Source organism: Quercus suber, unplaced genomic scaffold (genome assembly GCF_002906115.3).
Source record: "Quercus suber isolate HL8 unplaced genomic scaffold, Cork oak 2.0 scaffold_362, whole genome shotgun sequence".
NCBI lineage: Eukaryota > Viridiplantae > Streptophyta > Magnoliopsida > Fagales > Fagaceae > Quercus > Quercus suber.
Genome location: NW_027069814.1, coordinates 204,136 through 276,224, shown reverse-complemented (window position 1 = coordinate 276,224; position 72,089 = coordinate 204,136). Strand labels below are relative to the sequence as shown.

The 72,089-nt window shown below is 37.8% G+C and overlaps 2 protein-coding genes across 4 annotated transcripts; both read left to right on the top strand.

The window, feature by feature from the left end:
• Positions 1-3,108: 3,108 nt before the first annotated feature.
• On the top strand, positions 3,109-4,419 carry LOC136061908 (uncharacterized). The gene has a single exon (XM_065760341.1). The coding sequence runs from the start codon at positions 3,109-3,111 to the stop codon at positions 4,417-4,419; it is 1,311 nt and encodes a 436-aa protein (XP_065616413.1).
• Positions 4,420-29,133: 24,714 nt separating this feature from the next.
• Positions 29,134-66,433, top strand: LOC111987545 (THO complex subunit 2). Of its 3 annotated transcripts, XM_065760328.1 has the most exons (22): positions 29,134-29,560; positions 29,676-29,801; positions 31,406-31,447; positions 36,234-36,293; positions 36,457-36,519; positions 43,276-43,356; positions 53,397-53,468; positions 53,629-53,676; positions 53,816-53,884; positions 53,976-54,109; positions 55,092-55,167; positions 55,856-56,049; positions 56,525-56,605; positions 57,497-57,707; positions 57,824-58,066; positions 58,156-58,236; positions 58,330-58,449; positions 58,544-58,603; positions 61,761-61,888; positions 65,812-65,908; positions 65,999-66,127; positions 66,232-66,433. In XM_065760328.1, exons 1-22 carry the CDS (start codon positions 29,426-29,428, stop codon positions 66,238-66,240), a joined length of 2,259 nt encoding a protein of 752 aa, XP_065616400.1. In that variant the 5' UTR covers positions 29,134-29,425; the 3' UTR covers positions 66,241-66,433. The 3 variants fall into 3 exon arrangements, with proteins under 3 accessions (XP_065616400.1, XP_065616401.1, XP_065616402.1); XM_065760329.1 differs by lacking the exons at positions 65,812-65,908; positions 65,999-66,127; positions 66,232-66,433 and adding an exon at positions 62,256-63,905; XM_065760330.1 differs by lacking the exons at positions 65,812-65,908; positions 65,999-66,127; positions 66,232-66,433 and adding an exon at positions 62,209-63,905.
• The last annotated feature ends 5,656 nt before the right edge of the window (positions 66,434-72,089 follow it).

The window sequence follows — 72,089 nt, the reverse complement described above, 5'->3', positions numbered from 1 at the left end:
TTCCTGAGAAGACTATCATAGAGAAATCCCTGAGACTTGGGTTCTCGACCACAAATAACAAAACCAAGTATGAGGCCTTGTAACAAGGAATGGCCATGGTGCAGAAAATGGGAGGAAAAACAGTAGAAATGTTCTCGAACTTGAGATTGGCAGTGGGCCAAGTAAAGGGAGAGTTGGAAGCCAGAGATGCGAGGATGCAAGAGTACTTAAGCCAAGCCAAACGCTTGCAGTCAGACTTCAATCTTTTCTGCTTGTTACACGTCTCTAGAAGTGGAAACACTCATGCAGATTCATAGGCCATGCTTGCTACCTCCTCGACAGGGGTTCTACCTCGAATTATTCTTGTCGAACATTTGGATAGGGCAAATGAGGTTGTAAAAGGCATTGTTTATATCCATCAAGCTAGAGTGGGTCCTAGTTGGATGGACCCTATAGTGAGATTCCTCAAAGATGATATTCTGCCCGAGGAGAAGTCAGAGGCTGAGAAAATATGAAAAAACGCTCCTCGGTTCTAGTTATCAGAGGACCATAAATTGTATAAGCGCTTATATTCTAGGCCATATTTACTGTGTATTCATCCTGAAGTATCAGAATTACTACTTGAAGAGCTACACGAAGGGATCTGCGGGAGTCATACAGGAGGAAGATCTCTGTCGCACCGAGCTATTACCCAGGAATATTAGTGGCCGGGAATGTAGAAAAAAACCCTAGAATATATTAAGAAATGTGACCAGTGCCAAAGGTTTGCCCCAAATATTCATCAGCTAGGAGGGGTCTTCAACCCTTTGTCCAGTCCATGGTTGTTTGCCTAATAGGGCTTGGATATTATAGATCCTTTCCCTAAGGCAGCAGGAAATAAGAGATATTTGTTGGTCGGCACAAATTATTTCACCAAATGGGTTGAAGTTGAGCCATTGGCCAACATCAGAGATAGTGGAGGTGAACTTTATTATGATGGACACCTACTCTCCATATACAACCATCGTCGGTAGGCCCTGGCTCCATACCTTGGGGGCTATTGTCTTCTCCTTGCATCAGAAGGTGAAATTCCCGTCAGTGGATCAGGTTCTTGAAATCTGTGGTTGCCAATCCACAGTAAGGCAGTGTATGGTGGCTGCCATTTCACATTGGCTTAATGCAGAGTCCTTAGCCTCTGCTGAAAAGAACTTATAGCAATCAAAGGCCCAGGTGTCGCCTTTTGACACAACTGCCGAGGGGGAAAAATGTGAAGATCTAGAGAAAGTGGTCATTGGTGGTGATCCAGAGAAGTTCTTTCAGGTCGGGGCTCAGCTGCCTCTTCAGGAGAAGGAGGAGTCGATTAAGTTTCTTAAAAGAAATATTGACGTATTTACATGAGATGCCTGTGATGCTCTAGGAATTGATCCAGCTTTCATCTGTCACCATCTCAATGTTAACCCGTCTATCACTCTTAAGAAGCAGTCACCCCGGCGCCCATCAAGAGAGCACACCGATGCGATTAGGGACGAGGTGAAGAGGCTTAAGCGTGTAGGGGCTATCAAAGAGATTTTTTACCCCGAATGATTGGCCAACACCGTGGTGGTCAAGAAGAAAAGTGGAAAATGGCAGGTTTGTGTAGACTTCACGGACCTAAATAAGGCATGTCTGAAAGACCTGTTCCCTATGCCTCAAATAGACCAGCTGGTGGATGCAACTGCGGGCCATCCTCGGATGAGCTTTTTAGATGTCTTTCAAGGCTATCATTATATACCACTAGCCTTAGAGGATCAGGAGAAGACAACGTTTGTGACACCTATTGAGAACTCCCACTACAAGGTAATGTCGTTCGGTCTGAAGAACGCATGGTCCACTTATCAAAGGATGATGACGAGGATATTCGAGTCGCAGTTGGGTGAAAGCATTGAAATCTATGTTGATGATATGGTGGTCAAGAGTAAAGTGGTATCCGAGCATTTAGGAGACCACAGCAGCACCTTTGATGTCTTAAGGAAGCACAAGCTGCGCCTAAATGCTTCCATGACAAAGGCCCGAGGACATCAAAATTCTCATTTCCATCCGAGGAGTCGGACAGCAAAATTTTGAGGGACTATTGTGGGGTCAAAGAATTTGGCAACCCCGGCCCATTTTATACTAAGTCCAAGGCCCACGCCGAGGAGGAAGAAATGTCCGAAGACGAATGAAGAAAGTCCAAATTGTCAATAAACATTGCTGAGGACAATCTTGTTCTCGGCCAACTGAGATCATAGAAGAGAAGAGCGGCATGCCATCAAAGGCAACCTCCCAGAGCACTCCAAGGAGAAGGATAAGTACAATGGGTTAGCCATAGGAGCATGGTGGAGGAGCAATTCGAGGAGAAATTGTCACATTCGCATTAAATGCCCACAACTAATGTTCTAGCCGCATTAATAAGGAAATGAGCCCTGAACAGTGCTGCCTAGATTACCGCAACTCACAGAAAGTTTAGGAAGGCAGCTGATGGGACAAGCACTCGATTAGTGACTTGCATGGTCAACAAATGGAGGGCCAAGATCAACTGAAAGGAAATATATAATGCAAGAGATCCTCCAGGAAAAGGGATTGATGGGACTGACGAAGTGGATCCTGCAAGAGGTAAGGCTGACGACGAGGGAAGTCTTTAGTGACGAGGACACACGTTAATGACGAGGAAAGCTCCTCCATCATTGCCATCAGTAAATGACAGGGGCGGTTACACATCCAGACGAACAGACCGTTGGGACCAACTTAAAGCCACTTAATAATGCCAGCAGGCATTACGCAGAGGGAAGTTAAAGCACCATAAATCACCCAACGGCTAAAAACTGTAACAACATATATAAATCCATGACATCCCCCCCACGAGAGAGGTATGAACATTCTTTTACATTGATGCTATTTGGTTGTTTTGCTCTCATATAATTCTTAACGCTGACTTTAGCATCGGAGACGTTGTGGCAGGCACCACACCGGTGACTATCCTTCAGCAACGGTCTCGCACGAGGTTTAAGATCGTCTCTGGTCGCATTCATTGACTGACGAAGTCACACTTCATCAGTTTGGCGCCGTCTGTGGGGAACGACATTTTCTTGTTCAAACTCGAAATAGTAGTTCCTTGTTTTTATTTTCTCTGGGATGGAGTCCAATCAAGATTCTACGGCTCTAGTTCAGCAAGTACAAGCCCTTGCAGCCACAGTTGAAGAACTGACCAGGCAAAACCAAGAAATGAGGCTGAGGCTTCAGCAGGAGGAAAATCGTTCGAGGGGTAACCAGGAAAATGAGGGAGATAGCAATGGAAGAAGCGACCATCGAAGGCTAAACACTCCTGCCGAGCAGAATTCAGAAACTCTTCGGGAAATGAGGAAGGAAATGGACGAACTAAGGAATGCCATCAAAGAAAAAACAGACCGGAGCGTGGATCGAATGGTCCGGGCAACGGATTCACCATTCACAACGGCGGTCTTCGACTGCCCAGTATCGTCAAAATTCCGGTTACCTCAGCTCGAGCCCTTCGATGGATTAAAAGACCCTCAAGATCACTTGAACACCTTCAAGACGACCCTGGGACTTCAACAGCCCCCAGACGAAATACTGTGTCGTTCCTTCCCAACTACGCTTAGGGAAGCTGCCCGAGAATGGTTCACAAAGTTGCCAACATCGTCAATCGACACATTCGAGCAGCTGAGCAATGCTTTCCTGCGACATTTTATTGGAGGACAACGACCAAAGAGAACCGCAGATCACCTGCTCACCATCAGGCAAGGAGAAAAGGAAACATTGAGGTCGTATGTGAAGCGCTTCACCAGGGAGACATTGGAGGTAGACGAGGCTGACGATATGGTACAGTTGACAACTTTTAAAGCAGGACTCAAGTCTAGGGAGCTCGTCAGTTCACTCGCGAAGAACCCCCCGAAGACGATGGCTGAAATGCTCCTTAAAGCGCAGAAATACATGAACGCCGAGGACGCGTTGGCTGCTATCGGGGACAAGGATAGAACGGAGGACAAAGGGAAAAGGGAGGACGACCGTAGAGGACAAAAGCGAGATCGTTTAGATCGTCGAAATAATGACGGAGTCAGAAGGAAAGATGATAAAAGTTCACGGACGGTAAAATTCACTCCTCTTGTTATGCCTGTTGACAAAATTCTGACACAGATTCAAGATGAACATTACCTCAAATGGCCACGGCCATTACACTCGTCCCCTAGGGTCCATGACAGGAGTAAGTATTGTCGATTCCACAAAGATCATGGCCATTACACTGAAGACTGTAGGGATCTCAAAGAACAAATAGAGGAATTGATACGAAAAGGGAAGTTGCAGAAATTTATAAAGAAGGGAGAATACAACAAATTCCGAGGTGAAAACAAAGGCCAACATGAGTCCTCGTCCAAGAGCGGGAGTCGTCAGTCCCAACCTCCCCAAAATGTGATCGGGGAAATATAGACGATCTCAGGGGGGTGGGGGGGGGGGGGCTGTTGTGTGGTGTTTAGAGCGCAAATGCAAACAAATCTCAGGCATGGGGTTTAGAGCATTATGGAGCTCAACGATCATGCCTAGATTTTTCGTTACCTAAAGCTTGTAAAAAATATGAGCCTCGATTTTTCATCATCTTTGTGGGGCCAGGAAATCGAGTAGCCTTGGCCCACTCCAAATCAGGCCCAAATGGTCCAATCCGAGGAAGGATGACTACCCAAGGCCAATTTGGGGAGCAAACTCTTCTTTGGATCCACGCCGAGGATCCCCTCGTTCTCGGCGTACTAAGGATAACTGTAAGGGAGGGGGGACAGACCCAGAGCAAGTTGTCACCTCAACACTTAATACGTTCATCTAACCCTTCTAGCCGCATTAATGGGGATGCAACCCCCGGGCAGGGCTACATCGATCAGGGTGAACCATTTGAGTACGGATGCGACCTTTGATGGGACAGGCAACCAGAGGAGAGGTCAATGAACGATCAACAGAAGGAGGAAGAGAGTAATATATAAGGGAGACAAGCAAAATGTATAAGGGGGGGTCTTTTTTGAGGAAAAGGGGAAAAAAAGCCTCCTCGGCCATGGCCGAGGAGCATCTCCTAGTTGTAAATTGTTCCAAGTATTTCTTCAAGAAAAGGAAAAGATGTTCATGCTTCTAAGACGCCGGTCAGCGCCTAAACCTTCAACCCACTCTTTACAAATTCATTGTTTTGGGTTTGTTGGGCCTATAACCAATCTCTTTTGGGCTTAGGCTACAAAAACCGACCCTACAATTGGCGCCGTCTGTGGGAAGGATTAGTGCGCCAGCCAGCGCAACAGACGACGGTTCTGAGTAATCGTTCTATGAAAGATTGGTGGTGATAAAAAAACAAAAATAACAATAATAGTTTGAGACAAAAGATTCAACAGCAAAGAAAGAGACCACGATATTATTTCATAAAAAGAAGAGTTACAGATTACAATCAGAGGCTCAGGTAGGCGTGCTTTACAACTATTCCTACTAGCTAGTTCTACAATCAGAGGCTCAGGTGGACTCGCCCTAAAACCAACCAGAGGGAAGTGTCAACCCGTGCTTTTATTGGGATTAAGAGAATGTGAGAACTTGACACTAAAAGCAGGGGAGGGGGAGGGCCAGCTTGTTTCAAGGCCACCAACAACTCCTTTCTCGGAGCAGCGGAGCTTGAACAAAGTGAGGAGCAGATGCAGGCGCACCAGGACACCCTCCCTCATGACGTTCCCTCCATTCTCTCCAGCCCTCACGAGCGTTGGCCGTTGGAGACGGCAACACTCGGGCACCGGCCATGACGTGAATTCACACATCTCCTCCGTCGGGGGTGCGCTCCGAGGGGAGACATTAGGTACTCCAACGACATCCCTCCAGGCCACTATGCATGGCACCATCGGGGTTACGCCTAAACTTTGCCGCACCGGAAGCCCAGTGGGGACTGCGGCCGCAATGGCTCTTGGCACGGATGTCCTCACACTCGCCCAAAGCCGCCCCATATCTACTGACTCAGGTCACAATTCCAGCGAGGTTATTAAAGGGGCTGGGGAAGCTGAAGGGTTGTGGTTCTTTCTGTTTGTGTTGAGAGGTTCATGGTGTGTGAAGAAACCTTCCTCCCGAAGAGTCTTATATAGGGGATAAATGCTGGTGAGAATTAATTCACGCAGAATTCGAAAAGAGAGTTGTCAACAGTGTTAATTATGAGGCCACCAAATTCCAAGGGAACCGTAGACCGTTGGATTTGTGCTAATTCACGAGGACATTAATGAGGGCGCGTCTTGCGCACCGAAACGTCAAGCACGGAACACGAACGGCCAAGGGACGCTTCGTAAGTGAAGGAAATGGGGGCTCGAGCTGGAGGCGAGATCAACGCCACTTGTAAGATCAAAATTCGACTCAAGGAAGAATCATCTCCAGTAGAGCGGCCCGAAGACAAACCCCTACTTACAGAGAAATGAAAGCGTTAGATAGAACCAAGGTACTGTATGGTCCTCGGACTCAAGCCTGTGGGAAAACTACTCGCTCCTCTATACCTGAGTACTAGACAGAACCAAGGTATTGCATGGTCCTCGGACTCAAACCTATGGGGAAACTAGAAACTTACAGAGAAATGAAAGCGTTAGACAGAACCAAGGCACTGCATGGTCCTCGGACCCAGGCCTGTGGGAAAACTACTCGCTCCTCTATACTTGGGTACTAGACATAATCAAGGTATTGCATGGTCCTCGGACTCAAATCTATGCGGAAACTAGATACTTACAGAGAAATGAAAGCTTTAGACAGAACCAAGGCACTGCATGGTCTTCGGACTCAGGCCTGTGGGAAAACTACTCGCTCCTCTATACCTGGGTACTAGACAGAACCAAGGTATTGTATGGTCCTCGGACTCAAAACTATGGGGAAACTAGATACTTACAAAGAAATGAAAGCGTTAGACAGAACGAAGGCACTGCATGGTCCTCGGACTCAGGCCTGTGGGAATACTACTTGCTCCTCTATACCTGGGTACTAGATAGAACCAAAGTATTGCATGGTCCTCGGACTCAGGCCTATAGGAAAACTAACCGCTCAATCAGACCATTGCGCCGAACAGAACAGAGGCGTCGCGTAGCCCTTGAACTCAGGCCTACAGGGAGGCCAACTACAAAACATCCCAAGTTAGGAGAGGACCAAGCCCCATAGGGCCTTTGAGACGCGAGAAAGCTGCCCATGCACACGTTCTCTCTCCTTATCATCGTTACTGGCGCAACTGACCAACATGCAATTCAAGCTAAAGTCATACAGATCTAAGGAAGAAAGGAAAAGCAGGCAGCGTGTACACAAGTAAACAATTCAAATAAAGGGAAATCAAATTCGCATTACAACGATGAGTTCGTAAAAATTGCATGGCAAGAGCCACAGTACATAGAAGAGAAGTATAACATAATAAAATGACAACGTGAAAGCAGGATGAGCCGAGACGCCGGGGAGCCTACTCCTCTTGCTCAGGCTGGACAGAGGCAAACCCTGACCCCTCTGAGCCCTGGCTTGAGGGGATAGTCTGCGAGGGAACGGCGAGAGCAGCTACTTCCTCAGTGGTGGGGGCTGGATCATCGGAAGGGATCTCTACTATCTTTGGGGGCACCTCCTCACTCGAATGCTCCCCTAATTTAGCTGCCCGCACCTCTTCAGCAATCTTCCCAACCTCAAGGTCCTCAGGGGCGGCCTCACGGATAGTGGGGGGATAATACACGTTCTCCGCCTTCCATAGGTTGGACGCAGCCTCCACCCCAGCTTGTTTGAGGGCCTCAGCCCCGACCTGGGAACAATATCGCCTACACACTCCCTCGCGATCCGCAATTGCTCCTCCACCTCGCGTAGGCGCCTCGTCTGCTCCGTGGCCTAGGTCTGGGCGCCCTCAAGACCAGACAGCGCATTATCCCGCTCACTGGTCACTTCCTTCAAAGCCTTTCGGGCCTTAATGAGGTCAGCTTCGGAATTCTTCAGAGTATTGGTGGCCTGGTATCGCCAGTCGCGCTCCTTTTTAAGGGCCTCCTTCTGGTCGTTTGCCGCCCCCTCCAACGCAAAGATAGCTTGGACGGCCTGTCAAAATGACCAATGTGCGATGAGCCCCATAAGAGGAAAAGAGTGGGAGAAGAATTGAGGTTATAGCCCTTACCATCCCCACATATCGCTTAAGGCTGAGGAAGACCTGCTCGCTCGTCAAAAAGTCAAGCTCAGCCATATCCGCTGGGAGCAGCAAGCTCCTCTCCAATGCGTCTGCCACGCGTGTACCCTCGCCCTCGTTGAAATCCCTAAGAGAGGCGTTATCCCTCAATGGCTCCTCGCGGAGCATCGGGGTTGGGAGCCAGGCGTCAGCCCCGGACGAGGTGGTGTCGGCGACCTGCCTATCCGGACTCCTTCCGCCTATCTTGAGCTGCTTGGACGGCCTTAGAACAGTGTCCTCCTCCTATGAGGACACCGTCCTATCCCCCACGATTCTTTTACCCTTATCCTTCTTCTTCTTAGGGCCAGCCGGCACGGACCCAGAGGGTGAGCGCGTCTGAGAAGGAGAGGGAGGAAGCTTCTGCCGAGCGGAAGTCGACTTAGCCTTCGAAGGAGGAGTAGGAGTTTTCTGTTGGGACTCCCCCGGTTGGCCCTCAAGCAGGTCCAACAACTTGGTGGTGGGTTTCCTCTTGTAACCCATTGACGGCCGAGGAGGGGTTTCTGAAGCAAGGAGGTCTGCTTCGCTCAGATTGGGATCAGCCAAGTCCCCGGGAGGATTCTCAGACTGATCAAGATGAGCAAAAACTTCAAACGCGTCCCCTTCCCCCTCTGCAGCTCCCTCGGCGGCCTCGGCAAACAGCTGGGAAGAGAAGGGGACGGCTAATGTGGCAGTTTCTTGGTCGGAGGGCCCCTCGGGGAACGAAAATCCGTCCTCGGTCATAGTAATCCTCTGGAGCCGAGGATCATTGGCGAGGATGACGTGCTTCGGAACCGGGAACGATTTCTGGGTAGGTGTATAACCCAAAATTATGTGGGCGGCCCTAACCTGGTTGTCATCCTCGTTTATGTACACCGGCGCCCTCAGCACCTTTTGCAAATCTTCCCGATTGATCAGATGGAAATGACGCTGGAAGGCGTGCGGGTCTGCAAACGGAAAATACCAGGACGTTAGTAAAAAAGAAAGGGGGGTAAAGAAAAAAGACGAGAGCTTGAAACCCTATCCTTCTCCCACTGCCCCACCTGGTGTGCCCTCTGTTGTTGGGCAGTGAAGGCCATCGTGCCACTTCCCCGACACAATGAGGAAATCCTCATAGAACCCCTTGCTGGACTCGGGGAGGCACTGAATGAGCCGCACCCTGTCGTCCCTCGTTTTCAGGTAATACGACTTGCACTTAAGAAGCTGAAGATTGTAACACAAGTTCACATCATGGTGGGTCAACCTCAGCCCCATCTTCTCGTTCAGGGCGTCCACACAGCTCAGAGTCCTAAAGACATTTATCCCAAACTAGGTGGGGGCCAACCGAAAGTGCATGAGGCAATCCCTCATCACCGGCCCTATAGGGATCGTCATCCCCCCTTCGAGGAAGGCGACTACGGGAATTACCACCTCGCCCTCCTGCCTGTATATGCACCACTCCCCGTCCTCACAATGTCTCAGATTCACATTGCCGGGAATTTTATAGTCGGTGATAAATTTCTCCATCGCCTCCTCAGTATCAACGTATTTCTTAAACCTACCCATCCCAGTAGACGCCTAAAAGAACTAAGAAAGAATAGGCGAAGCAGAAAAAAGGGTAACGAGAAAGAGGGGCCAAAGAGAGAGCGACTTACAGGAAAGAGAAAAGGCTACTCGGACAGGCTTTTGTGCTGGAGGTGCTAGTAAGGGTGTGTCTGAACTCGGGAAGGGCGCACGAATATCCTCAATTACAAATGAGGAACAAGAAGAAGCAGTTCGTACGGGTATTTATACCCTAAATCGAGGAGCCATGCGGATTTTCCCGCTCATGAATGCCAGACGAATCTCCACCGTTGGATGGATAACTCCTCCTTGGACGTGGGGAGCACAGAGCCGCCTGGATTTAATGATGGACACATTACGTGCTCCGAAGCGTCAGCGACGTGCCCTTGGCAGGTGAATGGGCCCCAGCACTAACGAGGGGTGGGGGGGGATGAGACCGAGGATGTCAAAATCCTCCTCCCCGCCCAAGGATGCGTGCAGTAAGATTTTGAGGGGCTATTGTGAGGCCAGGAAACCGAGCAGCCTCGGCCCATTCCAAACCAGGCCCAAATGGCCCAATCCGAGGAAGGATGACTACCCAAGGCCAAGTTGGGGAGCAAACTCTTCTTTGGATCCACGCCGAGGATCCCCTCGTCCTCGGTGTACTAAGGATAACTGTAGGGGAGGGGGGACAGGCCCAGAGCAAGTTGTCACCTCAACACTTAATACGTTCACCTAACCCTTCTGGCCGCATTAATGGGGATGCAACCCCCGGGCAGGGCTACATCGATCAGGGTGAACCACTTGAGCACGGATGCGACCTCTGATGGGACAGGCAGCCAGAGGAGAGGCCAATGAACGATCAACAGAAGGAGGAAGAGAGTAATATATAAGGGAGACAAGCAAAATGTATAAGGAGGGGTATTTTTTGAGGAAAAGGGGAAAAAAAGCCTCCTCGGCCATGGGCTGAGGAGCATCCCCTAGTTGTAAATTGTTCCAAGTATTTCTTCAAGAAAAGGAAAAGATGTTCATGCTTCTAAGACGCCGGTCAGCGCCTAAACCTTCAACCCACTCTCTACAAATTCATTGTTCTGGGTTCGTTGGGCCTATAACCAATCTCTTTTGGGCTTAGGCTACAAAAACCGACCCTTCAATCTTAATATTCTATAAAAAAAAAAAAAAAAAAAAAGAAGCAAATATTGTATTGATTGAAAACTCTATAAACGCACCCAAACTTGCACTTAATTTCACAACATATTTAAGTGCCCAATTGGATCTATTGATGCAATCTATACATACAACTTGAGAAGAAACACAATGTGGGAAGCGGAGAAAACGTTGTTCTACGAAGAAGTTTAGGAGCTATTACTTTAAATAATCAAATGACATAGGGAGGCTATTTTTTTTGTTTGAAATCCATAGACAACATTCTTCCTGAACATGAAGGATGAACAACGATGGAGTCATGGACCTTTCCAAGTTTTTACCAGTCATCCGTAGTTACCTATTTATTGAAACCTCCATTCATAGCCAATTGAATGGTTGGGTAGTCACTCAACTGTTCATTGTACCTCTCCCACTCCCCTCCCCATCTCTCTCGACACATTCACCCATCTTATTAGGAGGAATTTTCCAAAGAAATAGTTTAGTAGAAACATTACCAGTGCTTGGGATGACTTTAGGCGCCAAATACTATATAATTGTGTGAATTCTGGAATTTTTAAAACCCAATTTCTTGGCAATTAGATGCTTTTGGTGCGATGAGGCCAATGATAACCATAGCCCAAGCTGAAAATGGCCAAGGAGCAACTAACATATGCAACAACCGAGGGGATGCTTGTCTTTGAATGAAGCTTCATTTGGAAAATGCCTTTATCTTAGATCAACACTTTCAACTAAGATAAAGATATCAATTGAGAATTCTTCATTCAGTGCTTCCAATGCTTGCTTTAAAATTTTTAGAAGTTCAAGTGAGCCAAGAACTTGCTTACTTGAACAACTTGGTTAGGTTATGAGTAAGAGCCACTTTTTTCTACCCTTTGTCTTGTACAATATCTCTTTCTTATTTGAGAGTTCCATTCTTGTTCATTTCCGCCACAACAATATAGCCACCATAATATGAAGTAGGCGAAGTAGTTAGAAGCGCTCACTTTTAGCTTTTATTTATTCTTGTTATTCTAAGTGTAGGGATTGAGTTTGAGCACTTCTTCTATTGGATGAGTGAACTCAGACCCAACTAGTCTAATATAATAAATTTATAGAGAATGGGTTTAAGAACTAGGCCTTAGTGAGGGTTACAACAACTAGACATGGTTATGAGTTAATTTGAATAACAAGGACGTGGACTAAAGTATGAAATTTTGTCATTGGCCCTCGTCTGAGGAGCTTGTAGTTCTTGTTATTTCTTCAGTGCTTGGTTACAAAGGTTTCAAAGATGATACAAATTGCTACTGTGTCTTTTGTTTCTAATTCCCGATCCCTTTTCCTGGAGGATCTCTTACATTATATATCTTCTTTCAATTTATCTTGGCCCTCTATTTATTGACCATGCAAGTCACTATTCGAGTGTTTGCCTCGTCAACTGCCTTTCCAAACTTTCTGTGAGTTGTAGCAACCAAGGCAGCACTGTTCAGGGGTCGTTTTCTCATTAATGCGGCCAAAACGTTAGTTGTGAGCATTTAATGCGGATGTGACAATTTCTCCTTGAATTGCTCTTTCACCATGCTCCCATTGTTGATCCATTGTACTTGTCCTTCTTTTTGGGATGCTCTGGGAGGCTACCTTTGATGGCGTGCCGCTCTTCCCTTCTATGATCTCGGTTGGTTGAAAACAAGATTGTCCTCGGCAATGTTTATTGGCAATTTGGACTTTCTTCGTTCGTCCTCGAACTTTTCTTCCTCCTTGGCGTGGGCATTGGGCTTAGTATAAAATGGGATGGGGTTGCTAAATTCTTTGACCCCACAATAGCCCCTCAAAATCCTGCCGTCCGGCTCCTCGAACGAAGAGGAGGATTTTGATGTCCTCGGGCCTTTGTCATGGAAGCATTTAGGCGCAGCAAAATGAGCATTTAGGAGACCTCGGCAGCACCTTTGATGTCTTAAGGAAGCACAAGCTGCACCTAAATGCTTCCAAATGCACATTTGGCGTGGGATCAGGCAAGTTTTTAGGCTACATGGTTACTTATAGGGGAATTGAGGTTGACCCTGAGCAGATCAAGGCTATTAATGATTTAAAACCACCACAAAATGCAAAGGAGGTCCAAAAGCTTACTGGAATGATCGCAGCCTTGAATCGATTCATTTCTAGGTCGGTAGATAGATGCAAACCGTTCTATCTTTTGATCAACAAGTGGAAAGGATTTAAGTGGTCCGAGGACTGTATTGTGGCCTTCTAGCAACTTAAGGAGTACCTATCCCGGCCACCTATCCTGTCTAGTCCTGAGGCTGATGAAATCCTACACACATATATTGCTGTGGCCCCCCATGCTGTGAGCTTGGTGTTAATACGGGATGACAACGACCTTCAAAAGCCAGTCTATTACGTGAGCAAGTCACTACATGAAGCTAAGGTCAGATACTTGCCCTTGGAGAAAGCCATACTAGCTATGGTCTATGCTACACGAAATCTTCCCCATTATTTCTAAGCCCACACAGTGGTTGTTCTAACCCAATTACCCTTGAAATTTGTACTTCGAACTACTGATTACACTAGAAGAATTGCCTTATGAAGCACAATTCTTGGAGCTTTTGACATCAAGTACATGCCTCGGACCTCTATAAAGGGCCAGGTCCTGGCTGACTTGGTGGCCGAATTTGCTGAACCACTAGTAGAAATTGTAGTAGAGGGACGAAACATAAATGGAAAATCCGTTGGGGTAATCTATATGGTAGGACCCCATGTTGGAAGGTGTACGTTGATGGCACAGCAAATCAAAGGGGGTCTGGAGTGGGGCTAGTCCTAGTATCTCCTGAGAAGACTATCATAAAGAAATCCCTGAGACTTGGGTTCTCGACCACAAATAACAAAACCAAGTATGAGGCCTTGTAACAAGGAATGACCATGGTGCAAAAAATGGGAGGAAAAGCAATAGAAATGTTCTCGGACTTGAAATTGGTAGTGGGCCAAGTAAAGGGAGAGTTGGAAGCCAGAGATGCGAGGATGCAAGAGTACTTAAGCCAAGTCAAACGCTTGCAGTTAGACTTCAATCTTTTCAGCTTGTCACACGTCTCTAGAAGTGGAAACACTCATGCAGATTCATTGGCCACGCTTGCTACCTCCTCGACAGGGGTTCTGCCTCGAATTATTCTTGTCGAACATTTGGATAGGGCAAATGAGATTGCAAAAGGCATTGTTTATATCCATCGAGCTAGAGTGGGTCCTAGTTGGATGGACCCTATAGTGAGATTCCTCAAAGATGATATTCTGCCCGAGGAGAAGTTAGAGGCTGAGAAAATATGAAAAACGCTCATCGGTTCTAGTTATCAGAGGACCATAAATTGTATAAGCGCTCATATTCTGGGCCATATTTACTGTGTATTCATCCTGAAGCATCAGAATTACTGCTTGAAGAGCTACACAAAGGGATCTGCGGGAGTCATACAGGAGGAAGATCTCTATCGCACCAAGCCATTACCCAGGAATATTGGTGGACGGGAATGCAGAAAGAAGCCCTAGAATATATTAAGAAATGTGACCAGTGCCAAAGGTTTGCCCCAAATATTCATCAACCAGGAGGGGTCTTCAACCTTTTGTCCAGTCCATGGCCGTTTGCCCAATGGGGCTTGGATATTGTAGGCCCTTTCCCGAAGGCAGCAGAAAATAAGAGATATTTGTTGGTCGGTACAGATTATTTCACCAAATGGGTCGAAGCTGAGTCATTGGCCAATATCAGAGATAGTGGAGGTGAACTTTATTATGATGGACACCTACTCTTCATATACAACCATCGTCGGTAGGCCCTGGCTCCATACCTTAGGGGCTATTGCCTTCTCCTTGCACCAGAAGGTGAAATTCCCGTCAGTGGATCAGGTTCTCGAAATTTGTGGTTGCCAATCCATAGTAAGGCAGTATATGGTGGCTGTCATTTCACATTGGTTCAATGCAGAGTCTTGGCCTTTGCTAAAAAGAACTTATAGTAATCAAAGGCCCTAGTGTCACCTCTTGACACAGCTGCCGGGGGGCCAAAATGTGAAGATCTAGAGAAAGTGGTCATTGGTGGTGATCCAAAAAGTTTTTTCAGGTCGGGGCTCAACTGCCTCTTCAGGAGAAGGAGGAGTTGATTGAGTTTCTTAAAAGAAATATTGACGTATTTGCATAAGATGCCTGTGATGCTCTAGGGATTAATCCAGCTTTCATCTGTCACCATCTCAATGTTAACACGTCCATCACTCCCAAGAAGCAGTCACCTCGGGCCCATCAAGAGAGCACACCGATGCGATTAGGGACGAGGTGAAGAGGCTTAAGCGTGTAGAGGCTATCAAAGAGGTATTTTTTACCCTGAATGATTGCCCAACACCGTGGTGGTCAAGAAGAAAAGTAGAAAATGGCAGGTTTGTGTAGACTTCACGGACCTAAATAAGGCATGCCTGAAAGACCCGTTCCTCATGCCTCAAATAGACCAGCTGGTGAATGCAACTGTGGGCCATCCTCGGATGAGCTTCTTAGATGCCTTTCAAGGCTATCATTATATACCACTAGCCTTGGAGGATCAGGAGAAGACAGCGTTTGTGACACCTATTGAGAACTCTCACTACAAGGTAATGTCGTTCGGTTTGAAGAATGCAGGGTCCACTTATCAAAGGATGATAACGAGGATGTTCGAGTCACAGTTGGGTGAAAGCATTGAAATCTATGTTGATGATGTGGTGGTGAAGAGTAAAGTGGTATCCGAGTATTTAGGAGACCTCAACAGCACCTTTGATGTCTTAAGGAAGCACAAGCTGCGCCTAAATGCTTCCATGACAAAGGCCCGAGGACATCAAAATCCTCCTTTCCATCCGAGGAACCGGACAGCAGGATTTGGAGGGGCTATTGTGGGGTCAAAGAATTTGGCAACTCCGGCCCATTTTATACTAAGTCCAAGGCCCACGCCGAGGAGGAAGAAATGTCCGAAGTCGAATGAAGAAAGTCCAAATTGTCAATAAACATCGCCGAGGACAATCTTGTTCTCGGCCAACTGAGATCATAGAAGAGAAGAGCGGCATGCCATTAAAGGCAGCCTCCCAGAGCATTCTAAGGAGAAGGATAAGTACAGTGGGTCAGCCATGGGAGTATGGTGGAGGAGCAAATCGAGGAGAAATTGTCACATCTGCATTAAATGCCCACAACTAACATTCTGACCGCATTAATGAGGAAATGAGCCCTGAACAGTGCTGCCTAGGTTACCGCAACTCACAGAAAGTTTAGGAAGGCAGCTGATGGGACAAGCACTCGATTAGTGACTTGCATGGTCAACAAATGGAGAGCCAAGATCAACTGAAATGAGATATATAATGTAAGAGATCCTCCAGGAAAAGGGATCGGGAATTAGAAACAAAAAACACAGTAGCAATTTGTATCATCTTTGAAACATTTGTAACCAAGAACTGAAGAAATAACAAGAACTACAACTCCTCAGATGAAGGCCGAGGATAGAATTTCATACTTTAGTCCACGTCCTTGTAATTCAAATCAACTCATAACCATGTCTAGTTGTTGTAACCCTCGCTAAGGCCTAGTTCTTAAACTCATTCTCTATAAATTTATTGTATTGGGCTAGTTGGACCTAAGTTCACTCATCAAATAGAAGAAGTGCTCAAACTCAGTCCCTATACTAAGCATTAACGAAGATGAAAAAAAAAAAAGGAGAAACCATTGATTAAACCTTGTGTTGCACATACGGTTTCTTCATAAATTACTTTAGTAGCCATTGAACAAAGAGGGTAGAGAAAAGGCAATGTTTAGAGAGACACAGTTTTGCTTAGAGTGAGAAAATGGTTGCTAAAAAATTGAAATTAGTTACCTTGGGATGTTTCTCCTTATTCCCTATTTCATTATTTTCTTGAATAACATAGATAAATAGCGATTTCAAATTGAAACAATTTCATAAATTTTAGATTATAATTGACAAAAAAATTGGAACTTAATATGAAACAGGGTATAATTTGGAATTAGGGCATAAATTTTTTTTTTTTTTTTTGAGGGGGAATTAGAGCATATTTGAAAGTTTATAAAAGCAAGGATGGAATATAAAAGACATTCTAGAGGATTTGAGAGTTAATTGAAAAGAAATGGAGTGGGGCAGTGCCCTAAAGAAAAATAATGGTAAAAAAAAAAAGTCAATGTTTGTCGAAAGTGAACTCTTGGTCAATCCAAGTAAACTACGGTTAGTGAATGGTCAACAGCAGTTGGTTGCTTGAGGAAAATTTCATTAATTAGTCCCTCTAGGATTTGCATATTGGCTGAAACCATGAGCTAGGCGGAAAAAGCAAGGGAATAACATCCTAGCCCCCATTCCATTACTCCATTGAGAACAGGGTGGCTTAGGAGGATCTGAACCAACTTCTTGTACCCTGGTAAAGATTAGTATACAACCTAACCTTGGGTAGGGATTAGGTGTTTCAGGTGAGGCGTAAAGGGAATTTCACGAGAATCGTTTGTTGGAGGAATTAAGGCTATAATAAAAGTACTAGAATCTGCTCATCTCAAATTTTTTTATCATTTGACACATCAAAAAGTTAGGGTATGTTTGATAATTGTTTTTTCCCCTTATTTTCTATTTCCAAAAACAATTTTCTATTTTTGAGATTATAAAACTTGTTTGGCAACCCAAAATGGTCTGAAAATAAAAACTGTTCTCAAAACTCAATTTGTGAAGAAAACTGAAAACATGCAAAAGGCTATTTTCAGTTTTTAATTTTCAAAAGTCAATGAAAAATACGCATTTAATTTAATGAATCTGTCTCATTTAACGAGTTAGCATTAGAGTTCAAATCCTAGTAACAATATATTTTAGTATTTTCTATTTTTTTCTTCAGTTTTTTTTTTTTTTAATTTCAACTAACCAAACATGTTTTTGATTTCAAAAATACAAGAAAATTAATTTTTTCTTCATATTTCCAAAAACCAGTTTTTGAAAATAAAAAACAAAAACTGTTACCAAACATAACCTTACTTTTCTATTTTAAGATAATATTTAACATTACGCCATACATCATATTTTCTATTCCTCCATGCAACATATTAAAGTAATACGTACAATACATTAGAATAACATAAAAAAAATTACTATAAAAAAATTATATACAAATCCCATAGTACCTGCACCCAACTGCCCAACACCACCCACAATCCTCCACCACCACCAACCACCAGCCAAAATCAACCAACCACCCCTCAAAATAACCAACCACCACCGAACACTGTAACCAAAACCCAAAATCAACTTAACCACTACCAACCATCGTGACCACAACTATCAAAATCAGCCCACAACCACCGCAACCCTCCAAAATCAATCCCCAACCACCAAAAAAACACCAAAAAAAAAAAAAAGGCCATAACTGAATTAAAATAAAAACAAACAAGTAAGAGAAGCAGAGAGATCCGGTGGTGGTGGCTTTAGATTGCCATAGTGGCTTAGAATGGCTTCATATCATGGCTAAGATGGGCTTTAAACCGATGGTGACAGCAGCTTTAGATCGAGGCTTAGATGGGCTTTAGATTGACGGCAAAGGCGACTTCATGTTGTGGCTTGATCGGTGAGGGGGGCACAGGGAGAGAGAGAGATACTAAAATATAAGAGGGGAGAATAAAAAGATAATAAATTTGTTTATAACATGCTACAATGTCGTTCTACTATTAGAATGACACTGTAGCATGTTTTAAAAAAATGGCATTTGGAACATCTCATGCAACATGCTTTTTAGTGTTTAGCATGCTATATGCTAGAAATTTAGCATTTAGCACATTTTATGCTGGTGCTCTGATGTGCATGAGGGTGGTCATTATAGGACTTTTGCCATGGTTGGTACCCTTGTCACCAAATGGGTGAGAAAAGCTAAATAGTCCTATGTATTAGACAAAAACTCCTACATTTTCTTATAAAAATAATAATACATCCACAATAATTTCACAATAAATCTTAAGTGACATGTTGTTACCAATTCTAATTTGGGTCCACCAATAAATTATCTTTTTACCCACTAGTAACGGTGAATAACATTTTGCTATGTAAGATTTATTGTGAGATTTATTGTAAAATTATTATGAAAATATTGCCATTTCTATTCTTGTAAGGAAGAAGAAATAATCAAACATCCTTTTTTATTGCTAACTACTTAGGAGTAGTTAGGACATTGTAAAATTATTATGAAAATATTGCATTGCAGACGTACCATTTCTATTCTTGTAAGGAAGAAGAAATAATCAAACATCCTTTTTTATTGCTAACTACTTAGGAGTAGTTAGGACAACCATCCACATTGACAGCACTAAGAAGAAAAATACATTTTGAACTATTGTTTTGTCCACGCTAATAACAGTACAGTAGTTAACCTATCATTATTACACCCAATCAAGCTCATTCCCAATACCTTAAAATTGAATCATTTAGGCTTATCATCCCAAACCAATTGCTCTGAATCCAAAACCATTAAGTCGATCAAGATGATTAGTATCAAGAATTATTACAAAACATCAATACTACAAACTCTCATTTCCACACCAAATTTCACAATTTGCTAACTTGTGTGATTGTGAGTGATCAACAAAAAGTGACGGGTCCATGTATATAGAAGTGGGCAGAAAGTGTATCACCTTAAATTGCACACATGAGGATGTTGTGAAATTAAGCGTGAGATTGAGTGTTTCCCTGGAATTATTCATTATGAAAAAAGAGTCATCTTATTATTGGATTCCAACTCATTATAGTGTAGGTGATCAAGTAACCTTCCAAACGACTAAAAAATTACAACACATTATTAGTTGACTTTTGGATACTTTCTCAAGCGACTATTGAAGCTTTCGCTCAATTATGTAGTCATAATATTTGCCAAAAAAAAAAAAAAATGATTTCAACCATGTATCATTACCCGTTTTTCTCTAACTATGAAATATCATTTAGATCACCTATTTTGTTGGAGACCATGTTTATACAACATTGATTCTCATGCTTAAATAAAATCATCTTCATGCTCATGATCACATATGCAATTTTTAAACTCTCTTGCGGATGAACTTGAAATTTGAAAAGAATTGTTAAGGTGTTTGAGAGCGTTCTAAAATAAATGTCATCAACATAAACGATTATGAGATTATGGTAACACCTATGCAATTGCTTTAGCCATCACTAGATCTAGATTAGTAAAAATCGTAATTGGCTTATATCCACACGTCGCTTTTATGAAATTTCAAAATTACTACAAAAAAGTTTCGGTTGTTTCATCATACAACAATGTAGCACCAAAGACCAAATTTTTGTTTATGATGATTCATTCTAATTATAGGTGCCAATGGATGATAGTTTTTATTGGTTTGATTTGTAGTACCAAAACAAGCTACATCACCAAATAAATCATAATCTGCAATCATTTTAGGATTTGTCCAAAATATATTAGTTATTTGACTATCAACATCCAATTGTATCTCATAAAAAAATGATGCATTTTAAGACATTCTCATCTCAAAATAATGAAAGCTAGTAAATGTTTCTCCCTCTTTTGTTTCTCTCATCCATTTAGATTGTAAATGATTAATGATATCTTTAAGAGTAGAACCAAGTTCTTCCATACCTCTAGCCTATTTACTCATGAACTCAAACAACTAATTTCTACTGTATCCCAGATTGATTTCCTAATTCAACATTAGTTGCTTATGCAATTGATATCTTTCTCTGTAATGATAGTTTATGTTTACCCTGTCGAGTTACAACTTCATGATTTTGTTTTGATTAAAAAAGGGTAACATGATATTTACCATTTTGTTAATGATTGATAACTATATGGGCTTCACAACCAACTTTTGCTTCCATTCTAGATTTCTTTCATTCCCATTCAACTTCCTTCCTGTAACCAACTTTATAACAACAAAATTTGTGAGATATGGTTGTTGTTTTATCTGTCTTACTTTTGTTTTGCCATTTTTTTTTTATGAACATTGAATCCAACATATCTAACATACATATTGTAATATAGATATGCCTCTTTCTTCGAATCAAACTCTATTCCAACTTTTGGAGTTATATCTTCCTTAGTGGCTATTGCGAGTCCACTATTTTTGTGCAATACACGCACACGGTTTGTCCCTTGTGAGCACGTTTCAGCCGAATGAATTGGAGGGGGAGGGTCAACAGTTGCCACTTTGTTTAGGTCTATGAACTAACTTGGGCCCCTTACATGGGTCTACACACCAGATATTAGTGCTGGAGTTAAAATATGAGAAAAGGAAGGTGTTAGACACTCAAACTTGCCCAGCCCTATGGGTTGAACTCCATTTATATGTTGATAAGTCATATTTAATTAAAGATATTACGAAAAGAGGCATAATCTCTAATCTTAACCACATACATATTATATTAAATAAAACACACAAAACATATTATCAAACATCACACCACAACATAGAAGAAAAAAAAAAACCATATTTAAAACCACAACTAAATCATATACTTTTAAATATGGAAGGTCAATTAACTAAATCAAATAATAATGCATTGACAAAAAAGATTCTATTCTAAAATATTCAAATCATGGTAACATTGAATGATAAAATCATTGAAAACAACCTATTAAATTACTTTACTTAATCCTAGGAATTTGAAGTCAACCGAATCATAAAACATGTGAAGAAGCAATCAATTAAATCAAAAAGTAATTTTTTGCCTAATCTAGGTTTGGGGTGCGTACACAACCTCGATGATGCATACGCATCCTATAACAAAATCTAGAATATTACATGTTTACATTTAAAAAACTAGAAACGTAGTACATAAACTAAAGAAAGCCACAAAAAGCCCTATAAATTAAACTAACTTAAAAAAAAAAATCATTATCATAAACAAATAATTATAAATAAATAAAAAAGTACACTAAACTAATATTATATAGATAACCATGTCATTCTAACATAAAAATTGAAATAACAACAAAAGAACAAATATGAACTAATTGTAATCAATTCATGATCAAATTAATATCAAATAAAGGATGTAGACACCACACACATCAGGCATAAAAATTTAGAGGAACTATATCAAGAAACTCAAGTGAATCCTATTAAGTAAAGAAATAAATATTGAAAAAAACTTACCTTGCTTAAGGTTATGAGTTTATAACTTTTTAATTGACTCCTTAGTGTCTATAACAAAAAAAATTGGATTAAGAGTAAAAAGAAAATTAAAAAAATAAAAAAACTTAATTGAACTAAGAGCACCTCCAATAGCTTTTCTAAATATTTGTGTTGTTTGGAGAGTGAACAATTAAATTTACTTTCCAATAGACTCTGTATCTTTCCTCTATCTCATTTAAATATTATTTCTTCATTATTTTTTTATTCTTCCTTTAATATTCTTTATTCTTTTTTTAATATTTCTTTATTTTTCCTCTATTCATTCCCAACAACATTTTCAAAATTTTCAACAATCTTTTTATTTTATTTTATTTAAATATCATATTTTATAAAGGTGTAAATGCACTATTAGTCCTTACATTTTGGTTTTTTTCTATTTTGGTCCCTACATTTCTATTTTTCCAATTTTAGTCCATAATCCAATTAACGCGTGTTATTTTAGTCATTTCCATCAGTTAACAGACGAAAATCATGGAGGTAACTAACGGAGGGATTAAAATATTATTAAAAATTCACTGCAGCAATTAAAAAAATTAAAATAAGAACACACTAGAACATAAAAACAAGAACAGAAACCCAGATTAAAATGATTTCAAAGTGTAAAATATTTTCAAGAAATGAAAATAATTTTAAGTGGGTGGGACTAAATATTATAATAGGAAATCGAAATATATAAACCAAATCAACAAAAAAGCATAACAAAAAAAATTCAGTCTTTCTAAAAAATAAGCATTGATTGTGAGAGAGGGAGAGGCAGAGATAGATTGAGAGAAAGAGAGAGGTAAAGGACCACTGATTGGTGGGTGGGTCTGAAGGAGGCGAGATGGGCAGGTGGGTCTGACAGCGGCGAGATCGGTGGGTGGGTTTGTAAGAGGCGACAGCAACAAGATTGTTTTGTAGATTAGAGATCGTATTAGCTTCTCACTGAACGTTGAGCTCCTTCACGACAACCTTAACCTTATCGTATCAAATTGGTTTCTCCAACTCTTTTTCAGCATCCTTCTTCACTCCACCTCTCTGGTCACCAAAGGTCCGATCCCATCGCCTGGGATCAGCGTCACCGCGTGTGGAGCTCCATCACTGGGTTGGGGCATGTAGGTCACAGATCGATTAGTGTTGGTCACGATCTCTCTGACCTGGGTTTGTTTTTCCATTTGGGTGGTGGCTTGTTTTAAATTTTTGGGTTTTTTTTTTTTTTTTCATGTGGGTTTGATGATTTTTTTTGGGTTTATGGGTTTGATTTGTTGGAGGTTTCGGTAGAGGATGGTGTCTGGATATGAAAAATGTGAACATCGCTGGTGGTGGTTGTGGCATGTAGCAAGAGGAGAATCAGTTGCCCATGAGTGGGTATCTAGGTTTGTTTGAAACTTAGATGAGTGGGTATTTAGGTTTGTTTGAGACTTGCGTAATTGAGTTTTTTCAGATCTAGGTATCCTTGCTCTTGTTCTGGTTTATGAATTTTATTTGTTGGAGGTTTTGTTGTTGATTGAAAGATGAGAAAATCTGGGTTTGAGTTGTGAATTTGAATATTTGGGTTTCTGTTCTTGTTTTTATGTTCTGGTGTGTTCTTGTTTTAAATTTCTTATTTTATTTTATTACTACAGTGAATTTTTAATAATATTTTAATCCCTCCGTTAGTCACCTCCGTGATTTTCGACTGTTAACTGGCGAGAAGGACTAAAATAATACGCGTTAATTGGTTTAAGGACTAAAAGTGGTAAAATAGAAATGTTGGGACCAAAATGGAAACAAGCCAAAATGTGGGGACTAAAAGTGCATTTACGCCTTTTATAAATAGTCATGTTTAACAACAATCATATTTTTTGAACAATTATACATTTTCAATATAAATAAGATTGATGACACTCTAAGATTGTATATATATATATATATATATAATCTTCAAATAGAATTTTAAATGACAATAGCATAAAATCTATCGACTACTTACAGTGACAAATTGTAATACATCAAATAATAGTAAATAACAACTATTATCCTTAGTTAGTGGGATCACATTGCAACAAAACAAGTTTAAAGTGCTCTCATAATCATACAAAACAAGAGCTTATCTGTCAAAGCTAATTCCTTTTAATTCCTTCATTTTTTTAAGGATTTCCTTGTGGTGCAGGTGAATATATTCTTGTTGCATTAGAGGTAACACACTTGCATCCATGATTATAATTTCTTTTTCCTCCTTCATCTGTTCCAATCTCAATTTTTCCATTTCCCTATCCTCTTTCAATTTGTCCATTTTCAACTCCATTTTCATTTGTGCCGTTGTAAGTTTTTTATTTTCAAGGTGAATTTGCGCCATCTCCTACTCATGGTTTACAAGATGTCCTAATTTCTTAGTAATGACTATTTTCATCTCATTTATTTTTTTTCTTTCTTCCATCATGACATTTAATAAGTCTTCCTTATTTGAAATTGTACCATTCTTTGCTCTTTTGTTTCTTCAAATCATTCTTTTTCAGCCTTCTTACCTGGTGGTCTCTCCAATACATTGGGAACATGTGGGATATCTTCATCCTCTAAATTTATAGACCCTAAATTAGAAGATTAAGATGTTGTCTCAAATCTCCCTCTTTTTGATCTATGATCTTGAATAGCACGCAACTATTTTGGTAAGTGCTTCAAAAGATTCCAACAATGTTCATATGGAAATGTGGAACCATGGAATGCTTGATACAATTGTCTTGCTTTATCAAGCTGAAAAATTAACAAAAATACTATAATTTGTATCTTGAAATAGTTGGAACAAATTATCAAACTAACACAAATTTCTACTAAGTGTCCTAAAAAAATCTAAAGTTTGGGATCACTTTTCTAGGTGATTGTGATCCTTCTCACCCTAGAGCAACATCTAATTATTGTGTTAAAGATTATGGGTGTCGCGGGAAAAGGGATGAGACTAGTAATTTGTGGAATCATCTTTATAATTAAATGACCCAGGCATGCTTATAAGGTTGTAGACAAAAGGCAAAAGACACTTTGTTTTCTTAAAAAAAAAAAAAAAAAAAAAAAAATAAGGGCAATCTACTCTTTAGGTAGTGGGGTTTAGTGAAAAAATTGTGAAGAATGCCTTAGAAAAGATAATTTATTGACGAGTTACCTTTTAGGCATGTGGAGAAGGAAGGTTTTAAGTCTTTTGTTGAGGTTTTGGAACCTAGTTTTACTATCTCTTCTTGCACCACTGCTGCTTGTGATTGTATGAATCTTTATTATGAAGAGAATAACAAATTGAAAAAAGCCTTGCACAAGCAACGAGTATGCCACACTCATTGGATTGATAATGATTGGAAGTTGCATAAAAGAATCTTAAAATTTTGTCTTGTTCCTAATCACAAGGGTTTCATAATTGGTAAGCATATTGAGAAGTGCTTGCTAGAGTGGGGGATAGATAGGATAGATAATGCAATTTCAAATGATGTTGCCATCAAATATTTGAAAAGAAATACTAAGGATTGGAAGACCGTCATCTTAGATAATGAGTTTTTGCATGTGAGGTGTTGTGCACATTTGTTAACCTTATTGTATGTGAGGTGTAAAGCGTGAAAGGATTTCTAGTAAAAGTCTAGTATACCTAAATCTTCCAACTTGGTGGAACTTAATATATATGATGTTAGAGGCAGCTATGAAGTTCCAAAATGCTTTTGAGTGGCTACAAGAGGAAGACTCACAATTGGAATCATATTTTTAAGATGGTGATAATGATGAGAATGAGGTTGAGGATAATAATCGGAGAGGAAAAGGGAGGGGAGAAAGAATATTGAGCTTCCTAATGTGCTTGATTGGGGAAATGCTAAAATATTTTTGCAACTTCTCTGAAACTTTTTTACTTGGCGACTTTGCAATTGTCAGGCTCTTTACATGTTACATCTAATGCATTTTTCTATGAACTTATGTCAGTGTAATCTAAATTGTTGACTTTGAGTAGAAATGAGGATAGTACGTTGAAGTATATAGCTGCTAGCATGAGAAAGAAATATGACAAATATTGGGAAAATATTAATAATATTAATCAATTTTTTGTTGTATGTTGTTGTGCTAGACCCTCATTATATATTGAGACATATCATGTTTTCTTTTAAACAAGTTTATGAGAATTCCTAGTCAGAAGAACTAACAAGTAACAACAATGGTGAAGGCAAGATTTTGTATTTTTTCTTCTTCTTTTTGAGTGGTTTTAATTTCTTTCTTTGTTCAGTTCAGATTTTGGGTGTTATTCATGCCACTGTGTATGTGCCTTGAAATACTGGGGTCTTTTACCATGATCCTTGCAAAAATGATAATTTCAATTAGCAACCGAGTTATTCATTGAAAGAAATTGAACATACCTAGTCAATGCCCCTAGTTTGGGACATATTTCGTACTTAGATGGGTTTTGAGAATTACTTTGATGTTATGACCACTAAGGAATATTGAAGAAGATTATAGTTCGCCCTTCTTGGTTCCTATATGTTATTGGGTGCTATAATTGTTGTTGAATGATGTGACATGCAATTGGTTATCAAATTCTAGAAGATTGGTTTCACTAGGCAATGTAGATGCCTAACACATTTTCATCTTGTAACATAGTCTTTGAACTTAGATCAATTCTTTTTCATTTAATTTTATTTTTGTAGAATTTAACTAGGATTCAAAGCCATGTAATTTTTAGGCTAAAATGCAAAACTAACTCTCTAAGTTTTTTTAGATTTCATTTCAGTTTTCTAATCTTGGTTTCATTCATTTCAGTCTTCTAAGTTTCAGATTTATTCAATTAAGACCTTTCCGCCAACTTTTATTAAAAAATTTTGAAAAACAAATCTGGAAAATATTTTTCAATTATTAATTGATTTTTTTTAATTAAAAAATTTTGAAGAAAAATATAAAACATTGAAAAATTAACCACAACATATAATAAAAGTTGATGGAAAAACCTTAATTGAATAAAGTTGAAACTTAGAGGACTAAAATGAATAGACATGGTAAAACGGGTCAAAATTTTCTGACCCGACCTGAAAAATACCTGACCTGAACTCGATTTTTTGATCCGAAGCAAAAACGGGTTGACTCGTTTTTTTTGCGGGTCAACCCGACTTGACCTATGACCTGACCCAAACCTTTTTTTTTTTTTTAACTTTTTTTTTTGGGTAAAAAAAAAATAGTAAAATTAAGACAATATTGGTTTAATTGTTTGTTGTGAGTTTTAAGAAAACAATTGATGCATTTATATAATTGCATCCAAATTAATTGAAAAATAAATAGTTGAGCATTCTGTAATGAGTAAAGATTTTTAGATATCAAATAGTAAAGTACATGCCAAGATAATCTGGTTACAGTAGAGTTAAAAACATATATTTAAAATTGTAGACATGTGTGAGAAACATTCACAAGTGTGAAAATAGTAAAGCCAAAGTGTCAAATTAGCATAAATTATGAATGTTTAAACCTATTTTTTTAACAATTTATGTCCAAAATAAATGACTTTTCAAAATAAATTATGATATTTCCTAGAATGTGTGTTGCTTAACAATGATATGATATTCATAAAAGAGACCATGTATAAATAAGTAAGCAATCAAACTTTAATGTATATCTTAATTGAAATAGAGTACGAACCACAATTGATAATAGATTATAAAATTAATTTTCAAGATTGTAAATTTCTTATATGTTTTTATTCTTTATTAAATGATTTATCCAATAAGTTATTTGTAATTTTGTTTTATATTTTGGAATATTGATATTGTGTAGAAATAAAACTTGTGTATTTGTTTTACTTATCTTTGTATTATTTTGTTTTAGATAACAATGTTAGGATTTGTATAATTTTAAAATTATTGAATAAGTATTAATAAGTTTAACTGAGTTTATTCTTTATAGAATTGGTGAATTCAAAATGATGCATTTTACATCAATTAATTTGTTGCATAACTTTCCAAATGGCAAATACATGTTGTTTTCTTTATAAAAAGATAGTAATAAAAAATTCATGTGAAAAATACGGGTCAACTTGACCCGACCCGCAACCTGATTGACCCGAACCTATTTTTGACCTGCTTAAATTGACCTGTTTTTGACCCGTGACCCGTTTAACCCGCAACCCGATTAACCCAACCCAAACCCGACCCGACCTGCCCGTTTTGCCATGTCTAAAAATGAATGAAAACAAAATTAGAGAATTAAAATGAAATCTGAATAAACTTAAAGGGTTAGTTTTGCATTTTAGCTTAATTATTACTTAGATTGTATTTAGGACCAAAGTCATGCAATATTTAGTCACTTTATAAAGATGTACAATTTCAATTCATCAATAAGAATGTACTTTTTAATTGTGCTTTTCTTATTTTTTCAATAATTAAATAAGTGGTGACTGTATATAAAATCTTTAATCTAGAGAGGAAGATAAAATCAATAGAACCTCTACTCTTTGAGAGGCAGCAACATGACTTTACTCATTTGCGTAGGTTTGGCTTGACATGAGAATAAGTTAAGTTGTTGGTGTGGTCTCTCATAAATAAGGACAATTTTTTCTTTTAATAGTTTGGCCTGTTTAGGGGTGATAATAGATTTTTTTTTTTCAATAATTTAGGATTTAAAAAAAATTTAAGGACAAAAATTGAAAATGCTTTTATAGTTTAGGGACATAAAAGAACTTTTCCCAAACTTTAGGGATAAAAATAATATTTAAATATTCATCCAAGGTGTGAAGTTTATTTTGGAACCCAAATAACTTCATTTTGGGCCAATACAATATGGGCTTTTACGATCTGCTCATCAAGGATCCAACCCGAAACCCGACCCAACAAAAAAAGGAAAAAGAGAGAAAGAAAAACTGGCTCCAAAGACCAAACAACAAACAGCACAGGTCACTTCAGGCATCAGGATTTAGGAAATAATAATACCCTCCAGACTCCAGTTTAAGCACCACTTCCCAATTCCTCTCAAAAAGGCCCTAACCCCCACACAATACAACACAGAACTGCAACTTCTTTCACTTTCAGATTCCCCTGAAACTTCAAACTTGAAACCCTGTTTTATTCTCCATGAAAACCCACCTTTCTCCCTGATCCACACTTGTAACTTTTGTGGTGTCTATAGGCTAGGCTAGGCTAGGTAAAAAAGGAAAAAGAGAGAAAGAAAAACTGGCTCCAAAGACCAAACAACAAACAGCACAGGTCACTTCAGGCATCAGGATTTAGGAAATAATAATACCCTCCAGACTCCAGTTTAAGCACCACTTCCCAATTCCTCTCAAAAAGGCCCTAACCCCCACACAATACAACACAGAACTGCAACTTCTTTCACTTTCAGATTCCCCTGAAACTTCAAACTTGAAACCCTGTTTTATTCTCCATGAAAACCCACCTTTCTCCCTGATCCACACTTGTAACTTTTGTGGTGTCTATAGGCTAGGCTAGGCTAGGGTTTGATTCCAATTTTCTCTCTCTCTGAAAAATGTCCCTCCCTTCTATAGACTGTATATACGTCACGGAGGAACTTGTTCGCGAATTGAAGAATGGAAACCCTAGCTTCAAACTCTCCGAACCGGTCCCCATGCTTCGCTTCCTCTACGAGCTTTGCTGGACCTTGGTTCTCTCTCTTATTTATTTATTTATTTTTTTTGCATTTAATTTTTGCTTTTTCTAATTTTTCTTCGGATTTTGGATTAGTTTTTTTTTGAATTTTCTGTGTGTTTGATTCTTAGGTTCGCGGTGAATTGCCGTTTCAGAAGTGCAAAGCGGCGTTGGAATCGGTGGAGTTCGTGGATGGATTGTCCCGCGAAGAGTTGGGTTCTTGTTTAGCAGATATTGTTACGCAAATGGCTCAAGATGTATGATTTTCGTTTTTTTTTTTTGGCAAATTTTTTCTCTGTTAAAATTTTATTTTTTTGTTTGGTTGCTGAGAAAATTTGTGAGGGAAACAAACACAACGGAAATTGTGTGATATATTTTTTTGGTTTCTATGATTATATTGCTTGGTTTGAAATTTGGTTATTGGAGGGTTGGAATTGAGATTGAAAACCTTTATCTTGGTTCAAAGTTTGATTGTGGCCTTTTTGAAGTTATGGGTTCAATCTTTTTTGGGAGTGTAAGTTTTAGAGTTGGTGATTGCAGTTTATTGTACCCTGCAGTGGGGCATGCTTAAAGAAATTCAAGCATGGTGCATACGAATATATGATTTAAAAGTCTGTTATTAGTGAACTAAGGAATGTGGGCCCTGTTAGTTGAAGTTGCAAGTCTGTTTTAAACTTCTTCACATGTTTTTTTATGCAAGCGCACCATAATTTATTTGAGTGATGCAGTGGTTACTTTTTCTACATTGCAATGGTAAAATATTGGTTCAGCAATCTTCCTAATTCATTTATGGATAATCTTGGCACTTTTCTAAGAAATTATCTTGTGCAAGGGACTTTGTTGTTGAAAAATGCTTAGGTTGTTCAATTGAAAAATATTTGCATGGAGGATTTCCTGTTAGTGGTGAGGCTAATTGCTTGGGATGATAATTTAGTCAGAGAGTATGTGTGAGCTGTAGCTTTGGGGGCACAAACATTAGTACAGGAAATCTACTTCTCGACAAGTATCAACATGGTATGTTAGTGAAGCAAGGAAGAACAGGAAAAGAATATCTGGGGCACAAAGGAGAAATATTTGATAGACAAAAATAAGGATATGGACTGTTGGGGTGGTGGTGGTTGTCCTATATACAGAATTCTAAAACCCTGCCGATCCAATTGTATTCCTTGTCTATGAACAATGGAAGAAGGCTCTTCCTTTTATTTAAATGTAGCTCTTTTAGGAAGTGCATCTTGTTTGCTTAGATGTTAAGAGCAACTTGAGTTTTCTATACTTTGTATAATAGTTTAAAATTTAATTGTTTTCTCAAAACATTTACAGCCCAAATAGGCCCATGATTTTTGTAGTCAATGGCATCTCCCCTCCCAATAAATAAGGAGTGAAGCATGAGGTCATGGGTTCAATCCTCTATTGTAAGTTGTATTTTTCTATTAAAAAAAATTAACAGGAAAGTTGTTTAAACTCTTCATATTATATTGTCAAAATAATGTGCAGGAAAGCATGGATTTATTGCATTATGACTGCATAGTTTAGGAAATGAATGAAAATATATAAACTAACGAAGGGGGATGTATATTTTACAAAGTGAGTATCATGAAGTAGGATTTGATAAAAAATAAAAAGGAAGGATTTTCTTTGGTTTCTATTTTGATAAATTTGGTCAATGAGTTTTTCCTTAATTTCCTGTTTCATCTTTGTGGCGTTTGGTGTTACCTCTTTTTGCCTATAAGGTTATACACCATTATGCATGGTTTTGCTCTATTGCTTGGTTTTATTTGTTCTACTATTGACCTGCTACTTTATATATTTGATGCTAGTCGACAAGCTTTTCCTTACATGTATTCATTCATTTTGTCTTCAGATTGCAATGCCCGGGGAGTACCGTTCTCGTCTCACAAAATTGGTAAGTGTAATAAAAAAAATGCTTTGTGGTATTTGGATTTTGTGTTGAGACTCGTAAATTATGGTTGCTTTGTAATATTTCTAATGCTATGTTGACTTATTTGTAAATTGCATTTTAATGTGTACAGTATTATTGGTAGGACTCTGATTTGGGTGCTTGCTATGTTTCTGGAAGCTGTTTATTGTTATTATTTTCATAAAATAGAGGTTTGACATTATTGGTATCTATTTTGTGGTTCTTTTACTGATGTTGGTTGTAATTATTTGCTTATACTGTGGCATATACCTGTGATGATTCATTTTTTCAGCATCGTGAATAGCTTGTCGATATTGGCCTTTAGCCTTTTTAAGTTGAAATGAATCTGGGGGTTTTAATCATTTGGAATAAGAGGTGAAGGAAGGGGAATAAGTCCAATGTTCCACTCTGTTTAGTATCTTTCCCTTCCAAAAGACTGAAATAATAAAAATAAACAGGCAAATAGACATTAATAAAAACTGTATGGACAAATGAGTTTATGTTTCCTTTTGGCTCTGCACTAATTTGGTTGAAAGGTTGGAAAATTGAAAAGAAGGGTTGACAGTGAAGGGTAGGAAAGGTGAATGAAAAAGATTTTTTTTTTTATCATTGTTGTGTTTGGTAGGAGGGAAAGAAAAAACAGAGGTAGGAAAGGTAGAGGCATTATTTTATGGCTAACTGACATCAGAAATTGCGATTGGTCACAATTTATATAATAGTCAAATCTCTGCCAAAATTACAAATTTATTCACAAATAGATTGCTAAGTCAATGTCAAGAAAACACATTGAAGATGTCTGACGATTCATAGAAGATGGAAAGTTTTGATCTTTTAAACTTGGTAACTAAAAAATAAAAAAAAAAACTAAAAGTATCAGATTGTTTTTTTTTTTTTTGATAGGTAATAATAATATTATTGAAAAGAGGCTACATCGTGAAAATAAACATGAAGTAGTCTAAAGAATTACAAGAGGATAATATCTACATATGAGTTGACTCTATGAAGGAGTGAATAGAGATATTGTCAGTAAGACCCGATACAAAAGACCACTTATAAAGAGAACTAATGAAGGATGCTTGTATTTGAGAAGATGTGAACTCCATATCTTCAAAAATGTGCCGATTTTGTTCCCTCCATATAGTTCGCATCAAACATAAAGGGATAAGATTCCAGATATCTGAATTTGGTCCACGACATTGCCACCCAAATAATAAATCAAGAACCTTCTTCGGTAAAACCCACTGAACCCCAAACATCCTAAAAATAAAACTTCATAACTTGAAAGCCATGCTACTCATACAACACCTACTCACCATTGAAAAGCCTATCTTGATGAGATTCTCATTGGTGAGAATTTTTTTCCTGAGCCGCTGTTCACATAAAGAAAGAAACTGTCTGAGGTGCCTTGGTCCTCCATATGACCTTCCAAGGAAAATGCATAGGGGCTGAGCCTTGCAATTTCTCATAAAAAGATCTCACAGTGAACTCCCCATTACTTTTTAACTTTTGTATCATCTTATCATTCCCCTCCCTAAGGGGAGTATGAGAGTCTAACAAATGGAAAAATGAAGCCACCTCATCAATCTCCCAATTGTTAAATTTTTTTTATGAAATCCACATGCCAATTCCTACTCTGCCCTTCCACCTCTCTTTGATAATGATTCCACAGAATCATTCTTATCCATGGCAATTTCAAACAATACAGGAAACATCAGTTTTAATGGTTGATCCCCACACCAATTATCATGCCAGAATCGAATTTGACTACTAGAACCCACAACAAACCAAATTCTCTGTAAGAAATGATTCCCCTTCATTCTAATGCTCCTCCATAACCCACATCCATGAGTGCCTAACAGGTTTTGTTAACCATCCACCCCATTCCTCTCCATATTTTACAGTAACAACCCGTCTCCACAATTTGTATACCTCCAACCCAAACCTCCATAGGCTCTTTCCCAACAAAGATTGATTGAAAGTGGTAAGTTTTCAAATCCCTAACCCCCCATAAGCCAAAGGAGTGCATACCTTATCCCATTCCACCAAGTGGTGCTTGAACTCCTCTCCTAAACAACCCACTAAAATTCCTCTGTAACCTCTCTATTCTATTTTCCACTCAAGTGGGAATGGTGAATAAAGATAAATAATATATAGGCAAGCTTGAAAGCGTGCTCTTCAATAATGTCAACCTTCCCCCTTTAGATAAGTACATCCTCTTCCAACCAGATAAATGACGTTCAAATCTCTCCAAAATAGGATTCCAAATTGCTGTTGATTTAGAAGAAGCCCCTAATGGCATGCCAAGACAAGTCATGGGCAAAGATCCCACCTTGCAATACGCAAAGATCCCACCTTGCAATAAAAAAGATTTGCCAATTCATGTATATTCTCCACCTCACCCACCGGTACCATCTCACATTTTCCCAAATTAACTCGCAACCCAGTCACAGCCTCAAAACAAGTTAGTAACAAACGAATATACAAAATTTGTTCAGTATCAGCATCACAAAAAAGAATGGTGTCATCAGTAAATAAAAGATGTGAGACAGACAATCCACCAGCAATATAATTTCCCACCTTAAAACCTTTAATAGGTCTGTCCTCCTCTATCTTCTATAGCATTCTTTTGAAAACTTCCATGACAAGGATGAAGAGCAAAGCAGATGAAGGATCCCCTTGCCTTAAACCCCTAGAAGAGCCAAAACAACCACAGGGAGACCCATTAACCAAAACAGAAAATTCTACTGTGGTGATACATGTACAAATCTGCGCTCCACTTTTCACCAAACCCCATCCTCTCCGATAAATAAAGAAGAAGCTCCCAATTAACATGGTCAAAACCCTTTCCTATATCTAACTTATAGACTATGCCAGGAATGTGACTTTTGATTCTGCTATCCAAGCACTCATTGGCAATGAGCACTGAATCCAGAATCTGCCTCTCATTGACGCCTGCATTTTGTGGAGCAGAAATAAGTTTATCCAACACTTCTTTCAATCTATCTGTCAACACCTTAGCCACAATTTTATTAACACTCCCAATCAAACTGATAGGTCTAAAATCTATAACATTAATAGCATTATGTTTCTTGGGGATTAATGCTATAAATGAGGAATTAAGGGATTTTTTGAACTTACAGTATTAATGAAATTCCTCAAAAACAGCAAACACATCTACTGCAACCACCCCCCAACAGTGCTGCAAAAAAGCCATGGTGAAGCCATTTGGACTTGGGGATTTATCCCCTTGGCAATGTTCTTGCCGTGCTCCTACTTGTCAACGATTGTGGTGAGACTTGCTAGAGATTGCAATTGAACCAATGCACTTGCAACCTCTTCCTTCCCATTTGGGTTGTCTGTCCTGGTTGTAGTGGTATTTAGGGAGGGAAAGCATTCAAAAGCATCTCTTTACTTCCTCCAATCTATCCACCTTTGGTTGGATTAGAATTTGGTGGGAAAATGGGATCTCATACCTGCTCTTATCCTTTCCCTTCTCTATTCATTGAACCAATTAGTGGATAGTGTTTCCATGGGCTCCCCTTACTCCCCCTTTCCACCCTTCCACTTTCCCTTTTTACAAACATAGGTCCAACTTAGAGCTTTTAGTTTTTGTGTTATTTTCTTTGGAGTCATGCTACCTTAATGTTCTTCACTTGCACATCGTAGCCTTACAAACATGTTATTTACAAATTATTGATTATTCATAAACATGCTAGAAAGCTTTACTATTGTTTTCTTTGGAGTCATGCTGCTTTAATGTCCTTTTTTATGTGATAAGTAATAAAATTATATAAATCATAAAAAATGAGTCACCCAAGTATACAGGAATTATACAGGAGTAAACAATCAGTTACAAAAGTTACATAAATCTAATAAATCAACATTAGAAAGTAAAGGTTCCTCATGGCTGACAACCAATCCAATAAAGTTCAAAAAAAGAATAACTTCAGATCAGGCATAGAACTTTCGATTTCTTCAAAGCTCCTGCTATTCGTCTCCCTCCAAATGCACAATATCAAGCAATGGGGAATGATCATCTAAATATGACTATTCTAATGACGACCAAACTGTCCTTGCCAACAAGCTAAAAGCTCAACAACAGATTTTGACATCATCCAATGAACTCTAAACAAACCCAATATCATGGACCATAAGTTTGAAGCAATAGAGCAATGTAGCAAAAGGTGATCAACAAATTCACCATTACATTTGCACATATAACACCAATTTGTAATCCTTATCTTCCTCAACCTTAAGTTGTCAATTGTCAGAATCTTATCCAAAGCCGCAGTCCATATGAAAAAGGCTACTCTTAACGGGGCCTTTGATCTCCAAATGATTTTCCAAGGGAAACACTGATCGCTGGTGCTTGTAGGGGCACATAGAAGTTGGTAAAAAGTACCAACCTTGAAGCCCTTTTTTTGGTCTAGTTTCCAGCACATCTTATCCTCCCCAATCTGTTGTTTTAATTTCCTTCACTTGCACATCATAGTTTTACAAACATGTTACTTCCAAAGTATTGATTATTTATGCCAAGAGCCTTGTAAGCTCAATTGGTTGTCACTTCTTAGTGTTTCTTAAAGAGACATCTAGGGTTCAAATCCTCCCAAACTTTTGAATTATAAAAAATCAAAAAGTATTTATTATTCATAAACATGCAAGACAAGTCATGTCTCTTTATGTTTCTTTTTCTTTCATATGATTCATATTTTTTTGTTGCTTTTTTATTTTTTATTTTTTTTTATAATAGTTTTCATTTTCTTCTTTTTAGGCAAAATGGATGGCAGATTCTGCACTGGTTCCTTTGAGGCTTTTCCAGGAGCGTTGTGAGGTGATTGTAATGATTATTATTAACGATATCATTATTCATATTTTGATTTTTTAGTTTCTCTTGTTGGTTATCTGGTTTTGGCTTCTAGTATGTTGCTTTGAGACCTCTATATCAATAACAGGGAAGAAATAAAACACTAAAATATATGTTCCGTTTGTTGTAGGAAGAATTTCTATGGGAAGCTGAAATGATCAAGATAAAGGCTCAGGACTTGAAGAACAAAGAGGTAAGTTGATCATGGTTTTGTAGCTACATACTCATATGGTGGCATAGTCCAAAATGTTAACAAGCACAAATTATTACTCTTGTATTATGATCATTACAACATGTAATATGTGATAATTCATAATTATCATCATCGCTATTACAAATGATGTTGTTTGAAAACCCTTTATTTATTTATTTATTTTTATTTTGAGTTTTTTTGATAACTTAAAATTTTGGGATTTTGATTCCTTTATTTCTTTTTGTTGCTCTTTGTTCACTACTGTGAACTTTGTGTATCTATATTCTTTTCTATTAATAATATTACTTTCTTACCTATCCAAAAAAAAAACTCGCAGGACTCCGGTGTCCGAGTGGTGTCTTTTTTTTTTTTTTTTTTTTTTTTTTTTTTTCACTTCTCCGACATGGTGCCGACACAGCTCCGACATGGCGTGTCGGTTTCTTTACCAGCCGTACTGGAGTTATTTCGGTTATACTGGAGAAAATTCTGGATTTTGGCCAGTAAATCCGAACCAGCTGGTAAAAAAAAAAAAAACAAAAAGAAAAAGTAAAACCTTGTCGTTGCTTGCCACCACAGATCCGGTCACCGACACAACACCGATCTCAGAGTTCTTTATTTTTTCTTCTCAGCCTCACGTTGCTGCTACTGCTGCAGCGCTGCTTCGTTTTCTTCTTATTTTAGCTTCATCTTCTTCTCTTCCTTTTTTATTTTCTCCTTATCTTCCTTTCTCTTGTTTTATCCGCCCCTACCCCATGAGAGTTGAATAGTTTTTTACTAATTGACACATTTTTTAAGGAATTGACACCGGTTTGAACTGTGAAAGTTTAACAAATAGTGAAAATTTGAATGTAACTTTTTAACTATTCAAACTCTCTTTTATCACATCAATCAGTAGCCAGTAAAAGTCACACTCACGTGTTCAACACTTCAACTAAAGGCTTTATTTTAAAATTCAATTTTCTTTTTATTTTAATTGTCTAACTACATTTAATTCTTTCTTTTTCTTTTTTAAATGTATATAACTACATGTAACTTATTCACTTTTAAAAAGATAAACATATATCCCCCCATTATTATTATTATTATCATCATCATTATTGGTTAATTGAATAAATTAGGCATCTATATTCAATTAGACATAGACTTGTAATTTTATATTAAAAATATGCCTAAATATAAATTTAATTAATTATTTAATTGCTGTACCCATGTCGTGTCATATCCTTATTTTTTCAAAATTGCCGTACCCCCGTATCTGTACTTGTGTCGTATTCGTACCCGTGTCCATGTTGGTGCAACTTATGTCCTGACCCTACTGCTAGCATACCCAACCGATGTCACAACCAAAAAACAACATATTGTCGTGAACCAACCCCCGTTAAGAAATTCACCAAGACCCAATCAAAATAAAAGCTTGACGTAGGACAAGGGGAACAACAAAATATGATTTAGAACACCAGGGGCTGGTCTAGTATAGCTTGGGTTTTGAAGAATTAGGGTTAGGTTTTGGTGGGTAATAGGCTAGAAAATAATAGGGATTATAGGGTCTCCAAAGGGGACAAGGATTAATAGGGTTTGGGAATGAAAACAAAGGTAAAAATCAAGAATTGGATTGCTGTGAACAGTGATGTGAATAGTAACCGTGAATAATAAAATTAAAGAAAATAAACAAATTCTAGGCATCACACCTAGGGTTCCTTGGCATCACACCTTGGAGATGGTTGCATCACACAAATCATAAAGAAAGCTTCATAGCTATTAATCAATTTCTTGTGTAAACTAAAATTTGATTTACAATATTAATCTACAGGGATTGAATAAAGTTACAAATTAGATTGTCTGGGATCTTCATAGGAAGAAACACCATATTCATATATGTCATTCGAGTTAATTAACTAATAATATAAGGTTAACCAGCACAAATGTGATATAGAAATCATCAAATATTGATTAACATGACAACATGAAGAGTTGACAAAGTTACAAAGATTGAGGAGCTAAGCGGTTAGTCGATATAAGTTCTCGAGCCACGTAACTTGACTTCATATCTTCCTTCAAATGCTGCAACGGAGATAGAATAACCGTCAGTGAAGCAATGGGAAAAAAATTTACTGCAAGCATACATTATCATAAATGCAAGATAATATATCAAGAGAATTGTATAGTAATGACAAAGGATGCTCTCTCGAGTAGTTTTTGATCACTGTCCACTTTTGGTGGTAGCTGGTGGTCTCAATAAAGGTCGAAGTGCCTTTAAGTTTGAGAATATGTGGTTGAAAGATGAGGGTTTTGCGGAGAGAGTTCCGCAATGGTGGAATGGGTATTGTTTTTTGGGTTCTCCAAGCTTTATTCTGGCTCGTAAATTAAAAGCTCTTAAAGATGATTTTAAAAAGTGGAATAAGGAGGAATTTGGGATTTGGCGTTTCGGAAGAAAAGCCTTTTATCTGAATTGTAGGGTTTGGATGTTAGAGAGGACTTGTTGGGTCTTTCGCATGTGTAACAAACTCGTCGTACTCAGATTAAATGTGATGTTGCCATTTAGCTTCTTTGGAGGAGATTTCTTGGAGACAAAAGTCTTGGGTGTTGTTTGTGAAGGAGGGTGACAATAATACTCATTTCTTTCACCAGGTAGGAAAATCCTTATCAAAGAACTAATCATATTAGAGGTATAGAGGTGAATGGTGTCCTTTATGAGGGTGAGGAATAGGCGTGTTCTAAGGTGGTTCAATTTTATCAGGGCTTGTACACACAGTCAAATACATGGCATTCTACTATGGATGGTTTGGAATTTGCTAGCATTCGGGAGGTTGAGTAGCTTTCTCTTGAGAGGGATTTTTCTAAGGAGGATGTGGTATAGGTCCTCTAAAAGATGGAGGGTGATAAAGCTTTAGGTCCTGATGGCTTCACTATGGCCTTTTTTCATAAATGCTAAGAGTGTAGTGGAAGAGGATGTTATGGCCTTCTTTGATCATTTTCATAGGAGCTCAAAGTATGAATGGTCTTTGAAGGCTTCTTTCCTATCTTTATTTCCCAAGAAAAATAATGCACTGAATATTAAAATTTTTGGCCTATCAGCTTAGTGGGTAGTGTGTATAAGCTGTTATATAAGGTGTTGGTTAACAAATTGAGTATGGTGTTGGACAAACTCCTTTCTACGTCGCAAAAGTTTTTTGTGGTAGAAAATTTTGGATTCTGTGCTTATTGCTAACGAATGTCTAGATAGTAGACTGAAGTGTTGTACTTCGGGAGTGGTATGTAAGTTAGACATTGAAAAAACCTATGATCATGTGATTGGGACACTTTGTTCTATTTGTTGGAGAGGATGAATTTTGGGGTTCGATGGAGGGGATGGTTAAAGGCTTGTGTCACTACTGTTTGCTTCTCATTTTTGGTTAATGGATTTCCTACTGGTTTTTTTGATAGCTCTCAAGGGCTAAGACAAGGTGATATGTTGTCTCCTCTTCTCTTGCTTTTGATCATGGAGGTTAAGTCGGATTTTGAAGAAAACTAAGAAAGTTGGTCTTCTTCAGGGCTTTCATGTGGGGCCTATTAATACTACTGGTATTCGTATTTCCCATCTATTATTTGCAATGCTTCTACAGAGCAGTTGCTTTCAATTAGGTTGGTTTCAATTAGGTTGGCTTTGACTTGTTTTCAAGCTTTTACTGGTTTGAAGGTGAATGTGGGGAAAAGTGAGATTGTCCCTATTGGGGAGGTGAGTAACATTTAAACTTTGGCTAACATTCTTCGATGCAGGGTGGGCAGTTTGCCTATGATTTATTTGGGAATGCCATTGGGTACTTCATATAAGACAGCCTCTATTTGGAACCCTATTCTAGAGAGGATGGAGAGAGCTTACGGGCTAGAAGTGTCTTTATTTGTCAAAGGGTGGCAGGCTCACTTTGTTGAAAAGTACCCTTTTAAGCCTTTTGACTTATTATCTTTCCATTTTTACTGTTCCTAAAGCTGTGGCTATTAGATTAGAACGCATTTAGAGGAATTTTTGTGGGGTTCCTTAGAAGAGTGTTTCAAATATCCTTTGGTGGCTTAGGAAAAGGTCTGCTTACCGTGTGAGTTGGGTGGTATGGGAATTCAGAATTTGGTGTCCTTTAATCAAGCTTTATTAGGAAAATGGCTTTGGAGGTATGACCATGAAACTACTCATCCGTGGTGGAGGGTTATTGACATGAAATATGAGGAGGGGAAAGGGATGCAGAGCACTAGAGTTTGTAGAAGGGCTCATTGGTGTGGCTTATGGTGAAGCATTAGTGAAGGGTGGGAGGGCTTTTCTAAGAACTTGTCTTTTGTGGTGGGGATGGTTCTCGTATTCTTTATTGGCATGGTAAGTGGATTGGGGATAATTCTCTTAAAACTCTGTCCTCAGTTATTTGTGTGTTTAGCCAATAAAGAAGCTTGTATTTCTAATGTGTTAGTCCTTTAGTGGGTGGAAATGATAGAGTGTGGAACTTAAGATTTTATAGGGAATTCAATGAGTGGGAGTTAGTGGCTTCTTTCTCCTTTCTTCACTTGATCCAATCTTGGATTCCTAGGGGTGGTTGTTGTGACAGCCTTTTTGGCGCCTCAATGGAAGTGGGAAGTTTGACATTTGGTCTTTTTATCATAAGATTTGAGATGATACTCATTCTATTTTCCCTTGGAAGGACATTTGGAAAGTAAAGGTTCCTAAAAGGGTGGCATTCTTTATGTAGATAGCAGCTCATGATTAGATTCTAACTTTGGATAATCTTATGCTTTGTGGTTGTCCTTTGGCGAATTATTGCTGTATGTGCTATTGTAATAGGAATCTGTGGATAACTTGCTGATTTTCTACCCAGTAGCTCATTCTGTGTGGATGTATATGCTTCAGTTGTTTGGAATTGATTGGGTCATGCCAGGTTCAATTGTAGACTTATTATTTTGTTGTTATCATTGGCTTGGGAAACATAATTTCGATATTTGAAATTTGGTTATTTGGACTAATGTAATCGACGTTCTTTTGAGGATGCTGAGAATTCTTTGGCTCAGTTGTTAGACTTGTGCTAACGGACTCTTTCATTGGTCTTAGTGTTGGGCTCTCTTGGATTTATTTGCTCTTTAGATTTTCTTTTGTCTTTTAGAATAGTTTAATGATTGTTTGTTCCTATTTGTTTCTATAAAAAAAAAAAACCTGGGTTTTTATTTTATATATATAATTTTTATTTTGAGAATCTAATTTATAAGTGGATAAAGTAATTTGAAAATTAACAGGAGAGTTGTCCTATTTTTTAGGCAATGTTTTAGTAGGAGTTAAAGTTGCATTTTTACCAGATTGTTCTTTAGTTTTGTCTCTACTTAAACATAGGAATGTAAGGGTATTTTTGAACTAAAAAATGAGGAATCTAAATAGGGAAAACCGCTTAAATAGTAGTATAGATATGTATTATAACTATATTTGGAATTTAGTGTCTCATAAATCCAGCTATTGTCTTTTTGTCGCCTCAAGTCTGGGACGATGCAAGACCATGGCATCTTAAGACTTACCTTTGATTACCATGATATGTCTAGTGGGACTTGATCTTGTACTAGTGGTATTAGGATTCCTAGTTTGACTAGTAAACTAAAAACATAATAAAAGATTAACTTGAGCTCAAAGAAAATAAAATCTAAAGATACTTAGGATCTTCTAGAATTTTCTAGACTCAACTAATTTATCAATTTTTTTCCCTAGATTCCACTAAACCATGAAAATACCATTAATTTTTTGTAGGAATTTCTGAAATTACAGTATTGTCCTTGTATACAAAATTGGTTATAACTTATTAAATAAAAACCCAAATAAAAAACTGTGTTAACTCTAGTACAAAATTTTAATATAATTGTGGATTGTCAAAAGTTAAGATAATTTTAATTTGGTTTACTTGGTTGTAGCGTTTGTTATAACAAATTATATATATATTTTTTGATAGGTAAGAAGCAAGTATATTCAATAAACTGCTAAATGCAAAAAAGCACTAGCAAAACAAAACATACAAGAAAAGAAAGAAAGGAACAAACATAGGAGAATAGAAACATTAAGAGCAAAGAAGAAGAGAGCTAAGGAAGAGCGGGAGAGAATCACTAAATGTGAGTCCCCAAGCCCTAGCCCAATCAAAAAGGGAACCAGAAAAGAGAGCGAGCATTTGGTCATCGGATCTATCCAAATCCTCAAAACTTGAGATCTATCCAAAAAGAGAGCGAGCATTTGGTTATAACAAATTATATTAAAATTCAGCTTCTCACAACTTAGCCCAATTGGCTTCCTTTTGTGAGTGAATTGGTTCATTTGCAATCTCTTCCTTCACATTTGGGGTTGTTTGTCCTGATGGGGAAGATGGTTGCAGCCACTCTGCCATCATCCTTTTCTGCTCAATAAACTTCATCTGGTTAGCGCTTTCTAAAATATATTTTTTTAAAAAGCAAAAGAATTGCACCAATCACATGGGGTGTTTTTTAAACAGTTTAGTGTAAAATTAAGGGCCGATCTGAGGTACTATTATATGCCAAGTAGTTGGGACTAATACATGGCATGTACACGGGGAAGCATATCTATTTTCTTAAAATTTTTCTTTTTTCCAAGGGGTGAAGTATAAATGAGATAGACTGTTTCAACATGTGCAGTTTATAATGAAATGTGAACTAGTGGAAACAATGACATGCACTGATAATTTCATCTGCAGGTGAGTTTTAAGTGAAAACCAATCTCAATCATAATTGTTGTATTTGTTTTGTTGATTTCAGGTCAGAGTAAATACTCGTCTTCTTTATCAGCAAACAAAATTTAACCTTCTTCGAGAAGAAAGTGAGGGCTATGCCAAGCTGGTATGATAACACATGAATTATTTACAGTATCATTAGTTATATTTGTTACCCCTTCACAAATTTACTGTTTAGTGAGTTATATTGTGTTTTACATCTTTGCTTTATTACAATTTAATTTTTTTTTTATAATTAAATTAGGTGATTAGTATTTTATTTAATTTCCTAGTCAAGGGTGTTTTTGTAATTCAATGATTAGCTTTCTAAGTCAGCTAGAATTAGGGTTTAATTTTATTATTCCATGTAAGCTTTACTATTGTACTCGTATGAGACAAGACAAGTCTGAATGATAAATGAAATTTCTCTTGGAAATTTTCCATTGATCTGGTGTGGACTCTAGGCAACGCTAGGTGCTGACTTCTAGCTTTATTTCTTTGCTTGGTGTTGACTCCAAGTAAGGTTAAGTGCTGACTCCTAGGTTATTTATATTTTATTTTTTTCTCTTCAATTTTTGTTGCATTAGTTTTGGTTTTATCTTGCATCTTTTTTGGTATGGGAGCAAAAATTCAATCGGTGGTTTTCAAGTGTTGTTGTGGGTCCCAAACACAACCGTAACACCAGAAAATCCACTCTTTGCCACAACCCAGAATATATATATATACATATACATTTTTTAAACCACCCACGCTACCGATTGCCTAGCCTATGAATTATTTATAGTATCATTTGTGATATTATTTACCTCAACCCCCTTGACTGCAAACAGAATAAAAAAATTTCAAAGCCCAGCCACCATCCAATGTCCTGACCTAGGTTGCACCGACATGCCATTTGGCAAAGTACCGGTGTCCGACATGTGTCAAACACCGATACCGGTAAGACTCGCCGGACTCCGGTGTCCGAGTGGTGTCTTTTTTTTTTTTTTTTTTCACTTCTCCGACATGGTGCCGACACCGCTCCGACATGGCGTGTCGGTTTCTTTACCAGCCGTACTGGAGTTATTTCGGTTATACTGGAGAAAATTCTGGATTTTGGCCAGTAAATCTGAACCGGCTGGTAAAAAAAAAAAAAAACAAAAAGAAAAAGTAAAAACCTTGTCGTTGCTTGCCACCACAGGTCCGGTCACCGACACAACACCGATCTCAGAGTTCTTTACTTTTTCTTCTCAGCCTCACGTTGCTGCTACTGCTGCAGCGCTGCTTCGTTTTCTTCTTATTTTAGCTTCATCTTCTTCTCTTCCTTTTTTAGTTTTCTCTTTATCTTCCTTTCTCTTGTTTTATCCGCCCCTACCCCATGAGAGTTGAATAGTTTTTTACTAATTGACACATTTTTAAGGAATTGACACCGGTTTGAACTGTGAAAGTTTAACAAATAGTGAAAATTTGAATGTAACTTTTTAACTATTCAAACTCTCTTTTATCACATCAATCAGTAGCCAGTAAAAGTCACACTCACGTGTTCAACACTTCAACTAAAGGCTTTATTTTAAAATTCAATTTTCTTTTTATTTTAATTGTCTAACTACATTTAATTCTTTCTTTTTCTTTTTTAAATGTATATAACTACATGTAACTTATTCACTTTTAAAAAAATAAACATATATCCCCCCATTATTATTATTATTATCATCATCATCATCATCATTATTGGTTAATTGAATAAATTAGGCATCTATATTCAATTAGACATAGACTTGTAATTTTATATTAAAAAATATGTCTAAATATAAAATTTAATTAATTATTTAATTGCTGTACCCATGTCGTGTCATATCCTTGTTTTTTCAAAATTGCCGTACCCCCGTATCTGTACTTGTGTCGTATTCGTACCCGTGTCCATGTTGGTGCAACTTATGTCCTGACCCTACTGCTAGCATACCCAACCGATGTCACAACCAAAAAAACAACATATTGTCGTGAACCAACCCCCGTTAAGAAATTCACCAAGACCCAATCAAAATAAAAGCTTGACGTAGGACAAGGGGGAACAACAAAATATGATTTAGAACACCAGGGGCTGGTCTAGTATAGCTTGGGTTTTGAAGAATTAGGGTTAGGTTTTGGTGGGTAATAGGCTAGAAAATAATAGGGATTATAGGGTCTCCAAAGGGGACAAGGATTAATAGGGTTTGGGAATGAAAACAAAGGTAAAAATCAAGAATTGGATTGCTGTGAACAGTGATGTGAATAGTAACCGTGAATAATAAAATTAAAGAAAATAAACAAATTCTAGGCATCACACCTAGGGTTCCTTGGCATCACACCTTGGAGATGGTTGCATCACACAAATCATAAAGAAAGCTTCATAGCTATTAATCAATTTCTTGTGTAAACTAAAATTTGATTTACAATATTAATCTACAGGGATTGAATAAAGTTACAAATTAGATTGTCTGGGATCTTCATAGGAAGAAACACCATATTCATATATGTCATTCGAGTTAATTAACTAATAATATAAGGTTAACCAGCACAAATGTGATATAGAAATCATCAAATATTGATTAACATGACAACATGAAGAGTTGACAAAGTTACAAAGATTGAGGAGCTAAGCGGTTAGTCGATATAAGTTCTCGAGCCACGTAACTTGACTTCATATCTTCCTTCAAATGCTGCAACGGAGATAGAATAACCGTCAGTGAAGCAATGGGAAAAAAAATTTACTGCAAGCATACATTATCATAAATGCAAGATAATATATCAAGAGAATTGTATAGTAATGACAAAGGATGCTCTCTCGAGTAGTTTTTGATCACTGTCCACTTTTGGTGGTAGCTGGTGGTCTCAATAAAGGTCGAAGTGCCTTTAAGTTTGAGAATATGTGGTTGAAAGATGAGGGTTTTGCGGAGAGAGTTCCGCAATGGTGGAATGGGTATTGTTTTTTGGGTTCTCCAAGCTTTATTCTGGCTCGTAAATTAAAAGCTCTTAAAGATGATTTTAAAAAGTGGAATAAGGAGGAATTTGGGATTTGGCGTTTCGGAAGAAAAGCCTTTTATCTGAATTGTAGGGTTTGGATGTTAGAGAGGACTTGTTGGGTCTTTCGCATGTGTAACAAACTCGTCGTACTCAGATTAAATGTGATGTTGCCCATTTAGCTTCTTTGGAGGAGATTTCTTGGAGACAAAAGTCTTGGGTGTTGTTTGTGAAGGAGGGTGACAATAATACTCATTTCTTTCACCAGGTAGGAAAATCCTTATCAAAGAACTAATCATATTAGAGGTATAGAGGTGAATGGTGTCCTTTATGAGGGTGAGGAATAGGCGTGTTCTAAGGTGGTTCAATTTTATCAGGGCTTGTACACAGAGTCAAATACATGGCATTCTACTATGGATGGTTTGGAATTTGCTAGCATTCGGGAGGTTGAGTAGCTTTCTCTTGAGAGGGATTTTTCTAAGGAGGATGTGGTATAGGTCCTCTAAAAGATGGAGGGTGATAAAGCTTTAGGTCCTGATGGCTTCACTATGGCCTTTTTTCATAAATGCTAAGAGTGTAGTGGAAGAGGATGTTATGGCCTTCTTTGATCATTTTCATAGGAGCTCAAAGTATGAATGGTCTTTGAAGGCTTCTTTCCTATCTTTATTTCCCAAGAAAAATAATGCACTGAATATTAAAATTTTTTGGCCTATCAGCTTAGTGGGTAGTGTGTATAAGCTGTTATATAAGGTGTTGGTTAACAAATTGAGTATGGTGTTGGACAAACTCCTTTCTACGTCGCAAAAGTTTTTTGGTGGTAGAAAATTTTTGGATTCTGTGCTTATTGCTAACGAATGTCTAGATAGTAGACTGAAGTGTTGTACTTCGGGAGTGGTATGTAAGTTAGACATTGAAAAAACCTATGATCATGTGATTGGGACACTTTGTTCTATTTGTTGGAGAGGATGAATTTTGGGGTTCGATGGAGGGGATGGTTAAAGGATTGTGTCACTACTGTTTGCTTCTCATTTTTGGTTAATGGATCTCCTACTGGTTTTTTTGATAGCTCTCAAGGGCTAAGACAAGGTGATATGTTGTCTCCTCTTCTCTTGCTTTTGATCATGGAGGTTTAAGTCGGATTTTGAAGAAAACTAAGAAAGTTGGTCTTCTTCAGGGCTTTCATGTGGGGCCTATTAATACTACTGGTATTCGTATTTCCCATCTATTATTTGCAATGCTTCTACAGAGCAGTTGCTTTCAATTAGGTTGGTTTCAATTAGGTTGGCTTTGACTTGTTTTCAAGCTTTTACTGGTTTGAAGGTGAATGTGGGGAAAAGTGAGATTGTCCCTATTGGGGAGGTGAGTAACATTTAAACTTTGGCTAACATTCTTCGATGCAGGGTGGGCAGTTTGCCTATGATTTATTTGGGAATGCCATTGGGTACTTCATATAAGACAGCCTCTATTTGGAACCCTATTCTAGAGAGGATGGAGAGAAAGCTTACGGGCTAGAAGTGTCTTTATTTGTCAAAGGGTGGCAGGCTCACTTTGTTGAAAAGTACCCTTTTAAGCCTTTTGACTTATTATCTTTCCATTTTTACTGTTCCTAAAGCTGTGGCTATTAGATTAGAACGCATTTAGAGGAATTTTTTGTGGGGTTCCTTAGAAGAGTGTTTCAAATATCCTTTGGTGGCTTAGGAAAAGGTCTGCTTACCGTGTGAGTTGGGTGGTATGGGAATTCAGAATTTGGTGTCCTTTAATCAAGCTTTATTAGGAAAATGGCTTTGGAGGTATGACCATGAAACTACTCATCCGTGGTGGAGGGTTATTGACATGAAATATGAGGAGGGGAAAGGGATGCAGAGCACTAGAGTTTGTAGAAGGGCTCATTGGTGTGGCTTATGGTGAAGCATTAGTGAAGGGTGGGAGGGCTTTTCTAAGAACTTGTCTTTTGTGGTGGGGGATGGTTCTCGTATTCTTTATTGGCATGGTAAGTGGATTGGGGATAATTCTCTTAAAACTCTGTCCTCAGTTATTTGTGTGTTTAGCCAATAAAGAAGCTTGTATTTCTAATGTGTTAGTCCTTTAGTGGGTGGAAATGATAGAGTGTGGAACTTAAGATTTTATAGGGAATTCAATGAGTGGGAGTTAGTGGCTTCTTTCTCCTTTCTTCACTTGATCCAATCTTGGATTCCTAGGGGTGGTTGTTGTGACAGCCTTTCTTGGCGCCTCAATGGAAGTGGGAAGTTTGACATTTGGTCTTTTTATCATAAGATTTGAGATGATACTCATTCTATTTTCCCTTGGAAGGACATTTGGAAAGTAAAGGTTCCTAAAAGGGTGGCATTCTTTATGTAGATAGCAGCTCATGATTAGATTCTAACTTTGGATAATCTTATGCTTTGTGGTTGTCCTTTGGCGAATTATTGCTGTATGTGCTATTGTAATAAGGAATCTGTGGATAACTTGCTGATTTTCTACCCAGTAGCTCATTCTGTGTGGATGTATATGCTTCAGTTGTTTGGAATTGATTGGGTCATGCCAGGTTCAATTGTAGACTTATTATTTTGTTGTTATAATTGGCTTGGGAAACATAATTTCGATATTTGAAATTTGGTTATTTGGACTAATGTAATCGACGTTCTTTTGAGGATGCTGAGAATTCTTTGGCTCAGTTGTTAGACTTGTGCTAACGGACTCTTTCATTGGTCTTAGTGTTGGGCTCTCTTGGATTTATTTGCTCTTCTAGATTTTCTTTTGTCTTTTAGAATAGTTTAATGATTGTTTGTTCCTATTTGTTTCTATTTGCTCTTTGTTCGCTATTATGAACTTTGTGTATCTTTCCTTCTATTCCTTTTTTAATAATATTTTCTTTCGTACCTATCTATAAAAAAATTCTAAAAACATTCATCATCCCAATAGAAAGCATTACAACTCTTTAAATAGAAGTCTAATATCTAATCCTAGATGAACTAGAATTTCTTAAAACCCTAATGTGACTTGGACTCGGACTCCTTAGGCTTTTACTAAAGTAAGATCCAATGGACTATAAGCACAGTCCATTCCAGAATATTAAGAAATTACAGAATTTCCCTTGATACATAAAATTAAATAAAATATAATAAATCATTCTCACTGCCTCTTGCATCAATGACCCATAGAGTTTAGCCATACCAATTCGATGCCCTTTCAAGCCCTTGTTGTGACTGATTGTTGCAAGATTGTTTTTGAGCACCTTGTCGGTTTCACCCTCATCTCCAAGTGCAAAGCCTAGGAGTTTGTCGGAGATTTGATTTATCCTCACCAACCCAAGGAAAACCGTTGGTTTTTGTTGGACTGAGCCTGTGAGCAATTGATTGCCACTTGGGCTGAGGTTTTCTGTGTGAGCATCTGCAACTGTTAAGTTCTCTAATTAGGGAAAAATGATGTAGGAGGCTCTAAGAATTGTATTTTTATTTGTCAAGCAAATTTTGTTTTAGGTCTTGGTAGTATTTTTACTAGTAATTGGAAAATCTTATTCTAAAGAAGAGAAAAGCAACACTTTGGATTGGACCAGAGCTCTTCAATTATTTTCTTGTCATTCCTTGTTAGATTTTTTCTTGAGCTTTGTAATTTTGTAGGCTGATGCTGTTTTGTATACTTTAAAGTCTTTTTCAATAATATAATTTTGGTACTTCTCAAAAAAAAAAAAAAGGAAGATAAGTCCAAAGATTTATCCAAGTAGTGAGGGAATGGCTACTTAAAGCTGCCATCCAATTATACAAAATACGAAATAATAATAATTTAGTTCCGAGGGCAAGTGCCTTTGAATGTGCTATTGTTACTTTCTACCCAAACAAGCCACATGACACATAAAGGTAGAGCACCCCAAATATCCACATTGTGATGCCAAACAAATCCCCCTTTCCAATGCTCCAATAAGGTCTTAATAGTTGATTTGGTTATTAGAGTCTTATTTAATTTCCAAGAGTCAATGGTATTTTTATAATTAAATAATTGGCATGTTGTATAAGGGTGAATCGGATGTTCTAGATCATGTGGTGGATTTTTATAAGAAACTATACCAGGGGTTGGAATCCTGGAGGCTTACTATTGATGGCTTAGAATTTGATTGTTTGGATGAGACTGAGAGGCTCTCACTAGAGAGGGATTTTGAGAAGGAGGAGATTCTTGAGGCATTAAAGGAGGCTGAGGGAGATGAGGCCCTTGGGCCTGATGGGTTTACTATGGCGTTCTTCCAAAAATGTTGGAGTGTAGTGGAAAGGGATGTTATGGCTTTCTTTGCAGATTTTCATAGACATGGCATCTTTGAGAAATCTCTTAATGCCACGTTTCTTTGTTTGATCCCTAAAAAGGTCAATGCTATTAGTATCAAGGACTTTCACCCTATTAGTCTTGTGGGGAGCTTGTATAAGTTTCTGGCAAAGGCTTTAGCACATAGGCTAAGAGGTGTTCTGGATAAGTTCGTTTTTGACTCTCAGAATTGTTTTGTTGGCGGGAGATAGATTCTTAACTTAGTCATTGTCCTTATTGCAAGTGAGTGTTCGGATAGTAGAATTAAGAGTGGGATTCCTAATGTGATTGTCAAGCTAGATATTGAGAAGGCTTATGATCATGTGAATTGGAATGCTCTGTTCTACCTTATGGAGAGGATGGGTTTGGGGGAGAGGTGGCAGAGATGGATGAAGGCTTGCATTTCCATAGTTAGGTTCTCAGTTCTTATTAATGGTTCTCTAGTGTGTTTTTTTTTTTTTTTTTTTTTTTTTTTTTTTGGTGGCATTTCTCACGGTCTCCGTCAAGGGGATCCTTTATCTCCACCCTTATTCCTCTTGGTGATGGAGGTTCTTAGCAGGTTGCTGAAGAAGATGGAAGTGGCGGTTCCTTGAGCGGATTCCAAGCGGGCTCCCAAGTGCAAGGGGGTTTGAAAATCTCCCATCTTCTTTTTGTTGATGACACAATCTTATTTTGTGATGCTTCTAGGTAACAATTATTATATGTAAGAATGATGTTGATTTTCTTTGAAGCTATCACAAGTTTAAAGTCAATGTTGGTAAGAGTGAGATTGTGCCAGTAGGTGAGGTAGGTAATTTACATGCTCTAGCTTGTGTGTTATGTTGTAGGGTGGGAAGTCTACCTATGAATTACTTGGGTATGATGAATTACTTGGGTATGCCTCTTGGGGCACATTACAAGGATCCCTCAATATGGAATTCAATTCTAGAAAAAATGGAAAGGAGACTTTCTGGGTGGAAACAGTTATATTTGTCTAAGGGTGGCAGCCTTACTTTGTTAAAGAGTACTCTTTTGAGCCTTTCTACTTATTTTTATCACTGTTCACTATTCCTTAAGCTGTAGCAGCCAGATTGGAGAAGATAAAAAGGAATTTCCTTTCGGGGACTTCTGATGAGGTCTTTAAACATTCATTAGTTGCGTGGGTGAAAGTTTGTTTACCGATGGAGGAAGGTGATCTGGGGATAAGGAGGGTGGGGTTGTTTAATCAAGCCTTGCTTGGTAAGTGTTTATGGCGCTTTGGGAAAGAAGTTCACAGGTTATGGCGTCAGGTTATAGCAACCAAATATGGAGTGGATAGTGGGCTTGGTGTACTAGTGATGTTTGAGGGACCCATGGCTGTGGAATGTGGAATAATATTAGAGCAGGAGCGAGTGGGCTTATCCCTCTAAAGGGTCTCTATCCAGATCTTTTTACTTGTGCTGTTTCCAAAGAAGCTTGAATTTCTGATTTGGTTGTTTCTAATTTAGAAGGGGGTAATAGAAGTTGGAATTTACATTTCCGTTGAGCTTTTCATGAAAGGGAGGTAGAGAGAGCATGTTTTCTGCTTAAGCATCTTTATTCTAATATGCCAAGGCGTGAGGAAGATGATATGTTGACTCGGAAGTTGAATCATTCTGGTGTCTTTGATGTTCGCTCTTATTACAACTTGTTAGCTGATCCGGATGGCTCTTCTTCTATCTGTTTTCACTGGAAGTGCATTTGGAGTACCAAGGTACCTAAGAGGGTGTCTTTCTTTTTATGGACAACAGCTAGGGGTAGTATTCTTACCATTGATAATCTGGTTCTTAGGCGTTTACCATTGGTTAATTGGTGTTGCATTTACCGGTGTGATGAGGAAATTGTGGATCATTTTCTACTCCACTGTAAGTTTGCTCATGCCTTGTGGAGTGAAGTTTTTTTGATATTTGGAATCTAGTGGTTGATGCTGAAGATAGTAACCTCCCTTCTTTTTGGCTGGTGGAATTGGCCGGGGGAAGCATTCCTCTAATATTTGGAATATGGTTCCAGCTTGTTTGATGTGGTTAATTTGGTGGGAGCGTAATAATCGTAATTTTGAAGATATTGCGAGATTAATAGATCTTTTGAAGCTTATACTAGTTGGGACCTTATTTCAATGGGGGTAGAATTTGGGGTTTTACACAATGCATTTCCATTTTTGAATTTCTTCTTTCTATTTGTATCTCTTCTTGAGGTACTTGTATTCGTTTTAAGTTCTGAGTGTTCACCATTGTGAACATGATGTCCTTTTTATGAAATAAATCTTTGATTACCTATCAAAAAAAAAATGGCTTTCTTAATTCAACTAGAATTAGGGTGTAGTTTTAGGATTCTATATAAGCATATTATTTTACTCCTTAGCGACGATACAAATTTGATTGAATAATAAAATTTCTCCTAGAATTTTTCCAAGGTTCTGGTATTGACTCCAGCCAATCTTAGGCTTGACTCCTTAGTTTGTTCTCTCTTGCTTGGTGTTGACAGGTTATCTATACTTTATTTTATGTTCTTTAATTTCTAGTGTTGCATCTGGGTTTAAGTGATAACCCAGTGATAACGGCATCCTTTGTGGTGCCTCATGTCTATGGAAGGGAGAGGGATTCTTAAACTACTCATTGAAATCTTTGGTAAAGTAATTCAGATTTAAGCACAATTTTGATTTTCTTACATGTACGCTGCTTTTGTTGTTAATTCACATATAAGCTGCTCTTGTGGAATGTATTGGTTATGAATGATTGCATAGTAGAAGAACAATTTGTCGTCATGAGTCTGTTTAAATTTTTATTTGTCTATCCTTTATGGATAGAGATTGTAAGTAGATTGTAATTAGTTTGTTATTAGATTTTTAATTATATATAAAAAAAGTTATTGGGTATTCACTATCTTGTGGATCTGTAGGTTACCCTTCTTTGCCGAGATTCTGAAGCTTCAACTCAAAATGTATCAGCAGCAACAATAGGCATTATTAAGGTTTTTGAGTTTCATTGTTATTCATCTATTTTTTGAGTTTACCTTCACTGTTATCCCTCTTTCTTATTTTGTTATTTAATCTTTTTTAACTTTATCTTCATTGTTAGCCTCTGTCTCTTTATTCTTGTATTTGACTTTTTTTGTTTAATATATCATGCAGTCATTAATTGGACATTTTGATCTAGACCCCAATCGTGCGTTTGATATCGTAAGTTTCATCTACTTATCCTTTTTGTTTTTCTGCTATCTTATAGTTGTGCTTAGATTGCTCTGTTTAATTTTTGCTTTGAATTTGCTGGTACCCAATTTATTTATGGGTTTGACTTTTAATGCTTCTGTTTGGTCAGGTTTTGGAGTGTTTTGAACTTCAGCCGGATAATAAGATCTTTCTGGAACTGATTCCAATTTTTCCCAAGGTAAGGATGTGTCGTAGGTTGACTGGTCTTCAAGTTATAGTATACTAATTGAATAGCTTTATTTTACTAATACTTCTGTCATTCTTTGCAGTCTCATGCTTCACAGATTCTTGGTTTTAAATTTCAATATTATCAGCGTATGGAAGTAAATAGTCCTGTACCGTTTGGGCTGTATAAGCTTACAGCTTTGCTGGTGAAGGAAGAGTTTATTGATCTTGATAGCATGTGAGTGGTTTGTGCAAACTTTCTGGTCATGTAATATAGTGATACTATAAATTTTGTTACTTTAAGATGATTTCTATCATCTATGACCACAGTTCAATTTGGTGCCTTTTGTTTTTGTTTTAGATAAGTAGTTCAATTTGATGTTTTTGCACTTATTCATTTTGATTATTTTTTTGATAAGTAGCTCAACATGGTGTTTTTGCTCTTATTCTTTTTATGGTCTGCATGATTAGGTTTCTGGAGTATAATTTTTTTAATGGTGGTGAGTGGGTTGCATTTTTTATTCAGGGGATATCTAACTTCTTCCTGGGGTTAATTGAATAAGCCATGTGTGAAAGAAAGAACATGAGCCGTATTATTATAGAACTAGAGTTTTTCTACAGTTACTCCTCAAGAATTTTGAAAACTCAAATGGGTGAAATGTTGGTTCATCAGCATTGTTTCTGTGACTGATGCATCTAATAATTTTTAGAACTTAATTAAACATGGAATCTTTGAGTAAAAACATTGCGGTGGTTTATTACTACATTTTCTTGATGCGAACAATTAAGCCTTAGATGGAAAGTAGAACATCAGTGATAGTTTACTTTTATTGGATCACTGAATGCTTAATATTCTACACATTTGACCGTAAATAACATATCATAGAATATGGACATTTGTGGGTTCAAAACATTCTGGGTGTGTATGTAAAACTACTAACAACAAAATAATTATTTTATAGTTGGTTCTGTTAGTGTTCTGCTAATGCCTAGTATTTTATGCCTTCTATTTGTTAAAATAACTGTTGCAGTCCGGAATTAATTCATGTCTTCCTTCTTATTTGCTACAGCTTACAGTGCCATGTTTATTGGATAAGTCAAATATGTGCTTTTGTATTGTCATTTGTTCTGTTTTTTCTCTCTCTCCCTTGAATTGCTGTTTCTGCTATGGTTATTTTCTGATTGGATTTAGTTCATGTCTTCCTTCCTATTTTTTCCAGATATGCACATTTACTTCCCAATGATGATGATGCATTTGAGCATTATAATGCTTTTTGTGCCAAGCGACTTGATGAGGTAGATCTACCATAATTACTCACTCGGTGTTTCACTCTGTTATCCAATTTAGGTAGAAGTCTTTGTTATTATGAAATTTTTCTGCATAATTTTTACCAATGAGGTGGGGACTTCTGTTGTCTTCATGAATATATTGAGGTTACACCTTTGGTGTTCTCTGCTGAATGTCATATGTTCTTTCTTTCTATCTGCTGTGATATAATTTTGAGTGTAATTGATGATTACTAATTCATCGAAATCGTATGAGTTGGTGCAAGCTGTTACATGATACATGTTGTTACTGTTTAGAGAGTCCTTTGTATCTCTCTTGTTGTAGTGGTGTCTTTAGAATTTTCTTTGGTAAATAGCTCATGGTCATTTTCCCTTATTCCGTGTTTGGAACTTTGGAGGAAGAGGAGAGTAGAGGGGAAGGTGGGGAAGGAGAGGAGAGGGGAATGATTACCCCCTCCCCACTTGTTTTATTTTTATTTTTTTGGTTGATAATTCAATAGTTGGGGTTGGAGGGATAGATGTCGCCGTTGAAAATACTAGGAGCTACTAGTTGAGTTACAAGAGATTTTCTCTGTTGTTGCAGTGGAGGCTTTAGAAGCTTCTTTGGTAGATGGCTAGGAGTCCGTTTTCCTTAATTCAAATTTCAGATTATGCTTATGCCTTTTTATGTGGACATGGACTTTCACTCTTTTTGCAGGCCAACAAGATTGGGAAGATAAATCTTGCCGCTACTGGGAAAGATTTAATGGATGATGAGAAACAAGGAGATGTGACAATAGATCTTTTTTCCGCGTTAGACATGGAAACTGAGGCAGTTGTTGAACGATTTCCGGAGCTTGAAAATAACCAAACGTTAGGCTTGCTTACAGGATTCCTTTGTGTCGATGACTGGTAGGTTTGTTTTTATTAGAACTTTCTATGTTTGGGTCACTGTTAAACTGGTGATTTTTATGGTTGACTATGGTTACTGTTTATGTTATCTTTTCTTTTTTCTTTCCTTCTTTTATCCTTTTGTCTTGGTTGGGAGCTTTTCTCCTTTGGAAATTGCTTATATTTTTGTTCTCTTAGTTGTGCTTCTATTTTTTATAAAGTACATGCGAAGGGTTGTCTACATCTTTTCCGCAAGGATAGGAAGTTATATGCTCAGTGATATAATCACATCTTTGTGTATTTTTAATGTAAAGGTTAATTGATGTTCTGTTTTTTATACATTTAATACGTATAGGGGCAAGGTGATAGAACCCTTGTTTGCACATATGGAATTAGTTTATTACAAATCAACGTTTCAATTTTTTTTTCCTTTTGTAAAGTTGCCCTATTACTATTTATTTGTAATGTATCTGAAAGATATCTTATATGTTGGCAGGTACCATGCACATATACTATTTGGACGTCTCTCACCCCTCAATCCAGTGGAACACGTTCAAATTTGTAACAGCTTGTTTAGGTAAAGTTAACATATGACTTTTGGATTATTTTTGTTTGAATTTAAGTTCACACCTGTCTCTGTTATTGAGTTCCTATACTTGTCTGCTAACAAAACATACAAGTAGGCCCTTATCAAAAGAAAAAAAAAAAAAAAAAAAAAACTGAAATACACTAGTAGGCATTAGTAGGGCTGTCTGGGTTGGGTTTGTGCACAACCCGGAACCGACCCAACGGAATTGGGTGGCAGAAAATCCCACCCGCCGCCGACCGCCGGAGTAGACGGGTTGGGCGGGTCAAACCTTCAACGGGTGGCAGATGGGTCGGTTGGTGTCATAGATTTGAGAAAACGGTGAGAAAATTGCGAGAAAACGGTGAGAAAAACCTAGATCCGGCGAAAATCTCATCGGAATTTATGAGATTTTGCCAGATGTGGTGGAAATCTCACCGGATTTGATGAGATTTCACTAGATCTGGTCAAAATCTCACCAGGTCTACTTGAAATATCGCCAAAATTTGGGTTTTTTCGCTGAGTTCTGGAAATTTTTTGCCGGAATTTGGGTTTTTGTCGGGCGGTTCTGGTTTTTTGGGTTTTGGGGGGAGGGAAACCGAAATTGACCTGCCGGAGTTGGTTTCTGGTGGAGAAGACCTGCTGCCGACCGCCGGAGTAGTCAGGTTGGCCGGTGTCAGATGGGATCCAGTCGGTTTCTTGGGGTGGGTTGGGTCTTCAAATGGGTTTGGACAGCCCTAGGCATAACGGTGGCTACTTTGTTATTTCAAGCGCATTTTAAGAATTCAATCTAATAACTAAGGCATTACTTAGCATTATTAGTGTGATTTTGGTAACCATTAGCTTGCAATGGTAGTGTGTCTACATTGGTAACATCAATAAACCTGTGCTGAATCTATCCAGGCTTATCGAAAAATCAATCTCTTCGGCATATGACATTGTCCATCAAGCACATTTCCAAAGCTTTGGGTCTTCTTCTGGAGCCAGCATTGATGCTATGGATGTAGCAAATTCATCAGTTCGTGGGTCTTTTGTTGATCTTCCTAGTGAGCTATTTCAGATGCTTTCTTGTGCTGGACCTTACCTATACCGTGATACTCTATTGCTTCAGAAGGTGTACTTTATTTTTATTTTTATTTTTAATTCTGATGTTATGATAACTGTATTTTTCATATTTTTCTTACTCTTTGAGCTGATAGTGATTGCCCATCTCTTGTATTTCATGAATAGGTATGTAGAGTATTGAGAGGCTACTACTTGTCGGCACTAGAGCGTGTAGGTAATGGTGATGGAGCACTGAATCCTGAAATTGTTATTGGTGGGAATCGAGATCCCCGTCTGCACCTGAAACAAGCTAGGTCAAGGATAGAGGAAGCCCTAGGAACATGTCTACTTCCTTCTTTACAATTGATCCCTGCAAATCCAGCAGTTGGCCAAGAGATCTGGGAAGTAATGAATCTCCTTCCATATGAGGTTGGCCTTACTTCCACGCTATTTGATTCTTCATTTAAGATTTATTAAGCGTGGTGGAGAATGTTGGTATATAAATCTTGTTTGCTTAGGCGCGGTACCGTTTATATGGTGAATGGGAAAAAGATGATGAACAGATTCCTATGGTTTTGTCTGCAAGGCAAACAGCCAAGGTATAAATAATTATTTTTTAAGTTGAGTTCTTGTCTTTTCTTTCAAGCTTGGTGCCTTACAAGTATCATTTGCCATGCCATGTTGCTTTACAGTTGGACACTAGAAGAATTTTGAAAAGGCTTGCAAAGGAAAATTTAAAGCAACTGGGCCGGATGGTTGCAAAACTAGCTCATGCCAATCCAATGACGGTACTTAGAACAATTGTTCATCAGGTATTATTTCATTTGGTAGTAGGCTCTTTTAATGGTCTTGCTGCTCAGTACTTTATATAAGAATTAAATTAATGTCTTAATCTGTGATGTGTAGATTGAGGCCTACAGGGATATGATCACTCCTGTAGTAGATGCATTCAAGTATTTGACACAGGTGAGAATTTTCTTTGGCATTGTACCTCCTGATTCCCTTTGTTCATCTTCTTTTAGTCTTCATGATTCTGAAGAAATCTTGTTTATTTGTGTGGTAGAAGTGGTCTATTTGAAGCGTTCTCTTTTGATTAGTACTAATATTTTATTCATAAAATAAATTATTTCATGGTCACGGTGAAATGATTTTGATCCAGTCACTGCATTGACTAAATTTGTTGTGTTCATGTATCAATTTAATAGTCAAAAAGTAGTAGAAGCAACAAATTTTTAAATACGTATATGATGATATATATGTTCTATTCATATCTCTTCCCCCTCCCCCTCCCCCTCTTCTATTTCCATTCCTCCCTTGGTATATAAAAATTTGTTGTTTCTATTACTTTTTGATTATTGAATTGATGCATGAACACAACAAATTTACTCAATGTAATGACTGGATCAGAATTCCGTTGACCAGAGTCATTTACTATGGTTTTCTGTTCTTGACACAATTAAAATTGATGAGCATAGTGTGGAGGTGAAAAGAGTAGGTGCCAAGGGACTGATGTACTGTGGTTTTTGTTTAAAATTTCAATATGTTTGACCAGATTTGTTGGAGGAGAAAATCCCACACTAATAATTCTTTGATTTCTGTCTTTTGGGGCTTGCATCTAGCCCCAGAGTTTCTTGTTGTCAATCCTTGCCTGCTGATAATTGCAGGAGAGTGATTTGAAACTGGGCTGGTAGGTTTCAACCAAAAGCCTTATTTTAATGCTTCACTCGATTTTTTGGTATCAAAGCAAACTCTGATCTGCCACAATTATTGTTACTCAAGAACCTCCACCAAAACAATCCCACATCATCATCACCCTACCCGGTAAAATACAACCATCCACATCTAGATCTTAATGGCACTCCGAACACCTAAATTGTCAAACCAAAGCCATTACAAGTTACAACACAACAAACCCACCACCACCACCCCCCACCCCCCCACCCCCACAACAACAAACACACACCACACGCGCACCAATAACCATCTAAAACAAAAAAACTAGACTACCGACACCATTGATGGCCACATATCATAGCCAAAACAACCCAATCCCTTGACCATAAACACTGCAAACAGAATCCCAAAAAAAAAAAAAAAAGTCATGGGTATCGTTGTTTTGTGAATGCCTAACTAAAATCAGTGATTTGATCTTAGTCTCTTTGTCCCTGTCTTGCCTCTAGTCTTCAAGCCTTGCATTGTTGATAGAAGCTTGCTAGAAAACACAAGGCTATGGTGTGGTGTGCAATCGCAATTGCTAGCCAAGCCACACTGTCGCAACCCTGTCAGAAGCCTTCCCTCTTGCACAGTGCCTTGGATTGAGCCTTGACCTCTGCTTGGACTCTTGCATGGATCCATTGGGTCAACCTGGACCCATTTTGTAATGTTAAAATATACAAATTTTTTAAAACCTCACTTTTTCTAGGTACAACTGTATATTTATCAAACTTATTTTTTAAGCTCAATGAACCAATGAAAATGAGCAATACCAAGCCAATCTGCAACATAGTTGGAATTTGCAAGTCTACCCAATCAAGTCATGGTCCTACCTACAAAAATAATATAGAGGGCTATTATTTGGTGTTCAAACAGCACATGGAACGTGTGCTACTCCCTTTATTTGGTTGAGTTGTGGCAACAACTTCCTTAGCGGGCTGGCTCTATTACTACGGCCAGGTTGGCAAACCTCCTAGCCCACTGTACAGTGTTAATATTAGAGGTACATATGTTTGATAGTCATCAAGACTCATGAGTTTTCAACAGTTGGTTATATGAGATGGACCAATGCTTTATCTATACAAATTTTTCTTATTTATAAAAAAAAAAAAAAAAAAAAAAAAAATTCTTTGAACAGGTAGGTTTATCAAATAAGAAGGTGAAGTTCGCCAAAATGAAATTCATAGCTAGAGTTAATGGAGTACCGCAAGGGCATTGAGAACCCTTGCCTTCAATTGGATAAGCCTGATTAGTGATTGAGAAGAAATGAAAGAAAACCTTAGAAAGAAATATGTACTCCAACCCTATTGAAGAAATTATCTTCCAAAATCTTATTGGATGATTTTTTAGATCAAAGAAATAGTCCGTATCCCACTAGGAAAGTGTAAAAGATAGTATGGATGTAAGATGGCACTGTAGCACTATGCCAAAAAAATTTACACTTTCCCACCTTTGGCACAAAACAAGATGTGTATTTGCGTAGTTTCTAGTCCTAAGCCCACTCTAGCATAGCATGCCATGGGATAAACCTTGAAAAATCTAGCAAAATCCTTTCAAGGCTTGTCTGCAAGGTTCCCAAAAATTAATACCCTTCTTGAGTCATTGGAGCTGTTAAGGACAACAGGTTGCAATAAATATTGCTTCTACATTCATGCATCAAGAACATACTGTAGAACCTAAACAACAAGGTGAAATATTTGAACCATATGTAGTAACACCTTTTAAAGAGTCATGTATGTTGCTTATCACTTAGGAGGATTTTCCACTACTTGATGAGAAGGTTCAACAAGAGTGCAAAAATTCATAGGGTACACTTGTGAAAAGTGAGTTTTATGCATCTTCTTTTTATAAGCCCTTTATTGTGCATAAAGTGATAAAGTTTGATAATTGGAAATGTTTGATGCAGTAGTACTTTATGCGGGTCAAGATTAGGCTATATCATTTTACACATTGATTCCTCCAATTGATTTTATAATTTTAGATAAATTTAATGACATTGTGGAACAGAAAGTTTTTTTGTTCTTAGTGTTGTCAAAGGTACTTCACGAGTTGGTACTTATTTCATGGGAAAAAATTCTTGTCCTTGAACACTTTGAGGATGAGCTTTCTCCAACTTGGGGATAATGATGTGGGTTGCACAAGACAATTTTGTTTGGGTTTAATTTAGAGTTCAATTTTGTTTTGAAAAAATAATACTTTTTGTTGTACTTGGAATGATTTGTTTGAACCTCTTTTGTTTTTTCAAATGAGAAAAATATATATATTTTTCCAACTAAGACTATATTTCCCAGCATTTGGGATCTTTTTTGTCATCTGACTGTGTAGCTCAAGTATCCCTTCTATTTGATCAATAAATATTTATCCCAGTATTTTTTGTTGATCCTATATAAATGCTTACTTTTATGCACAGCTCGAGTATGATGTTTTGGAATACGTTGTGATTGAGCGTTTGGCACAAGGTGGGCGTGATAAACTAAAGGATGATGGCCTAAATTTGTCAGACTGGCTTCAATCTTTGGCTTCATTTTGGGGTCACCTGTACGTATCAATATTTTATTTTTGCCCTCAATTTATTTATTCATATATTTGTGAGTCATTTGTTTTCTATATGTTGTCATATTGGCATTGTAATAAGTATCAGCACTTTCATTTTCAGTAGGTGTCAATCTAAATCATTGATTTCTTTTTTTCATTTTTTTTGGGCATGTAGTGCTAACCCATCTTAGGTTGTGTGTAGGGGGGTGGGGGTGTTACTTCTTACCTATGTATTGACTGTCAAGTGATTTTTGGTCATTTATTTTATGAGTTTTGACTGACCTGCATTAGAATCATTAATGAACGTTTACCGCATATTGTAGAATTTAGATGTATCCTGGGATGCTTTACGTAAGTTTCCGGGTTGCAGATTAACCGTCACAAAAGCATGCTGACTGGAGCTGGGGATGTTGTGACATTGCCAAAATATTCTGTGCCCGACTTGGGAGGTCAGGACAGTTCCAACAATTTGGCTTGCCAATAGGCAGGCATACTCAGAAAACTGTATGAGATTTGATGACAGAGTCAGAATTACGAAAAGAGATGCACATTACAAGGGGAGGGCTGGTCAGGATTACCCTGTTCAAACTTTGATTGGTTTTCTTTATTAGCTTTTTCGAGTTTGGTATACTGGGGATTGGAATGTGAGAAAACACTTGTTATATTTTTCAAATGAGGTGTAAAGATGCATCAGACCCACTGGGTGAGAGAATATTTCATTGGAATCAAAATAAGTTGTCTTCTGGGTCTCTAGTCCTTGATTCTTGCACGATTTCAAAAGCTTGGTGTCATTTGCATAGCTTATAAAAACGGACTGTGGATAGCTTGTCAGTACATGAAGGAAAGAAGTTGGGTCTATCTGAGTTCATGTTTTGGTGTTGTTTACAATGATCATTAGCTTATAAAAAAAGGTGGTGGAGAGCTTGTCAATACACAAAGGAAAGAAGTTGGGGCTATCTGAGTTCATGTTCACATTGAATGGTGTTCTGGGGTGTGTTAATAACAATTTCAATGATTTTGGAGAGGTGTGAAATTGAGGGTTGAAGGATTAGATGGGGTAAATTTCTTTAAGTGCTGAATACTGTGCTGCTCATTGTGGAGCTCTGTAAACTGATTTTTTATCTTCAGCGGACTTCTAAATATATGAATTTCGGTGATTTGTTTATTGGTCTGATGAAGTGCATGGTTCAGTGTGGAAGTTGAAGATAAGAGGCATTTGGTTCTCTGTATTGCAGATCCTAGTCAGAATTCTCTTTCACCTTGTGCTCCTTCCTGTTTCTAATTGTTTGTCTCCCTGCATGACACTGTTCAAAGATTCCAGAGAGTGTAGATTTCCGGTTTGATCAGCTGTTCTCTGTAATATTTTTTTTCCCATAGATGAGCCAGACATATGGGGAATTTTCTTCAATAAAAAATGAATCACTATCAACTGAACACTTTATTGTTCTTCCATCTGCATTGGCCGGGTCTGAAGATGGTTTTATGTTATAGTTCAGGATGTCATGGGTTCTTCATGATTTTGTAGCCCTTTTATTCTGCATACTCCTGCCTTATAATAGAGAGAGGATGTACAAGATTACTTCTTAACAAAGGAGATATAGAATGTAGAAAGATCAACTGATCTACTGAAGTAAATCTCAGCAATTATGGAGGCAAAAATCAGAGTTTTACAGGTTGAATTGTTCTTATAGAGCTTCATCTGTGAAAGTTCTCAAGGATTTTGGGGCTGTTGTACAATTACCAGGAAGTTTTTTGTGGACAGAGAATTGAAAAGCTCTCTTCCTTTTTTTTTGGGGAGGGGGGCGGGGAGGAGGGGTGTTGTAGGAATTCATTTTCTGTACATATCTGGATTGTGTGAGAAGGATGGTAGATATTATTTATGGCTAACAAAGAAGCAGCTTGGTTCAAAATGTTATTTTTTCTTGCATATGTAATTTAACTTCTGCTGAACGGGGTTCTATAAGGGTTTATTTTATTTTATTTTTAGAACTGAATCTATTTATAAGAAACTATTATTATTATTATTATTATTTTTTTTGTTGTTGATAATTTAATGATTACAACAAGTGGGGAGGGGGGATTGGAAGCCTGGTTCTCCTCACTAAAGAGAGCAGGGAATGCTACTGAACTACAAGGCTCTTGACATCTATATGTGAGATCCTTTTGTTGCATAATAAATAAGTTCCTCTAAACTTGATTATTTTTGTAGTTTCTTTGTTGCGTTTTCCTAATAGAATAGATTTCTTCTTTTATACAATTGTTGTTGGATCAAACTGTGTTATGGAACTACCGGGTGGAAGGATTGGCTGATTTTGTAAATGGATTGAATACAGCTGTCTCATTTTTCTGTTAGGTCATTTTGTGCTATGAACATGACCATGTTCGAAAAAGAAACAATGTGATTGAGATTTCTAATAGGTTAAATAATTTTTGGGGGAAATTACACTTTACTCTCCTAAACTATATCCCCTTTTACACACCCACCTAAACTAACTATGAGAATGCACACATTACCCCCCCTCAACTAATACCCGCATAACACTTGCCTCCCTAAACTATAAGAGTGAATACGTAACCCCCAAACTATTACTTGTGTAACACGTTGCACCCCATCCCATGGATAATAGTTTAGGGAAATAAGTGTACATTCTCATAGTTTAGGGGGGTGATTGTAAAAGGGGTCATAGTTTAGGGGGTTAACTGTAGAAGGGGTTATAGTTTAGGGGGATAAATTGTATTTTCACCTAATTTTTGTGGATCCGCCATGATTTTACCTTATCAGAGCAAACATGTTGCTCAATTTAATACTGCTCCATTCTGAATATCTGACCGCTGTAATTGACTTGAACGAAGTTTGTTTACCTTTTTATTTGAATGTGTTGATACTTGTCTTTGATGTAGGATTTCATATGTTCTAGGGTCCAATATAAGAAAAATGGTTAAAATTGAATATATGAGATATCTCTAGCTAGTCATTTACCATTTGGGGAAGAAAACAGATTTATTATGAAACATTTTATCTATTGGCAGTGGATCCCTTTGGATTCTGTTTTATCAATGTGCCATTACAATTTTTGGAAAGGAATTACTTGACTGAAAGTTGCTGAATATGTTTCTAATTCTAATTCTGATAGTGTATCATCCATTGACTTGTAGAGTATGCAGATATATATATATATATATATATTCAACTTTATAAATTAGATGTAAAAGCTGCCCTTTGGGGACTTATGTAAAATTTATCTGAACTGAAAAATGGGTGGAGAAATTAATAGGTGGCATTGGAAAGAGATATCTCACCCTTCGTTAACATGTTCCATATTGTTCCTTTGTGTGCACTAAGGGACATCTTTCTGAAGTTGGCTACGTTGATTGCAACTTTGAGAAAAAAAAAAAAGGGAAGTTTATAGTCATGAGAAATAGGAATCCTCTCCATCTCCATTATGATTTTTTTCCTTGATGTCCTTGGTAATTTCCTTGCTAAGCATCTGTAAAAGGCTTGTTTTGACAGTTGGCTAAATATGTCTGCAGTTTTGAGGGTCAGATTTCTTGTGCTGCCTCTGAGAAGGGCAAAAAACGTAAATCGAAGAATAACCGAATAGGGCCTTCTCCATTAGTTGTTAATAAGTTTTCTTGCTATTGACCAAGTGGTCTTTTGTTAAAAGCTTGTCTCCAACAATTGACTAGATAAGAATGAAATTGTCAGGGTGCTAGAGTTCTGACACTGCTTGAGGGCAAGCTATTCTCTGCTATTGGAAACCTTTGATGATTTAACTCTGCATTTTCCACTGGTTTTCTTTGTTTTATCTCCTTCCATGCACCTTTGCTTAAAATGTTTCTAAGGAAAATTAGAACCCAGCTGCAACTTTCTATAATGCAACCAACCGAAGTAGCTTAATTTACTAATATGTTATCATCTTATATAGGTGTAAGAAGTATCCATCCATGGAATTGAGGGGTCTTTTCCAGTATCTTGTGAACCAGTTAAAGAAGGGGCAAGGAATTGAGCTTGTTCTCTTGCAGGTACTTTTGAAGTCTGAAAGTTGTGCCATTTTTGACATGTAAACAGTCCCAACACTATTAGTTATTGACTGGAGTTTTATGATATGACAGGAGCTTATTCAACAAATGGCAAATTTCCAGTATACAGAGAACCTGACTGAAGAACAGCTGGATGCCATGGCGGGTAGTGAGACTCTCCGGTATCAGGCGACTTCTTTTGGAGTAACTCGAAATAACAAGGTACTTTTTATTTTATTGATTGACCTTAGGTTGTTGCTGACTATTAGCAGCTGCATTATAACTTATGTTACCTATAAAAATGGCGCTGTATGCTTGTAATACAGTTAAATTGAGGAGAACATTTCAGGGATAAAGTGGAAGCTACAAAGGGGCAGATTTGCTGGGTTTCTATTTGGAATTATAATGTTTATTATATTTTAGTTGGGGGCATTGGCAGTATTTGGTCAGCTAAACGGATTTGTTTTTTATTTTTTTATTTTTAAATTTTAATTTCATTGTAATGGACTAGGCTTAGGTGTGTTTAGATTAATAAAAGGGGTCCAATAAATTAGGTTTTTTATTTTAAGTTACTTGGAACCCAAGTTCTTCCGGGTTAGGGTTATGTAGCAGTTATAATAGAAACGTGGCACCAGATTTATGAGAAATAAAATTAAATATATATCATTATTATTTGGTTGTCAGGGGCTTTTGGAGCCCCATTGCGTGTGAAGTCCAATAAATAGAATTTTCTGAATGTTAATATAGTTTTGAAACACAAATGCCCAAAATTGGATCTTAACTAACAGATTGGAACCCTATCTATGTTCACTTTCTGAGGAACCCTGTGGTATAAGTTTTTGAATCTTGCAATTTAGACAATAAATCCCAGGTGCTACTAAATTGTTTGATTTATCAATATGTGCAAACCTAGTAGTGAAATGTTGAACTTCTTATAATTATATTTGAATGTTTTCGTCATGCATTAATAGGAATTAAAACTGAACATTGAAGGCTTATCCCATCTGTATATATCGATTGGTAAGTTACAAATGCACCTGGTGGCTCTTGAACCCATGGCTTTAAACTCCACCTTGCTCTTGCAAGGGTAATAGGTGCTATTTGAGCTAGAGGTCATTAGTGTCTTATCTCAGCTATATAGGTTTAGCTACTCCATTTTTGTTATTTTTCTCCCACTTGAGCCATATTCTCTGTGAATTATATAGCTATTAAGCCTCTTGCATAATGTTTCTTCTAGTTCTTGCAATTAGTAAATTTGAACCACAAATTGTATATATTGTCAATTATAGGTTAATGTTGCATTTTGCCTATCTATTTTTTTTTTTTGATAGGTGTTTTGCCTATCTATTTGATTCCATTTTCCCAAATGAGATTGATGTGGTTATGACCCTCCATTTTCTCCTGCACACCTGCAAATTATCAGGACTACGTCCTACATCTGCTTCCTGTAATTGTAATTTGAAGTTTGCCAGACTAGTTGTATATATAGGTGCTTCTATATGAACTCCAACTAATTATGTACTTATGTTAATTTGGGTTTTACATGTATGCCAAGCTTTTGGATACATTCGCATGATAAATGCTGATGTTCTTCGATGCATCTTGAGTTGATTATGGATATTGCATTTGCCAGAACTATCAGATGTAAAACAGATTGATATCTTTGTGCTTAGTCACTTTGGAGGTCTGTCCCCCCGCAACTCTCCATCTCAAATAAATGACAGTCAGGGTATAGGCTTTAAGATTTGAAAATTTCATTTAAGTTGAATGGTATTCTTGAATTGAGTATCAATAACCAGACCTTCTATGATTGAAGGTTTTACTGTTTGGTACACTATAATCGTCTGCAAAATTACACAATATGCACTTCTCATTTTATAATTTCCAATATAGCTGCCCAATGAGCGTCCTCCAACAATAACGGGATGGAAGATAAGGCCATGAGTTCAAGATCTACAGAGTTTGTGTACAAGATACCCAAAAAAAATCCAATAAAGCTGGTAGACAAATATACTCCAACAATATTGGTGTCTTGGGCTTACTATCAAAAGTAAAAAATTAAAATATTGGTGTCTTGGGCTTCAGGACTCACATCTACTGATTCCCTTTCGATGTTTATAAATTCTCCTGTCTGGTACATAATTTTGAGCTTTCTTTGTACCTTTTTGGCTGCTTCGTGCCCCTTTTTGCATGATGTAGTCTTTATTTAATAATTTGTTTTTACTTATAAAAAAGAAAAAGAAAAAGAAGTTCTTGGACTGTAAAACTGGCTTTGTGAATTTTCTAGTAGGTAAATCTTCTGTGCATAATATCATGGTGTTTGACATGCTAATTTTAAAGATGTTAACATATAATTCTCTATGCAGGCATTGATCAAGTCCACTAACAGGCTACGGGACTCATTGCTTCCAAAGGACGAACCAAAGCTGGCTGTTCCTCTTTTGTTACTTATTGCTCAACATCGTTCTTTGTAAGCTTTAGAACTCTAATTGTTATATATTCTTCTTTTTTTCTTCTTCTTCTTCTTCTTCTTCTTCATTTTTTTTTTTTTTTCTTGGGATACATTGTTGATTACAAAATACCAAGTATCATGGATTGTATATTTTATTACAAAAGGGATACAAAGTTGCCAAAACTAATATGGTACACTTTAAAAGAAGTTGTTTATTCACCATTTGAAACCACATAGGACCTGCTATATCATTGAGACTTTGAATATCTTTGATGATTGGTTCCATTTCCCATTTGGAAGTTTGTCTTCCATTACAGATTGTACATACTTCTGCACTTGTAGTGAAGATAATTGTGCCTCTCATGCCTAGTGATTTTAGTGAGATTAGAGCTTCTAAAATGGCCTTACAGATGGCAGTACTTTATTGAGTAGTCCAGCTATAACAGTCATTAACTATGACTTTCCCCTGCTGTTTGTACATCTGACAGTAGCCTCTCCATTTTACTACATGAACCATAAAAAATGCCTGTCAGCCATTAAAGAAAGAAAACTGATTCTACTTCTTTCCATGGTGTTTGACTCTATAGAGCTCTACACCTCTCAACAGGGAGCTAAAATTTTTGGTTAAAATTGAGAACACTAAGGCGTAGGCTGAATTCCTTCATAGACTACCTTGGACTACTTTGTTTCTATGAACTCAGATTGCCCTCAATATGGCTGTGAATGTGGCTGTAAACTGAGACCTGATGTCTAGGTTTTCAGAAATTTGTCCTGCTAAGAAACAAGCCAGGAGAAAATTGTGTTTCAGAGCTAGACCACACTGCCCTTGCCAGTTCACATCTAGCGAATAGGTGGTCCACTGTTTCATCTTCAAGCACATGGGATAGAGCGTCAGTGATAATATTCTTTTATCAAGTTCCTTCTTGACTGGAAAGTACTTTTTATGCAGTTTCCAGAGGAATACTACTGAGTGTTTTTTTTTTTTTAAAAAGAAAGTTAAACCCTCCATAAACTGTTCCAACTCTTGACATTACTTCTACCAGGTTGCTCTTGAGCAACAGGGAATTGTCAGGCCTTGGTGTGATGGCAAGTACCTTCCATCAAAAGCAACAAGTTGTGGGTTTGAGTCTAGGAATAAAAAAAAAATTTGGGGGGTAAGGCTACCTACTATTCTTCTCTCCTATACTCTGTAAAAGTGGGAGCTTTGTGTAGTGGGTAAACCCATAGGCTTTTCAACTTATATTTTTTTTGGTAAGTAAGAGATCTTTATTAAAACTGAGAACTACTTCATTCAAAGAAGATGAAGTAGCCTAAAAAAGTATGTACAAACAACAGAAAAAAGAAAAAGAAAAAAGGTAATTAGACAAGCATGTTAGTTGATCAAGGATTCCCAATTTAGACAAGCATGCTTAGGATACTATTAGCTGCTTTCGAGTGGTACAACTCTTTACAAGTGCCGTGTCTGTCTAGTAATAGCCAAGAGCCTTGTAGCTCAACTGGTACCTCCTAGTATTTCCAATGGAGATATCAAGGGTTCAAGTCCCTCCTCCCCCACTGTAACTGTCTAACTGTAGTTTTATCTATTAAATCGCCCAAATTTGAAGGGTGCAGCTGTTGGAATCTGGCAGCTTGAGGTTTTGAATCTTAGCCAGTGTGCATGTGTAACAAGAATAGAGAACCCATTCCCTACCTTCCACTTAGACTCAGTAAGAACTGACTTTCTGCAGTTCATAATGCTTCTACATCCCCATTATACTTAAACTAATGGTTTGACTGTTCCACGTATATTTGCATATTAGGGGTACAAATTAGCTAGCTTCATCTTATCTTATTCCAAGTATTTCTTGTATTTAAAAAAAAATAAAAAATCATGGTTTTTCATTCCTCTTTTGTCCTTTTCCCTTAATATTTTCTTCCCAGGTGATGGGGTGGTTTTATTTTGTACTTACTGTATACTTTCTGCCTGCCCAAGTTGATTGCCAGGAGATTGATTTTATGTCTAGCCCAAGAAAAGGAAAAACAAAAGCTAGTAGGATTTACTTCCTGATTCTGTTAATTTCTGCAGGGTTGTCATAAATGCGGATGCCCCTTATATAAAGATGGTTAGTGAGCAGTTTGATAGATGCCATGGTACTCTTCTTCAATATGTGGAATTCCTTTGTAGTGCATTGACACCAGCTTTAGCTTATGCTCAAATGATTCCATCGCTTCATGATCTTGTCCATCTTTACCACCTTGATCCTGAGGTATGTCGATCTTGTCCATCAGAAACTTTTGTTTTCTTATTATATTTTATTTTTTCTCTCATCCTTAATGCTGTAAAAATACCACAATTATTCAAAACAGTTTCCTTGGAGTATTATGTTGTTTTTCTGCTTCCGAGTTTGTAACATCCTTATCATGTTTCTCTTTACCCTGCATAGGTTGCTTTCTTAATATATCGCCCTGTAATGAGGCTCTTCAAGTGTCAGGGGAGTTCTGATGTCTTCTGGCCTTTAGATGATAGTTATGCTACAAATATTTCTACTACAAACTTGGATTCTGAACCTACAGAATACTCTGGCAATGTTGTTCTGGATCTTGGCTCCTCGAAGAAGCCTATAATGTAATAATCTCAACCATTGTTATCTTGTTATGCTTGCTTTGAAAACTTATTTCACAGGACAATTTTTATATTTGGGCCACTGTTCTAGGCTACAATTATAAACATGTACAAATATATCATATTTGTATGTTAAGCATGTGGTCTCTTAATTTGCTTGCATTGGTGGGGCATTACTTGGCATGTCATTTGGAATTTTTATATTTTAGATACTTTGGAATGCTTTACGTGACCTGTATTTCTTATTACTTCCAACTTGCCTTCTTTTCGTTTCCTCTCAATGGTTACATCATTCTATGCAGTTGGTCTGATCTTCTTGATACCGTTAGAACCATGTTGCCTTCAAAAGCCTGGAATAGCCTGTCCCCTGATCTCTATGCTACGTTTTGGGGGCTTACTCTCTATGATCTTTACGTTCCTAGAAATCGATATGAGTCTGAAATTTCCAAGCAGCATGCCGCTCTTAAGGCTCTGGAAGAGCTTTCTGATAATTCAAGTTCGGCAATCACCAAAAGGAAGAAAGACAAAGAAAGAATTCAAGAATCTCTAGATCGCCTGACTAGTGAACTCCGTAAGCATGAAGAAAATGTTACATCTGTTCGTAGACGGCTTTCTCATGAAAAAGACAAGTGGTGGAGTTCCTGCCCTGATACTTCGAAGATCAACATGGAGTTCCTTCAACGTTGTATTTTTCCTCGCTGTACTTTCAGTATGCCAGATGCCGTCTATTGTGCCATGTTTGTGCACACTCTTCATTCCCTCGGAACACCATTTTTTAACACAGTGAACCACATTGATGTTCTGATATGTAAAACCTTACAACCTATGATATGCTGCTGCACTGAATACGAAGCGGGTAGACTTGGAAGGTTTCTGTGTGAGACACTAAAGATTGCATACTATTGGAAGGTAAAGTTTTGTTTTGTTTTTGGTCATTTATTTATTTTTCATTTTATGCAAAAGTTAGTTTTGTTTCCTTTGCAATGGTTTTTCGGAAGTTAACAGCATTTCGATAAAGCAATAAAATTTTATTTCGCATCCCACCCCTGGGGGGGTGTGGGGGCACATCAACATAATGATGTGTCACTTAAAAGCCAAAACTAACTGAGTGTATTTTTACTAACAGAACC

What these genes read in the sequence shown, in the direction of transcription:
- LOC111987545 (XM_065760328.1), top strand. Translation starts at nt 29,426, where the DNA reads ATGTCCCTCCCTTCTATAGACTGTATATACGTCACGGAGGAACTTGTT. An exon ending in GTGCCAAGCGACTTGATGAG is followed by an intron (nt 55,168 to 55,855) that starts GTAGATCTACCA and finishes CTCTTTTTGCAG; the next exon opens with GCCAACAAGATTGGGAAGAT. An exon ending in TTCCTTTGTGTCGATGACTG is followed by an intron (nt 56,050 to 56,524) that starts GTAGGTTTGTTT and finishes ATATGTTGGCAG; the next exon opens with GTACCATGCACATATACTAT.
- LOC136061908 (XM_065760341.1), top strand. Translation starts at nt 3,109, where the DNA reads ATGGAGTCCAATCAAGATTCTACGGCTCTAGTTCAGCAAGTACAAGCC.